The sequence below is a fragment of the Beta vulgaris genome, chromosome 5 (assembly GCF_026745355.1).
Source record: "Beta vulgaris subsp. vulgaris cultivar EL10 chromosome 5, EL10.2, whole genome shotgun sequence".
NCBI classification, from domain to species: Eukaryota; Viridiplantae; Streptophyta; class Magnoliopsida; order Caryophyllales; family Amaranthaceae; genus Beta; species Beta vulgaris.
The window spans coordinates 33321736-33393824 of NC_079206.1; the positions used below are offsets into that span (position 1 = coordinate 33321736).

Here is a 72089-nt window from a genome sequence, read left to right on the forward strand (position 1 = left end):
ATAGTTCGGATAATTATAATTCTTCATGGAAGTAATTTATAGTTCATTGTAACAATACTCACGGTTCATTGTAGTACTATTAAAAGAAGTACAATGCTCGTTTGCAATACTTGAAGATGTTGGTGTGACTTGATTATCACTCTGAACAAATACAAACACAAATACCATGTTAACCCAAAAAGTACCCATGTAAAGTCAATTTAGAGTATTCATCTTCCGACACCATTATTTGATATAAGTAGATCTAACAATATACCTTTCTTGAGGGGCTTTTGTTTCATTATTGTCATACGTTTATATCGATTAAATTTTGCTAAATCACGTCCGTCTCCGTTGATATTGGTATCTAAAAAAAGTTAAAGAAGGAATTTCTTCATTTGATAATTTCTTCATTTGAAATGTAAGTTTGTTGTTGGCTAGGTTCAACAAATAAGAAGGATTTAATTAAAGAAGGAATTAATCTTGGGTTGTAACTTGTACGATCAATTATTCAATTATAAGATAAAAAGAAATAAAGTTGTGAATGTTTGAATATATATTATATGTATTGCTTGTGTGTCATAACATGTAATAATTGATAAATCATGTAAATTGAAACTTGGATAGTAATAAACTTTAAACTGATGCACATCTGAAGTTGGACAATCAGGAGTTGGGATCATCGTTCCTATCCAAGTATCTAAAAAAAGTTAATTACATGAATAAATTGCATTCTCAAATTATTATATTTAGTTGACTAAATTTGATGAAGAATAGTTCACTGATGATAGTTCAATGGAGTTAACTTGTTGCTTGAACCTAAAATCATTGATAATTATAAGTATATTGGTTACTATGAAGTTAGTAAATTCATTTTTCTATTTTAATTTTACTTTCTTAGTTTTTTGGATTTTAGTTATTAGTTTGTTCATTTTTAGTTTTTTTTTTTTCTTTACTTTTGTATTGTAGATATATTTTGGTATCTTCATTTGAAAAAATTGTCATGCGACAATATTTTAGTTATTGAAGTTGATTTAAAATTGCCAGAATTGAGAAAAAAAAATTACCCAACAACGCAACAATAGACTTGTTTCTTAATATTAAAAAAACCTATTGTTGTGGTTTTGGGTAGGAACCACAGCAATAGTGCTCTGTTGTTGCGGTTAAAAACCGCAACATTAGGTAATTACCTATTATCGCAGCGTGACTAAAACCGTAGCATTAAGCCACTTAATGACTGCCGCAATTCAATGTTTTTTTTACTAGTGATACATCACATGGAATTTTTTTCTCTCCACGGTAGAGCTTATGACATATAGTAGTTCAAGCAAAAAAATATAAAAAAGCAAGATGAACAATATCACTAGCTTAACAACTAATGATACAAAAATTCGAGAGAGAGATGATCCACTGAAAATTAACCTTAAACTAAAAACTGAAAAATCGATCTTTTTGCTTATTTTGCAGATTTTTGCTCATTTCATGTTTTTTGCTTATTTTAAGAAACTTTTGCTTAGTTTATAAACTTTTATTGATTTGTGTTTCTTCTGCTCATTTTATGTTTTCGCTCACTTTAATAAACTTTTGCTCATTTTACTAATTTATGCTCATTTTATCTTTTACTCATTTTAAGAAACTTTTTGATTATTTATGTTGCAGTTTCCAGTTTTCAGTTTTTGAACTTCTTTTTTTTTTGCCTCCCCTGGGGACCACATGTTAAGATGAAGGGCCATGTCAGACTGACTTTTCTCATATGTTAACGCGGTCTAAGTTTGCGGGCAGACACTTTGAGGTTGGGGGATGGTAAGGGGAAACGACCCTCTTCGAAAAAGCCCTTAATAGGAGATTGAACCCCCAACCTTAAGGTTGGAAAGTTCTTTTCTTATCATTAGGCCAAACTTAACTTGATTAGACCATTTTCACATGCCTTCCTTAAAAATTGAGCCAAACACAATACATTGAAATTTGTATGAAACGAAGAAAGTATATTACAATATGTTAAGCACGAGCTTATATCTAAATGGAACAACTTAGTTTTGGAGACAATCTTATAATTAAACATTTGACCACCAGTTTCTGAAAAATGTTACAACAGAAGAGGGTAACTACTGAAAATAGAGCTTTTAAAGATTATTGAATCATTTCACATTTTACGGACAATATTTTAAAGATTATTCAATCATTATATTGCCTTTCATATATATATATATAGAAATGAGTTCATATGAGAATCCATACTTACATGAAAAATGAGAATGAATTTCATGTGATATAACTCTTATGAATAAGTGATGTAACTCTAATGAAAAAGTGATGTAACTCCAAAAAAAACAAAATATTAGAAAAAAAAAATTAGAATTTTTTTTTTATATGTATATCTCTATTATATAAGGGAAGGGAGGAGCAATGGTGTCCTCTTTTAAAATGCCTATTTTGCCACCCTTCCCTTACTAAATTACAAAAGAAATGTCAAAATCAAAATAGGCACTCAAAGAAAACTAACGAAAATTAATTTACAACACTCACTCACAAATCACTTAAAAGAAGAGACTTTACAAATCACTCATACAATTGAGAAAATTACGTTATAAAAATCGCGCAAATTACTCAAATAATCAGGAAACTTTATTAAAACTTATAATTAACATATAAACTAAAACTAATAACCTAAAACGTCAATACATACAAAAAAAATTACAAAAATTTGCTTACAAATTACTATTCTCAAGAATCATTCACAATTACATACTCACAAAAGTTACCTATAAACACAAATCTGAGAAAAACATAAGATTTTGACGGCGATTTCACACATTCATTCATCGGCAATTTGCGAACTTCCAAAAAGGTACATAATTCTTTTAACCTTCAAAATTATTTCAGATTTGTGAAATAAACAATAGCAACTTAGTCGACCGTTATGTAGTTAAAAAAATGGAGATGGTAGCAATGAGTTCAAAAGGGCTTTATACAATCAGACTTAAATTTAATTCATTTTCATATAAAATAAATTTATTTTTTTCTTAAAAAATGCCTATATTAAAATTTTTGCCCAAAACTTTTGCAAAAAATCCATGTTCAAAAATAAATTTTGAAAAAAAAAACAATATCAAACTTTTTGAGAACAACTTTTGCAAAAATCCATTTTCAGAAAAAAAAAAAAACTACATTAATTTGCAAAAAGTAACGATTTTTGTTTTTCTAAAAAAAATTACAATATCAAATTGTGTATGAAAAATTTAAAATTTCATTTCAAATATAATTGAAGCTCAAAGTGTTAAAATTTAGAAAAGGGCAAGATTTAAAATGATGAAAATTTCAAATATCAATGTGTCAAAACAGACTTTAGAAGTTAGACAAGGAAAAAAAAACTGAAATTAGTTTATACTTTTCGTTACAATTTTGGAATCATCGATGAAATTTTACCCTTGCTAATTCCCAAAAAGGTAGAATTTGTTTTTTAAAAAACTGAGGCACGCATCGGGTGCGTAAATTGCTAGTATATATAGGGGCAAGATCACATGAGAATACTCCTTACATGAGAAATGAGAATGAATCTCAACCACACGATTGGATTAGAGTTACAACACTTGCTCATTAGAGTTATACCAGCATAAAAAAATTTGAACCCAAAAAAAAAAAAAAAATTTTGAACTTTTTTTTTTCTTATATTCATTTTTTGGAGTTACATCACTTTTTCGTTAGAGTTACATCACTTATTCATAAGAGTTATATCGAATAAACTTCATTCTCATTTCTCATGTAAGTATGCATTCTCATAGAAACTCATATATATATATATATATATATAATATATATATATATAATAATTATATATATATATATATATATATATATTTATATTTATATTTATATTTATATTTATATTTATATTTATATTTATATTTATATTTATATTTATATTTATATTTATCTCTATTATATAAGGGAAGAGGGGAGCATTGGAGCAATGGTGTCCTCTTTTGAAATGCCTATTTTGCCCCCTTCCCTTTCTAAATTATAAAAGGAATGTCAAAATCATAATCGGCACTCAAAAAGAAACTACCGAAAATTAATTTACAACACCCACTCACAAATCACTTAAAAGAGAAACTTTACAAATCACTATACAGTTGAGAAAATCACGTTATAAAAATCACGCAAATCACTCAAATATTTATTAAAACTTAAAATTAGCATGCAAACTAAATCTAATAACCTAGAATGTCGATACATACAAAAATATTTACAAAAAATTTACTTACAAATCACTATTCTCAAGAACCATTCGCAATTAATGGTGGGTCATGATAAAAAAAAAAATAGAGGTGTATTTGTAGTGAAATCGAAATTCAGAAGTTAAACAAGGAAAAAATTATTTACTCTTATATAGTATTCCCTATATTTAATGAAACTTTTACATATATTTGGACCTATCTAATTCTATTATATAATAGCGATTAATTATCACGGTAAAAAGGTTTATGTAAAATATCGTTCAAGAATTAAAGTACAACATATCTCTATTATATAAAGGAAGGGGGGAGCTATGGTGTACTCGAATGAAGAGACTATGTTACCCCCTTCCCATTCTAAATTACAAATTCACTTACAAATCATAGGGGGCTTTAAACAAGAATACAAAAAATATAATTATAACAATCACTCACAAGTAACCTAAAAAAATTGCATAATTTATGTTATGTAAATCATTAAAATGAGAAAACTTTACAAAAACTTAAAAATTCACTTACAAACTACAACCTATGAAAAAATTGACTTGAAATCAAAGTGTCCACTTTCTTTACAATTTATGAAGTACTGTACTTAATTCAAAAATCAACTAAAAAATTATAATATTAGAAATCATAAATAAATTAAATAAAATTCCTATTTTGTTCATAGAATTTAACTTTGAAAAGTAAAAAACAAAAAAACAAAAAAATTGGTGAGAGATTTAAGTGACAGAAACTAAACCAATCAAATTTTGCAACTAGAAACAATTATACTTCGTATGTCTAATATTCAAATTTTGACTCTTATGCCAAAGAAAATCAAGTTTTTGTTTCGGAAAAAATTCAAGCACGCATCGCGTGCAAAAAAATTCTAGTATATAAGGGTGTAAGTGGATTGGATTGGACTTTGCCAAATCCAAATACGGTCCAAAGTTTTTTGGGCTCTAGTTAGATTCCAAGTCCGATTCAAATTTTTTTGAGTCTAATCCATTCAAGTTCGATAATTTATTCTGGAGTCCGAATCTAGTGCAGTCCAGTTCGATTATCATATTATTTTCTTCTCCCAATTTGGATTCAGTGATTCACAACGTTTTCTCATAATTGAATTTGAAAAATTAAGCTCATTATATCCATTACATAAAAATAAGTCACATATGTCAAGAATAAGTCAATCTTTGCGTTGACCGCTTTTAACAAGTCAACCTTCATTTATTCTAGTAGCAAGTAAAGCTTGTACATGAATTAGCTTTTAACAAGTTTTTTAACTTATGACCTGAACAACCTGTAAACTTTCATTTTAAACTTACTGACTTATTGACTCTGGCAAAAAAAATTCCCTCCACATTTCGTTTCCCCTAACTATTCTTATAACACACACTCTCTCTCCTGTTCTTCTTTCACGACATGACTGGATAAAAGCTAATTGTCATGCAACCTTTTTTTCACATTGTAATTTCTTAAGATTGTTGAGGGTGGTTTGTCCACAGTATCGCCTTGGAAGATGGTTTATCTTCGAAGTAAGTTTTACCATTCCCCAACAAAAAAGAGTATAGCAGCTAAGCAACTAGCAAGCCTCTTAAAAAGTTAAATATTCTGATTTCCCATCTCTAGTATAATAACCGTTCTTTTACAAAATGAGAACACAAGGAAAAGTTTTTCAGAAGATGATCAAATTCCTTTTCTCCCACAATTTCACAAGCTACGAAGTGCAAACACCGTGATCCATTTTGGCCAGGTCAAAAGTGAGCATATTCAGGCTGTGTTGTCAACATTTAAAAGAAATTCTGAACTTCCATATCTAGTTTCCTAATTGTTCTTTTTGAAAATGAAAACACTAATTATTCTTTTTGGAAATGAAAACACCATAACGCAAGGGAAGGCTTTTGAGAACAGGGTCGAATTCTTTCTCTCCATCATTAATCCTTCCGTCACCCCCATTCTATCATCCACCCAGACCTCCAACAACCCACTGCTCATCAGCCACAATCACTTATTTGACCATGAAATATTTTTTGTCCCATTCGCAGAAGAAATTCAGAAAATATAATTTAATTGTTGTCTAAATCCTTTGAATTTTAAAATCTATTTTTTCTCACAGGTGTGTATTCTAGAACTCATTAAATTGTTCTCTAGAAGATATTTGCACTGCTTGAATTTGATAAAAGTTCCCTAAGAAACTCAAAATTGAGCAAAATTGTAGGGGCGATACAAAACCCTAGCTGAATTCGAAGAATTCCCAGATCCACACGAGCTTTGTCTTCGTGATGACATGTTTAAGAGGGAGGAAAAAACGAAAAGGAGGAAGAAGGGAAGACGAAGCAGAGTATCAAAGAAGGAGGAAGAAGCAGTTGGGTGGGTTTTATAACAAGTGGGAAAAAATTTAAAGATTAATTGCAATAAACCTAACGGATTTTTAATTACCTGTTGGAACCTACTATTGCAGGTTACCATTTAAAAAAACTTGTTAAAAGCTAATTCATGTACAAGCTTTACTTGCTACTGGAATAAATGAAGGTTGACTTGTTAAAAGCGGTCAACGCAAAGGTTGATTTATTCTTGACAATTTTTCCTACATATTATATAAAAATACTTTTGGATTGGCTTGACTTATTGGATTCCAAAGGGGTGAGTTCAAATCCAGTACGAAAATATTTGTAATCGAAAATTTGAGTTTGAATCTAGTTTAAATTTTTTTTTCTAGCCCGACAAGTTTGGAATGGAGGACTCTGAACTTTTCACAACCCGCACACACACACACACACATATATATATATAAGTGAGTTTATATAAGAATGCATGATTACATGAGAAATAAGGATGTATTTTACGCGATATAACTCTTATGAATAAGTGATGTATCTCTTATGAATAAATGATGTAACTCCAAAAAAAAGATTATTAGAAAAAAAAATTCAAACAATATATATATATATATATATATATATATATATATATATATATATATATATATATATATTTTAGGGGTTTAACTCTAATGAACAAGTGTGGTAACTCTAATCCAATCATGTAGTTGAAATTTATTCTCATTTCTCAGGTAAGGAGCATTCTCATTTGATCTAAACCCCCCCCCCTTCTCTCTCTATATATATACTAGCTTTTTATGCATGCGATGCGTGCGATGACATTTTTAGGCCTAATTATTACTAAGTAATAAACAAAAAGAAAATTCAAGTTAGTATTTTAAGTTCAACTCCATTTTGTGAATAAGATTCTTAGAAATACAATCAAATAGTACTCTTTTTACATTCTGTTCTTTCTTTTGCAATCATTAACTCTTTGCATTTAAGTAGCATTACAGTATTACTCCCTTAGTTAAACTTATCTCTATTGAACAAAAAAAACGAGTCGAGATTATCTGTTACGTTGAATTTCCAATGCAACAATATTATAATTTGGCTAATTTATACTTTGATCTACACTTGTATTTGAAACCCACATTATAATTTGGCTAATTTATACTTTGATCCACACGTCTATTTGAAACCCAAAATTTTGAGTGATGTGTTGTAGCCTGTAGGCACATCCTTCTAGAATTTTAGCAAAAAACATTTCACTACCTTTTCCACTACTTGGCAACATCAGTATAATTCCACTACTTTTGCTATTCATTTTCTCTCTCCTCTCACTACAAATCTACAAACCATATTTTCAAGGAACCTAGTTCATCAAACTATACACTATACAATAAGAAAATCAGTCTTTTCAAGTATTAAGCAAAGCAGTAGATCTAATTCATCAAAAATCCATTAGCCGTATCAACCACTTTTGAAGGAAGCAAACCAACTTCAGTTTTTTCTTGGGTCGATTTTCTAACAAAGAAAGGTAATTTCTTAAATCAACTAACTTCAGTTTTTTCTTGGGTCGATATCTATCATCCCAAAATTTAATCTGAAAAGTATGAATCAATTTCATTTTTTTTCCCTTGCCTAACATCTAAATTATGATTTCACAAACTTATATTTAAAATTTTCATCAGTCTCATATTTAAAATTATATTTGAGATAAAATTGTAAATTTTCATACACAATTTGATATTGGAATTTTTTTGAAAAAACAAAAATCGTTTCTTTTATCTTGTTTTCTAATTTAACATGAAAATAAATTAAATTTAAATTGTATAAAATCCCTTTTTTTCCATTTCAAAATTTTACAGATGTCTTGGTGCTTAATTTCACTATTTGTTTTCGCAAAATAATGTAATTTTTTTTTTGAAAATGGTTTTAGCAAATTAATTTAATTTTTTTTTTCTGAAAATTGATTTTTGCGAAAACTTTGATTTTGTTTTTTTTTTCAAAATTTATTTGTGAAAATGGATTTTTTGCAAAAGTTATGAGCATAATTTTTAATATTGGAATTTTTTGTTAAAAAAAAAAAAACTAAATTTGTTACTTTTATCTTGTTCTCTCATTTCATGTGAAAATAAAGGGTTAAAGTTAAGTCCTTTTTAACTGATTGCTATCATCTCCCTTTTTTCAGTTAGTCGCTACATAACAATTGCTATTGTTTTTTCAACTAATTTGAAATAACTAGAAAGATTAAAAGAATTATGTACCTTTTTGGAAGTTTGCAATTCGCCGATGGACAAATGTGTGATATCTCCGTCGAAATTTTATGTTTTTTATAGATTTTTATGCATAACGTGTATAGGTAAAGAATAATTTGTAAGTGAAATTAGTGAGTTCTTGAGAACAATCATTTGTAAGTGAATTTTGTGAATGTTTTTTTTTAATACCTACTATATTAGTTATGGTTTGTAAGTTAATTTTTAGTTTTTTGTAAAGTTTAATGATTTGCGGGATTTCTTAAACGTGATTTAGAAAGGAATTTGTAAAGTTTCCTAACATAAGTGATTTGGGAGTGATGTTGAAATTTAATTTTCGGTAGCTTTGTTTGAATCCCCATTTTGGTATTGATATTATATTTGTAATTTAGTAAGGGAAAGGGAGGCAAAATAGTCAGTTCAAAAGAGGACACCATAGGTCCCCCTTCCCTTATGTAATAGAGATATGATATATATATATATATATATATATATATATATATATATATGACTTCCTTAAGAATTGTGCTGAACCCAATACTACCTCTATATTTTTTAGTTGCACCATTTGTTTTTTTACATTTATCAAGACAATTCTTTGAACGTTAATATCTCTTACTGTGTGTAAGTAAAAATTATAAAATTTTGATATTTGAAATCCTCGCATTGAGACGAATCTAATAAGACCCCACTTGATCATGTTTTTTCTTATATAATAATACGAGATAGATTAACAAAGTTGGTTGATGAATAATGCCACAAAATCAAATAGTGCAACTAAAAAAGTACGAAGATAGTATTTTGCAACGATTTGTATGGAACGAACAAAGTATATTACAATATGTTAAGCACGAGCTTATATCTAAATGGAACAAAGTTTTGAAGCCAATTTCACGAAACCGGGAAGTAAAACAGAATCATCATCTAATAGGTGCTCAATCTCATAATTAAACATTTAACATCCAATTTCTGAAAAATATTACAACAAAGAGGGCAACTACTGGAAATAGAGCTTTTAAAGATTATTGGATCATTACATTATTTGACATTATACAGACAAGAATAGATATAATGGTAGCCTAAATAATGTACAATAAAAAAAACTTGTGTTAGAAATGCTAATTGTACAAAATTGCAATATAGAGCTATCAGCTAGTGCTGCCAGACTGTTCTCCAGAAAAGGCACTTCCATAAGATGTTGATCCCGTTTGTGAGACCGTTCCTCCACGAGCTTTCTGCAATTGGCGTATTCTGAAGGCATCTTTAGGAAGGGGAACGCTCTGCACTGATGCAGTTTCATCATCTTCTTGTCCTGCCAAGGAAAACATAAAACTTACATGATGCTGAGCAGGGAGCTAATCACACACCCTAAATACAATGCAGTTTGCCAGATGAACGTAGCATTGTAACTAAGCTTCATAGTGATCAACTTGTTGAGTTCTCAACTGGAACAGAAATAGGAATCCATACCATTCATAGTTAAAGCCACCATATACATTAAACAACCAGCAAAGTCTAGTACCAAGTCACGGAAGAAAGAAAGCACTTCTATACGATATTAAGACGCTGTGATTCTCAAGGTATATAAAAAAATATTCTTCATGGATCAAATTTGCTTATATTGACTTAAATCTTCATAATAATTCTTGACTCCTGGAATACAATAGGATTTGAATGCAAACAATTAATATGAACAAGAAAGCAAAAAAGTATCGTAGTTTTATGCTATCTCATATGAACACATGCATGATTTTGGAATAGCACTAATAGGTATGTACCATAGGAAAAACATTGAACAAGAGAAACGCTCCGTTTGGTTGGACGTAACATATTCTCAGTGTAAATGATTTTTATGAAAAACAATTTACAATGGAAAATACAATTCCAAAATTAGTTTTCGTTGTTTGGTTCCAAAATGATGACATTTCTGAAAAATATCATATTCTAGCGGAGACAAAGCAATAGATTGTGGGTTTCAGATGCAACTCCCAAACACTTTACCGCTTAAGCTAGCTACCATCAATAGAAGGTCTGATCTCATATATTGACATTAAGACTCCGTTTGGTTGGGTATAAAACATTTTCAGTATAAATGTTTTTCATGGAAAACAATTTACAATGGAAAAGATAATTCCAAAATTAGTTTTCCGTTGTTTGGTTCCATGTAAGAAAAATGATGAAAAGAAAGGAAAATGAAAAAGAAAGTAAGGAGGTAAGGAGAGGAGTGTAAAGGAGAGATCAGAAAAATGAAGGAAAACAATTTTCCCTTGATTTTGAAAACAGTTTACTGCTAGGGAAAATGATTTTACACTCCTTTGCAAACCAAACAATGTAAAAATAAAAATAGAGGAAAATAGTTTTCCAGAAAAACGTTTTAAGCTGTACCAGACGGAGCCTAAGATGTGTTTTCTGAAAGACCCATTATACTCCTTATTAGCTGCCCTGTGATTCGCAACATGTCTAAATGATAGAAGAGAACGAGCCACACCATGCATATTTAACTCATGTCCATTCTTCACACAGCACTAGAACAGAGTGACATATAGCATGATAATACTGAAGCACTACAGTTGATGAACATACTCGCTGCATCTTTCCTCTTTCCAGATTGTCTATCTCTTGACATTCTCACAGATGAGCCACTAGGAGCAGGGCGGGCTTTGTGTGAACCAGAAGGCTCGCTCATACCAGACACTGCTCCTGCAGGTACTTGCGCTGCTGAGAGCACATGCTTCGACGCATGCCCTGTCACAGGGTTGCTTTGCAGACATATGGACAGCACAAAATCTACATCTGGTGCTGGACCTGACGTTGGAAAAGCAACAGTTGAATGAGGGGTCAACAAAATCACAAGAAACGATGAACAAACAGGAGTGGTGAACGACAGTGCAAGTTGGCAGAATTCTGAGAACTGATTAACAATAAAACAGCATGTGCAGGCACAAAAAAACAAAATTTGGATTAAGAATTTCTCATTCCTTGAGTTCTCTTTATCTACACCAACAATGTCAACAGTCCAGGTAAGAAAAGAAAAGCTAGACTAATTAATGGATTATCTTCATCCAGAGTAACTTCTATTCCTCGAGTTTTGCAGAGGCTTTAGATAATAATAACGAAAGCAGTGATGATACATGCATGTAGACAAGGCATAAGGCTGGAGACTGTATATAAGTGGATAATCACAGATATTATCACTTTGCTTGAGTAAACTTTTTTCTGTTTCGTGCATTATTCCTTCCCCTTGTGCTTTCCTCCACACTTATTAGAAACCTCGCCCTTATATAGTATAAGGTCAACTACCTTAGGTGAATGAAAAAGCCCTCTTGACAGCCTACATTATACTTTATCTACTTTTCTTTCATATGGCTTCTCCACCTCAGAGATTACAAGGAAAAAAGGAAAAAGAGGTAAACGATTTTGAACAGTAAATGCTGGCCGATTAAAAAAAAGTTCCTATATTAGGAACCTTAGAATGTTAGACAAAAATCACCAAAGCTATTGCTTCGTACTGAACCACAGAATAGCCAGAAAAAAAAGGTTTCCCCTTGTTCCTCTATAGGCTTCTAAAGCCATTCTAGAAACTTATAAAAATGAGTATTATTTATGCTGTGAATTTTGGCAACTAAGAGCAAGTTAAGTTCACTAATGACTAGTAAGTCTTAAGTAGGACATGCTCCTGCATCAGGATTCAGGAGATACATACAAAATTAGGCCATCATTAAATATTTCTGTATGAGAACAAAATGAAACTTATCAGTAGTTTATCAGATTAGGAAAGGAGGTTCATTTTGTTTGATAAGATCAAAGTATCATCAAAACAGGAGTTAAATCTCCAGAATAAAGACAATATACACACTGGAGTACATACAGAGTATGAAAGACTACAGTGTAGAGCTGTTCATGTATCATTAACTAAATAATGTAACAAACTGGAGCACTCGGAATAAGTTCAATTATCACCTTCTACGGCAGGAAGATTTGCTAAAAAAGCTACAAGTGCAGGAGGAGCTGCTTTCAAAATCCCATCAAATGTTGACATGGTAGTAGCGGCAGCAGGAAAACCACCTGCCATTCCGCTAGGAGGAACTGTAGACCCTGCAGCCCATGATCAGAACTTCAACTACTAGAAAAGGATGCAAGTAACAAAACAGCGTTTCGAGTGTAAGATGGGTGGCATGTTCAGATTGGCAAGATGTCACAATAGGTTAATTTTGCAAATTTTGGAAGAGTATGTAGTGAATCATTGATGATGCAGTGTAATTTCACAATTTGCTTATCATAATATGAGAACCTTAATGCCTCAATCAGTAAGTCTATGAAGTGCTCGGCTTGTGAATACTTGCATATTACTCAAAGTAAAAAAGTTCAAGAGATCAATGAAAAGCACACTTCCAAAAAAGAATCAGCCTCTGACGTCCCCTGAGTTTCAGAATACAAGTGCACTTAATGTGCTAAACATTTGTGAACTGATCGGAAATGAAACTTCATTAGGGTCAGGTTTAGTTGGAAAATGTAAGATCATGAGTTTCTAATTGAAAATTTTCAGAGCATGCAAGCCTTCTAATGAGTTTGCTATGCCCAGAATTTGCTGTAGAAATCTTCTGAATTAACGAATAACAAATATAATCTAACAACGAGTCCACAAAAAGTTTTGCCTGTCATGTTATAAAAAATCACACACATAGAAATCAAGTTCAGGACCAAAAGTCATAAGCAATATAGATTAAGCAATGCACCCAAGTGAGGCTGCACTTCCTAGGCCATGAGTGGTGCAAGACTACAACTCTCACCTCCGCATGTGCAGAAAATTCGATAAATTCATGCAATTAATGAAAATTATGGAGAGGACAGAGAAATTAAAGGCATAGCTGTAGCTTTAAACTTCTACCATACACATCCATACACAGGATATTATCTTCAAGCATTAAAATCTCTTTGAAGGTGACATACAGCAACAAAATGGCACACTAAATTGTTTGCAGTCTTTGCACCATGTTATAAAGCATGCAAGAAGTTGCATCATCAGAAATATACTTACACAGAGATCCAATATCATGAGAATTTGTGCAATAAGAACTACATATTTACATGTAATTCTAAAAGTGGGTTGCATACCTAATTTCTGCCCCGGTTCATATGTCACCATCTGAGTAAGATCTGGATTAACCACTTTTGAGGATTGTTCCAACATTGTGGTAACTCCTGAAGTACTCTTCTCTTCAACTTGAAGAAAAAGCAACCCCATAAAAAGTTGATTAGACAAGGAAAAACTATCAAAAACAATCAAGTATTCAGAAAGCTTGTACCTATGGAACCTGCTCCATTTGGTACGCTAGTCTTTTCCACTTTTGTGTTCATGTTATTAGCAAGCCACTGGAAGTTCAAACAAGATTCAGTGTTTAGCACTCATGGATCATCATATTCTCAAAACATACTAAATATCTTCCATAGTTTTGCTCTAACCCGTTAGAGGTCTCGCCCATATTTAGTCACCAGGAAGGTCTCTAATGCCATACTAAATCACTGTGCGGGGAGAAAGAAAGAAACATAAAGCGCTAAAATTTTTAAGGTGTCTGTGATCAAGGAATAATGCGCTGCTATCATTAACAAGTGTGTCCATTCTACGTCACGTGCTAGGCCACCTATCAGGTTCACCTACACTAGGACATCCAAGGAAAAGGCTAACTAATTTTGGTATGAGCTGGCAGTATGAAAGTTACTGATATTTTAGTAACTAGGGGGAATGTAGCTGACATTCTAGAATCTAAATCTACAAATAAGGGTAAGGATAGAGAGGAGGTTTTATCGAGAAAACTATCGAGAGAAGTAGTCTTGAGAGAGCTCACATTCCTTTGGAATGAGTGTGATCATATTTCAGTTTTTTTCTGTGGTAAATCAATACAATATTGTTTAGGCCCATTTCTTGGATCAGCCCACCTATGGCAAAGTTACTAAAATTCCCCTACATCTAGGGAAGCCAACCCTCCACCAGCTAGAGGTGACTAAAATGCCCTCATTTATTGGGGCTCCTATCCTCTATAAATAAGGGTTATCTCATCAGACAAAGGTAAGCAATTCTAAGCTACAAAATCGAGAGCATCTCTCTCTACATTGATCATTTTCTCTCTCTAACTCAATTATCTACTGACTTGAGCGTCGGAAGGGTGATCCCAAGACCACCCTCGGGGTAGGCTAACCTTGTTTTGCAGGATTCCAACGTACGGATATCGGAGATCAGGCATACCTTCTTGAGGCCTACATCAAATCTCTCATCATACATTAGCATCCTCAATTTCTAAGCAGAAACAGTTTAGCGCCGTCTGTTACTTCGCCACCACTCAACAAGATTCACCTTGTTGCTACTCGACAAAACTCACCTCATTGTTGCTCAGCAATGGCCCCAACCAAGAAGACATGCTCCCAAGCCAACCGCTCCAGCATCCCATATGCACCTACAGTGTTATCCCTCTATCCCAATAATGAGGATTCCACCCCAATGGGGAATCCACTGCGAAGTTGGTCATCCCGTAGCATTAGTTCAGATATAAGTAGCTGACCCTCCACCCATAACTGCAACAGACGTCACCTTGATTGCATCTCATCTTCAACAAACTCTCCAGCAAAGTCGGATGGGTATGGTTTCCACTCGTTGCGAGGAGATCATTCATCCTTGCTGAGATGCTCAGCCTAACCGGCTGGGACCTAAACAGAGGGAAGTTTCGCGTCAACCCTCAAAAGGGCAAAACATGTTATCACTCGGAACAAGTTGTATCAAACAGCACAACCCATGAAGACTGATCTGAACAAGGGGTGTGGTGACTCACAACCACAACCCCTCCAGAATAGACAGTGGCATCCTAAGTTTATCATGTAGTTCAACCACAGGTGCCTATTCATCAAAAGAACCGACTCATCAACGATATCTATTCATCAAAAGGTACCCACTCATCCTTGGGTGCCCACTCGACCAAAAGGATATACTCAGCTAGATGTGCCTACTCATCATCGAAGACACCAAGTCATCAACAGTACCTACTCCTTCAATGTACCCACTCATCCTTGGGTGCTCACTCAACCAGGGCATCTACTCGGCTTTAGATGCCTACTCAACCAATGAGAAATTTATCTCAGCTTCAAAGGCACACTATCAAAAGCCTTACGTCGCCCAGATCGATCAAGAAAAACTAAGTAAAATACCTCGAAGACTATCAAGTCAACAAAGGCGAGCAGAAGGAGACTCAAAAGGCGAGAATTTCGCCGTGGCACCTCCTCAGTTATGAGGGGGAAATCTCACTAACATAGCCGAAAATGGCTAAGTACAACATATTGAAACATTCATGATGTCAAAGTGGCGAGACCCAAAGCCACCCATCTCCGCCAGATCCAGACCCACTCGGCCAGTAGGAGACCCCCCTCTACTTCGCCGAGCCATTCTCATACTTAGCAAAATTCAAGCTAAGTACTTAATTGGCAGCCACTCGGACGACATGGGGCTCATTAGCCTCTCATCCGAGTGGCGTCCGACCCGCTCGGCCAGTAGGAGACCCTATCCCCTTTGTCGAGCCGCTCTTATACTTAGCCAAATTTAGGCTAAGTAATTCATGATACCTGCTCGAACAGGGACTCGGTCGGCCACTCAGTCCTACACATACCTTGAAGCGTGGCACGATCCCGAGTCCTCCCTTCCCCTCTCGGGACTAGCGGGGTACCCTAGAACATGGATCTCTCTCGATTTTCGCTGCTACCCTATCCGTTCCTCCAGCGTGGGGCTAATCACTTGAAACCCCATTGTTGGATATATAAAAACTCTCAAAGGAGGAACAATGGGGCCAACAAGCTTCATCAATCAAGAGTTTCTCCATTAGCACCTCCTGAGCCAACAAGAGGAGCTTCCTACTAACTTAGCCGAAAAACGACTAAGTACCAGCAATTGGACCTACTCGAGATCCGATTAGCGTCATTCTACATCCTCGGGAAGCATGGGGTTCACTAGCCCTCCTGAGTCGAGAAGTTCGTTCATGGCATCTCCTCAGCATTTAGAGGAGCGTTACTCAAATACTTAGCCGAAATGAGGCTAAGGACCTCCCTCGGCATCTCGAGGAGCCCTCAGGATTTAGAGGCGCGTCACTCATATACTTAGCCGAAATCAGGCTAAAAACCTCCCTCGGCATCTCATGACCTCCCTCAACACTTCAAGGAGCGTCACTCAAATACTTAGCCGAAATTTGGCTAAGGACCTCCCTCAGCATCTCGAGGAGCGTCCATGACCTCCCTCGACACTTCGAGGAGCGTTACTCAAATACTTAGCCGAAATTTGGCTATGGACCTCCCTCAGCATCTCGAGGAGCGTCTATGACCTCCCTCCGCATTTCGAGGAGCGTCACTCAAATACATAGCCGAAAACAGGCTAATGACCTCCCTCGGCATCTTGAGGAGGGTCCATAAGCACTTCGAGGAGTGTCACTCAAATACTTAGCCGAAAATTGGCTAAGGACCTCCCTCAGCATCTCGAGGAGCGTCCATAACCTCCCTCGCACTTCGAGGAGCGTCGCTCTCATACTTAGCTGAAACTGAAGATAAGTACTTCATTGGAACCCACTCATACTGCATGGGGCTAATGAGCCCCTCATCCGAGTGGCGTCCAACATGCTCGGCGTAGGAGATCCCCTCTCTTTTGACGAGTCGCTCTTATACTTAGCCGAATTCAAGCTAAGTACTTCATTGGCACCCACTCGGACAGCATTGGGCTCATTAGCCTCTCATCCGCGTCCGACCCGCTCGGCCAGTTGGAGACCCCCTCTCCTTTGCCGATCCATTTTCATACTTAGCCAAATTCAAGCTAAGTACTTCATTGGCACCCACCCGGACAGCATGGGGCTCATTAGCCCCTCATCTGAGTAGCGTCCGACTCGCTCGACCAGTAGGAGACCCATCTCCTTTGCCGAGTCACTCTCATACTTAGCCAATTTCAAGCTAAGTACTTCGTTGGCACCCACTCGGACAACATGAGGCTCATTAGCCCCTCATCCGAGTGGCATCCGACCCGCTCAGCCAGTAGGAGACCCCGTCTTGTGACGAGTCGCTCTCATACTTAGCTAAAATTCAAGCTAAGTATTTCGTTGGCACCTACTCGGACAGTATAGGGCTCATTATCCCCTCATCCGAGTGGCGTCCAACCCGCTCGGCCCCTGGACCAAGAGCACCAAGTCGGCCACTCGGACAAGAGCACCGGGTCGGCCCCTCGACCAAGAGCACCACCTGGTCGACCAAGGGAGTCGCTAGGCCAGACACTCGGTCGGCTAGGGCAAGTCACTCGGCCACGCACTCGGTTGGCTAGGGCACCCGGTCGACCACAGTCTCTCGGACATGCACCCGGTCGGTCATGGGAAGTCACTCGGCCATGCACCTGGTTAGCCATGTGAGTCTCTCGGCCAGGCACTTGGTCGGCTAGGGCACCCGCTCGGCCAGGTGAGTCACTAGGCCAGGGCGCCTGCTCGGTCAGGGGAGTAGCTCGGCCTCGACCACGTCAACCAGCCTATATTTCTCTCGGCCAAGGGAGCTGCTCGGCCAAGCGAGACTCCCGTGCTTGGTTAATCCTAGCGCCAGAAGATTTCCTCCGCTACGATCGGCATGAAAATTTTGGGTCCCGCTCAATATCGGCAAAAATGCAATCACCTTATTCTGCCAATCAACCGAACTAAAATGGCGATTTCCACTCCGACTACTTGGTGTGGGGCTAATTGTTTGGGCACATTTCTTCGATCAGCCCACCTATGGCAAAGTTACTAAAATACCCCTACATCTAGGGAAGCCAACCCTCCACCAGCTGGAAGTGACTAAAATTTTCCTCATTTATTGGGGCTCCTATCCTCTATAAATAAGGGTTGTCTCCTCAAACAAAGGTAAGCAATTCTAAGCTATAAAATCCACAGCATCTCTCTCTACATTGATCACTTTCTCTCTACCTCAATCATCTACTGACTTGAGCGTCGAAGGGGCGATCCCGGGACCACTCCCGAGGTAGCCTAACCTTGTTTTGCAGGATTCCGACGTACGGATACCGGAGCTCAAGCATACCTTCTTAGGGCCTACATCAAGTCTCTCAGCATACATTAGCATCCTCAATTTCTAAGCAGAAACAATTATCTAACTGGTTTTGTCCTATATCATACCTATATTGCTCCAAGGACCTCATTTAGATACAGCTACAAACTAAATCTAACACATACCAGCATAGTTCCAACAGATATCTTTAGCGACATACCTGATCGACATTAACCAATATGCAAGTAAAAGGCAGTAATGAAGAACAATATGCTATGGCATTAAGTAACACTACCTTTCACAAAGTGACTCTGTTTACATTGATGGTTATAACAACCACTAAACCAAAATCTTTCAGATATGAGACGCACCTAAGACTCAAAGTTCTATTATGGAGTAAAACATCTAGGGTTGACTAGTAAACCAACAGCAGTAGGATTATGTTATCTGTGATAATCGAGATGCATGCTTTCTAAGATCTTATCTAGGCAAAGCCCATAATCATTTGTTGGTTGTTCGTTCTTTCTTTGCTTTTATTTTCTTTTTATTTGAATAACTTCTGACTGTGATAACCAAATTCACGTATAATTTAAGGGTTATTAAGTTAAATCATTAACCCTTTCTTAATAGGCTTTTCAAATAACCCAAAAAATATAGAAAAAGAAAAGAAAAAAAGAAAGGGTTAAGTAGAGCACCATTTGTGCCAGCAAGTAATCAAAAGCTTCAGCTCTCTTTTGCATAAATTGCTTAGAGAGCCTGCTATGTTAATTGCCTAAAATTGTTCTTTGAAGATCATACCATCTTAGGGGACACAATAATACAACAATCAACAGTGTATGCAAAAAAGTGGAATCTCTAGCAACACTTGATCAATAAGAAACAATAAGCACCGTTAGGCAGTAACTAGAAAAACATGTCTACCCAAAACCATAAAACCTCTTTTACCCAAAACCTAAAATGGCATCAATATTTATTTTTTAAAGGATTTTTTCACCAATTACCCCTGTGGTTTTTCAAAATTCATGGGGCGCCCCTAATTTTTTTTAATGCACCAGGCACCCTTACTTTGGGGTAAAATGTACGAAATGCTCTTAATGACTAACGGTGTCAAGTTTCCGTTAGTAATTAGGGTTCATTAACCCCTGTAACCCTAATTAACTAACTAAACCCTAGCCTCTAACCCTACGCTAACCCCATAACTGCAAACCCTAACCCCACAACCACCTCCCCTCTCCCTCCCTCACCCCCCTTGCAACAACCCTCCTCCCCTGTTGATTTCCCCAACCCACCCCCACCCGTCCCCTGGCAGCAACCCCCTCTCCCCTGGCAGCAGCCTCACCCCCACTCATCCACCACCTCACCTCCTCTCACACTCCCGCCACACCAAACCACCACCGCTGCGGCGTCGAACCCCTATCATTTTCCAAAATAATTTTCGAAATCATTTTCAAAATCAGTTTTCGAAATGAAAGATATCAATGATGAAGGAGGAGAGAGAGACTAAGAACAGCATCGACGGGTGTGGGGAGGGGGAATTCGACGGGGTGGTGGGGGACGGGTGGGGGGCTGCATGGGTGGGGGAGGGGTGGAGGAAGGTGGTGGTTGGGTGGTTAATGTTGGGGTTAGGGTTAGGGTATAAGGATTAGGGCTTAAGGGTTAGGGTTAGAGAGTTAATTAGGATTATAAGGTTAATTAGGATTAATGACTAACGGAAACTTAACAAGTGTTAGTCATTAAGGGTATTTCGTGAATTTTATTGAAATAGTAAGGGTACCTGGTGCATTAAAAAAAAAATTAGGGGTACCCCGTGAATTTTGAAAAACTAGAGGGGTCCCTGGTGAAAAAACCATTTATTAAATGCTTAAGTATTACATTAGCCACCTCTATAGGATTCCACAGTTTCCAACTCATCAGAATATTTAGAAGTACTACAATTGCTTATTAAACATATAATTTGACTTTATATGTTCTATCATCACTGTTTTGTTCCTTCTTCTGTTTTTTTTGGGGTGGGGAAGGGGGGGGAGGGGGTTAAATCAAGGATACTTGAAGTGAAACGCACCGCTTGCCGTGCTAGATGATCCAGATCCTTGGATGAACATGGCCAAAGATCCATGAAACTGTATCGTGAAATTACTTCCTGTAGTGAACCCTCTTGTGCTACACCTCCATCATCACTTGTCCTGGAAAGTGCCTCTTTCCTTCTTTGCTCAACCTGGCAGTAAGTACCAGATACCATGAAACTATGTTAAAAGCATTAATATTGTGTATTACACACATATCATAACACACTGGGAGCACCTAAATACTTGTTTCAACTTTCAATGTGGCATAACTTTAACATCCACTTATCATACAAGCTGCCAAATCTATTCATTTTATTGTATTAGTAAAGTATATTTCATTCATGTTTTGCATACAGTAACAGATTAGTCTCACAAGACATCCCATCTTCATCTCTCCCCCCCCCCCCTTCTCCTCTCCCTCCTCTCTCCGTCTCCCCCTCCCCCTTCCCTCTCCTTCCACCTTCCCCTTCCCTTTCCTCTCCCTCTCCTTCCCCTTCCCTCTCCTCTCCCCCCCCCTCTCTCAGGAGCCTATCTAGGTGCGAGGTGAAGTGGTGCATCTCATGCAAGCGAGCACAACTTTTTCTTGGAAGTAGATTTATTAACCAATCTATACTAAATCTAGTATTCTAATGATAATACGTATATGTTACTTATATTCCAAAAAGAGTATTATAAGATATTTATTGGGAAAATTTGCCAAAAAAAAGCTTTTACGAGTTCATTTTTGCGAAAAAAAAAACCTTATAAAGCATTTTTTGCGAAAACAAACCAAAATCAAATTTTTTTTGCGTAAACAAACCAAAATCAAAATTATTTTTACAAGATGAAACCTAGCCACCACTACCAGCAACCCCCAACCCTCCCTCCTCCATTCTTCCCTCCTCCACCCCTCCCTCCTCTCCTCTCCCTTAGTCCATCCCCCCCCCCCCAACCGCTGCGTCACCCAGAAACAATTGTTTACGTTCTTCGATTTTTGATAGTTTTAGTTTCATTTGTGGTAGTAGTGGGTAGTGGGTTTCGTGGTGGTGGTGGTGGGGGGTTGGAGGAGAGGGGGGAAGGAGGGAAGAAGGGAGAGGGTAGGGGCGAAGAGGGGTAGGGGGCTGCCGCCTTAGGAGGTGGGGGGGTTGCCGCCTAAAGGGGTGGAGGGAGGGGTTGGGGCTGCTGGTGGGGGTGGGGTGGGGTGGGCTGCAGGTGGTGGGGTTGGGCTAGGGGTGAAGTGGGGGCTGCAGGGGTGGGTGGGGGGCTGGGCTCCCATGTTGGTAGTGGTGGCTAGAGGTGGTCAACGCCGGAAATTCTATAGTCAACACCAGAAAATGATACTAGGTTTGTTTTCGCAAAAAATGCTTTATAAGGATTTTTCCCACAAAAATGAACTCGTAAAAGGTTTTTTTGGCAAATTTTCCTATTTATTACTTGTATAAAACATATTAAAATAAACTATACAATAAGTGAATGTAACAGCATGCCGAAGGCCAAAATTCGTTTTAGAAGAAAGCAAAATTTATTTTAACAGTTACTGGACTTACTAAACATGGTATAAATCATGCTAAGCAGAAGATTTACTACCTAAGCAACTATAATAATAAACAATGAGCATACCAGCTGGCAATTGAAAATGAAGAGCAGTCTGCAATTCAGTTTTGAAGATAACAATTAGTAAGGATTTACTACCTTCAGCATGCTAGCAAGGTCTCCATATGTTTGCTCAAATTGCGCAAACTGCTTCCAAACCTGTGGAATATGATCACTAGAATTAAACACTAGTTTTAAGAAAAAGCCACATCAAATAACATAATGGACCATGAGAGGATGAAAAGCAAAACTAGACTTTAGATAATACTCCCTTGCATCAGAAATACCTTACTAAATCACCAAGCCTTAGCCTTTAATATAAGTCAAAACAACAAACAACAACAACAACAAATCCTTAATCACAAAATGGTTTGGGGTCGGCTAACATGAATCGTCATGAAAAATAGTTTATGTGATAGAAGACATGATAAGAGTACATGAATAAGAGTTTAAAGAAAAAAAAAATGAGGGAGTAAAAGTGAGAGGATCAAGACGAGAGGAAACATAAGGAACCAAAAAAACATTGATTGAATATTGAGAGAAAACCAAAATATGGGAATATAAAAATAAAATTTGAGAAAATTATAATACTATATACAAGAGGTAAAGGGAAAATCAAATTTGAAAAAAGAAACTGAATGATTTGAGAAAACCCTAAATGGAAAATCAATAAAGTGTTTTGAGGGGAAAATTTTCTGAAATACAAGAAAAAATGTAAAAGAATTCGAAATGGTGAAAAAATAAAATCAAGCCGTGTAACCGGCATAAATTCTCTCCCTCAACAATGCCATATTTCCTCAATCCCAAGTAAACTCATATCACTCCCAATCACCCTTTCGATATATGTCATATGTTCTAAAGTCAAACAAGATATTCTACAGCACCATTCACTAAATTAATACTATGGTGATTCAACTTTAACCTGAAAACAATTTCATCCAAAAAGAGGAGAATACAAATAAAGCCAAAAAAAACTGGAAAACAAAGAGTTGTAAAACCAAAAGGCTAAAAATTGAGTTGACTCCAAGTTCTACCAATTTAAGGACTAATTCAGTAAAATTTAAGGCTGGGCAGTGAATTTCCGCAGCAGCAGATCTTACCAAGAAATTTCAGAGAGGAACATTTAAATGCAACCACAAGTTTAGATTAGTATCAATGAACATTGACAAAAAAAAAAAAAAAGCAAACGAAACCACCCCTGAATCCACTTCTTCATGGAACCAAATCTTTAGCACTTCAAACTCCATCAAGCAAATAAAACCAACCCCCCGAATCCACTTACTCATCGAACCTAACCTTTAGCACTTCAAACTCCATCACTTCCACAAAGAGCTCCAACTTGCCCAATCAAAAGCCTTCCTGTTAGAAATTACCAACCACCTCATCGAGCATTACGACCAGTGAGCCACATACTCCCTCCATCTTATTTAGAATGTCAAATTTTCCTTTCTAGGAAGTCCCAAAATAGTTGTCAAGTTTCCATTATTAAACAGCAAAAACATTTAATGTACCACTGAACTCAATTCTTATTGGCCAAAAGTAATATAGGAAGTGGAAAATATAAGTTACATAACTATAAATGATGTTCCCTTTTTTTTTTATATATTCCTAAAGTATGACAACTAAAATGGGACGAAGGGAGTATAATATTTGCCTTCCCCATTCCCCACAATGACAATTAGCACTCAGATCCACTGAAATAAAGATACACAAATCTACCTATCAATCAGAAAGGACCTGAAAGGACCCTATTAACACTCGTAAAAAGATTTATCGTTTTAATTATTCCCCTCATAAGGCACTCTTCATGAAGGAGGGGGCGAAAAGGGTGATTTTCAGGACATGAGATATGCTCAAGATGGTCAAACTTCACCAGCTCCCATCACTTTCCAATTAAGGGAGAAGAAAAATCGCTTGGGACAACCCCCTCCCCATGAAAAATTAAAATAAGGAACCTCAATCTCAATACAACCCTTCCCCGTGGGTCTAACTTCCATTTGTTCCCTAGAACAGACCTCATAAAAAGTTATATACAGATAAAAAAGGAGAAAGAAGAACAACATAATAAATCTCCTTGTCAATGGCTCCCTGACCATAGCACTCATCTTCCATCTCCAATTTCTTGATATAAGAGACAACACCACTACACCAGTACCTCCTATTCACCACCTTATCGGAGTCTCTCATCCTAGCCACTTGACTTTCACCATCTATCTCATACTCTAGAGAAAGTTCTTCTAGATAATTCATAAGAGATCTTTGTTTCCTATCTAGCTTTTCAATTAGACCACCCTCTTTCTCTCTATCCATGAAAGCAATAGACTGTCTCTACACTCTTTATTTTTCAATTCGCAAAAACATCCTAGTTCTAAGACTTAACTCTCTCCTTCACATATTCAAATCTGGGAGAGAAATCAATATAAAATGGGATAGAACTTCAGAAAACTGAGAAAAAAAAATCCTAAATTAAAGGGAAAGTCATAAGTTAGGGGTATGTTACCCAAAACCTTAGGAAATCAGGGAACTCCTCTAACCACTAATTAACAAGAAAGGGATCTTAATATATAAGTTACATGTGACACTCCATCCCCTCCGCTGACTAAGTCAACAAGGCAACCTAAAGAAATATGATAGCTACAACCACAAGTCCAAGCCAAAGTCCCTCATAGTTTTAGTAATCGGAGGCCAACCCTTGTTCACACCAAAGCAGATATCCACTCCTACCCCAATCTTTCCCGAACTCATTGAGAAAGCCCTTCCACGACCAGGTCTACGTGGACCATATTTAACAACGAACTCTTAAGTCCATATGACAACAATATTCCCTAAACCCCATTAAAAAAGAATACCAGCTAAGTAAAAATCTTGTAGAGCCTAATAAAAAGGCTAATCACCCAAGAACCAAGGTAATGTGATTTTCTTACTATTGCTCACAACTCCACTAACAGAGGGAAGGGGGGAAAGGCCATGAAAGATGTTGATAGACACACCCTTTCAGTTTAACATTTCTTACAAAACTAAACCCCGCTACTTAGGTTGGACGAAATTGGACATAGTTACAACTTCCTAAATGTTAGCACACATGGACGTATGTGTTTCCTAAATGTGCCAATAACACTCTTTTCTCAGATTGTCGGCATTATCCAATATTGCCAAAAATCATCTCCTACATTTGTTTATCGAACAAGTTGTTCTTTTCATATAATATTATAAAGTATAAACCTGACGAAATCCTTTTCTTATATCTTCTGCTACCTTGTTAGGATAACAAGCCCAATATAGTGGTCCATTATGGTGTTCGAACATGTATGGAGTAGAGGAACCAATGCAGGAACCTAGTATGCCGTTGTACAGAGTTCATACGCTTTTCAGTTACCGCTACATCGAGTGGTCCACGAAGTAGTCTCCATAGCATAAGAAGTTTTGTTTGTACAACGACAAGTTATCTCCGTAAGATTTTGGCTTGGCAAATTCCTGTTGCTTGTTTGTCTCTTTTTTAATTAGTTTCCAAATTTAATGAGGATTGTAATTAGGTAACTAGATAGATTTTTGGTATGTGATATTTTCTAGAATTGTTATCTTGGGGATAAGTATTATAATTCTAGTAGAAGAGGGATTTCCTTATTTAGCCTATAAAGGGGGTTTAGGCCTAACCAGAAAACATAAGATTGTCATCATAAGTGGAAGGAACCATCAAGTGAGATAATAATTTTTGAGCGGAAATCATGAAGTGGGGGGACTGTATTATTTTGGAACTTAATAATACAATTTATCATGAGTGAGGAAATTACAATTTCCTCATAAACACGTGTCTCTTATTTATTGTTATTTTGCTATTACTACATTGTATTTGCATTGTGGTTCTTGTGGTCTTGGGCGGGTCAGCACCAACAAACTAAACATCAACATTTAGCAGTTACATTTAGCTAGCAAGAACTACATTGCAAACATAGCACTAATCTTCTGTCAACACCAATTGGCAAAGGGGAGTTTCACCAAATATATACAAAATCAGAAGCTGCCGGAAATATTGATCATGAACTGACATTACAATGACAGTCAAAACAACAGAAAACCAAAAATTAGAAATCTTGTAGGATCCCACCAAGCAATATGTATGCTTGTGTAGTGTGTACAATTCAAAAGTAAAACCAAGTGACTGATTTCGGAGAATGAACTTTTACCTCAACAGATTCTTCGGGTGGAAGCGAGTTGAGTGCACGTTCGAACAAAGCTCTGATGTTTCGATCATCATTTAAACGTGACAAAAAATCTGCATATCTGCAACACACTATTAGGACGAAGACTAGAAAGCTGGTCCAGTAATATTTATGTGGGCACACACACACACACAAAAAAAAAAAGAATTGTGTTCTTAAATAATTGTCCAATGACTTTTTAGCAATCATTTCTGAACCATAGCTTGAAAATTTTGCTACCAGCGATCATATATAAAGATTAAAGATATCACAATCTCATAAGATCATATTTCCACGGAAGAACGAAATGACAATGAACATCATAGAATATAATTCCTCTGTCCCATATATATCCCAGTGGACATTTGATCAAATTTCCAAAAACTAAGCCAATTTATGCCTGGCGTGGAAGAAGTTATATATAAGGTGGTTGTCTACAAAAACTTTTACATCAGTTGGTTCTTTTGTAAAATGCCTAATATATAAAGACAGTTACCCATATAGTTTCTTGTTATCTAAGATCCATAAATAATGGTCAAAGTTTTTTCTTATAGGCCATAAAAAGGTCCCTTCATAAAGTTGTAAATCAAGTATAGAGCTCACTCAAGGATGTATCCAGGCTCATGCATGAAACGTTTTAATCCTGCTTCAAAAATATTATGAGCAACCTGTATGAAGATACAACAGAGTATCAATCAGTAGAATTAAGAGCAGCGACGATAGATGAACAAGAACTAGAAAGCAATGGTCCAAAAAACAGAGAGTATGTAGTTCATAAAACAAATACTTCTAGTATCATACACGTATCTTGGTTAAAACCTTGGAGGAGAGCGTGTTGAACTACCTTAGGATCCTTGTCAAGACAAAAAGCCATCATAGCATATGCAACATAAACATGATAAGTGCAATGTGGTGATTTGCGAACATCCAGAAAGTATTTGCGGGCAGCTTCCACTCCTTCAGTTCTTCTAAGGAACCTAATAAACTGAAGCATCAAATAGAAGGCATATGTTAAGAGGTTGAAAAGACAAGTCAAGTGTCCCAAACGATAGAGGTTTATCAACATGCAACAGAAGCAGTCTCTTCTAAGCGATGACATTATATTAGAAAAACCAAGCATTGCCAAATACTGGTCACATTCTTCAGGTAAAGACTAGGATTCGATAATTTTATTCTCTTTCTTCAATTTCTTACAAACTTGTATATTTTAAGCAATTATAATGTGGAAAGCCCATTACACCTGAATTCTTGACAGGTCCCTGATGACTATTTAGTCCATCCACTGTTTTTTCTCATAATTAAGAAACAGGACTATGTATCATTACTTTCAGATATCAATTATGTCACACTTTCCTGAGGAATCAAGATGATGCAGACGAAAAATATTTCCAAAGCAGAACTCTTGCTGCAGATACATGTTGTTGACTCTTTGAAATAGAGCCAGCTGAGTCTAGTAGATACTGTTACATCACCAGCATTCTCAAGAATTGCTATGCAGAAGCAGGAAGAACTATCTCATGGTTCTGTACATCATATTTCGAAAAATATCATATTTTACTCATGAAAATCTTGAAGAGAAGTTTTCTTTAGGGTCAAGATCATAAAGTTGGAGAAGAAACAGGAAGTAAGATCTCCAAATTATCCCTATTCTAATTCTTTTTGCTTAATTACAGTATGTCTATTCATTGTTCAGCCATGTATTAGTGCATCTATATAGCATAATCAGCTGTTATGATATATGATCATATTGTGATAGTATGCTCAAAACAAATTGGGACCAACAAAATTGGTACATGAAGTCAACTCCGTGAGCTCTATCTGATCGTAAAACCTGAATGATAATAGCTTGTATAAATGCTGGACCTTTTTAAAAGGGGGAAGACTTCTAAGATATGGTCTTCACATTAAGTTTAGATAACTATTTGAGTGATCTTTATCCCATCCCAAGCTGCTCTAATATAATACTCTAAAAACGGGTAGTTAATATGTGATGTCTACCATTTCTGATTAGTACTTTTTCATTCAAGTAAAAATGCCCTTCGAAATTCCTTCAAAACCTTACTTGTATATGTGAAAGTGCTGTTGCATTCACGCCATCACCCAACAGGCTCTCATAAATCTTCTTTGCAAGCTGCATTGAGGCAGAAAATCTCCTAATCACGGATGAGCATATGCAACCAACATAGATATTTAATGATATAGAATTATAGATGTTCAAGGTGATATATCGAGAGAAGTTCAAACCTGGACTGCTCCACGGGATTCCTCCAGTTCAGCATAAGCATACTTCAGCATCTCAGAATCTGCTTTCAGAGAAACAAGTAAAAAATAGGAAACAAAATAGAGACTACATACGAAAGCCTACGAGGAAAAAAGCAGAACAACTTCTATGTCATGAAGAAAACACAGAGTGTCCTGTTAATTAAAAGAACATTACCAAATGCTATGAGAAGTCAAAAGCAGAAAAGTCACCTGGAAGAGCCTTCAAAGCTCTCTGATAAACTTTGACAGCAGAATCTACAGAACCACTTTTTGCATGCCATGTAGCATAGTCATACCATACATCAGGATAATGATATAAATACATCAGACACTGGTATCAGCCAAAAAGAGGCAAGTTAAAAAGTGACAATAAGACTGCGCGTGAAGACCAAAGAAACAACATGAGAAGCAAAGCTACAATCAGCAAAAGAAAAGGATGGCGTGCTTGGCAGACCGCATATGTTTTTAGATCAATACAAAGTTGCAGGGATTTTTGAACATTAGCTACCTCAAAAAGAAACCTAGTTAAGAAATCAAACTGATCTCCGTGTCCAGAAGCACATATAGTACTGTAAAGAGTACAGATACATATTTAAGCTCTATGGTACAAAAAAATGCTATCTGCACCCTTCAAATTTAATTAGGCTATAATCTTTGTTAGCTTAAACTTCCTCGGGAATCAATAAGCCCTCAAGTTGTAAAACTATACTTCTTTTTTTTAGCCTCAAGTTTATTTTCCCTTTCTGAGTGAGTGAAGTGATTTTCTCTAAGGAAATAGGCTAGTAACAGTGAGAGAACAAGATTATATCATAAGTACGCTAAATCTAGTCGTAAAACTTAAAGGGCAAAATGGTAACTCTAAATTTTGGATTTTTCACTTTGGTACCAACTTAATATTAATTATCAATGGTAGTCCTGTGCTTTTTGTTGTACTTGAGAATGTGGCATTAATAACTATCTTTTCCTTATAAAAAATTGGTAAAAGGGTTGTTCATAAACTACTTAAGGTTTTTTAAACTAGAATGGCATAAATTCCCTTAAAAAACTGTTTTTCCTTTCTCTCATTAAAAACCTATTTCATTCACGTTTTTAGTAAGAGATGAATGAAAATAAATTGAGATTCATGTCTATCTAGACACTAAAAACCTTACTTAGTTTGTAAACAACCCTTTTAACAATTGTATATAACAAAAAATGGTTAATAACACTGGTTTCTCAAGTATAACCATAACGCGTGGTTTCCAATGAGGAATTAAATTAAATTTGGCCATGAAAGAGAAAAAGGCCAAAACTTAGTGTACCAGCGAGAATTTCCCAAGTAATTTTGCATCTTAATACTAGTCCAGTGTTCACATGCCTGTACGTCCATTTGACATTTGGTGAAATGGAGAGGAGGGATTCAGATAAAAAGGGGAAAATTAAATTCAGAAAGAAATGAAAGAACAAATAGATCAGACCAAACACAATATCAAATGGACTTTACTGCACAAAAGGGTACTAATTATTTTACCTGTTCATAGGCAAAGACAATTCTCTTATTAGAAGATGCGCTGTCAATCCTTTGCGGATTTCCTCTGCAAAGCATATATTTGCAATAAGCATATAATTACAGGAAGATCACAAGATGAAAAAAGCAGAGGAAAATACTGTGTTGGTTTCAAGCATAAAACTCCCTGTTTGACGCTAATAACATAAAGCAGCTGCAAGAATAAAACCTTACATATAACCAGTGCCAATACACTGATCCATGAAATAACTTAATACGATAAGGTTCAACAGAACGGCTGTGAGGTTATGCTGTTGACATGTTGATAGGCATAGAAGTGACCTAAGCTGATAACAGAAAGCAGCTACAAGCACAAAACCTTACATACATCCAGTGCCAATAAACTGATCCATGAAATAAAAGACAAATTTAATATCGTAAGGTTGTACAGTGCAGCTGTGAGGTTACGCTCTTGTATCCATACAAGAAGTGACCCAAGCCTTTCATTACCTGAGTTGTTGGGGACTTAATTTGTTTTTCATTCTTCCAAATCCAACATATCTTATCAGAGAATACTCTAACTTGGTACATAAGGCGCAACCATTCTAATGCGCATGGCACAAAAAATCAGTTAGTTGACAACTGCATTCAGAATCAGTCATCCAGAAGGGGGTTGCAGAACAAGAAAGTTTGGAAGGATTTAATGAAGTGATGATGGTGGAAGCTAAGGGATATGTCATCTGCAAATGCTTGTGCCGTCAAGACTTCTAGATATAGGCATCGAAGGAAGAAGTCACAAACTTGTACATACATTTCTACCAAACTATGTGTATACCTATTTTTATGTTCCGTAGGTCTTTAAACCCAGGCTTACTGGCATGGTTTTAAATATTCAATGAGGATGCGATGACAATAACGGTCGCTGAACCACTACCGTGGCCAATGTGCATGACTTGCATTTGCCATGGCCCTATATCACGATCACGTTATGCTCAAAAACCTTAACAATGTGCTCACGAATTCGTGATGGGGCTGAGATTTAAAACCTTGTTGTGCGAACTTTGTGCATGTAAACCCTTAGTATAGTAAGTTGTACCATTATAATCTTGCCATGCACTGATAACATTTGATCATGTCAGTCTCACTATATCAAACCAAGCTAAGCTTGGCCTAGTGGAAAGGATTGCCCCTTCAACTAGGTAGTTCAATCCCCACTAGGGGTACTTTGGGAGAGGGGATCACCGTTACTCTTCCTCCTCACTCCTGGAGTGTCTCACCAACTAGCTCAGATTTGTTTAACTTGCGAGAGAATCCAACCCGATAATGCCCTTCATCTTATCTATCTAATTGGAAAAAAAAATCTCATTATATCATTCAGCCTCTTCGTGGGGGCATTGACTATGACAAGACCTTGATGTACACAACATGACAATTATGTGAAACCTTTGTTCGACGCATAATTCAAATCCTCTCACTTAGGCTCGCTAGCACGTCTAACGGCCTAAGGTGCTACACATTCCGACCATCTCAAAGTCAAATATCGCCCAACATGGTTAAGAAACGAGCATCTATAAAAAAGCATTGAAATGGCACCATACGCATAAGGACGAGTAGAGGATTCAAAACAATGACTAATGAGCATTGAAGGAAAAGTAGCCGAAGTTGAGGCCATGTGGACTGCTTGGTTTTAAGAGGCACACCCACGAGGCCCTAAATGTCCTCGGAGACTAGGTGCAAGGTGAAGGCGCACCTATTGTGCAATATATGCACGTATCCCCTAGGTGAGGTGCACCTTTACTCTTTTGCTTTTTTATTTTGTGACAAAATTATCATTTACAAACTTCTATTTGTTTGAATAATATGTGACTAGACTAGAAAATTAGACAAAATATAAGACAGCCTATTTAAAAAATGTGAAAAATAGATTATGAAGAAAAAACATGTTAGGGAGCACTCAAACAAGATCCCACATGGATATGTTTATTTTTCTATAAAGTAGTGCATAAATATGGTCAAATCTTCAAGAATTCTAGATCGTATTAGAATGTTAAAGCCTGGTAAGATCCAAATCGAATATCTTCAAGTCAAAAAATTTGGTTGTTTTAAGAGACACCCTCTTTCTCTATCATGTTTCCACTAAAATGCATCCAAGGTGTTGCACCCAGCACCTCGCTGGAGGCAGCTTACTGTTAATTATTGCGCTCAACTTCCCATACTTGTTTTTACAAGTGCCTCAACTCCCTCTTGCTTGCTTTGTAAAAAATTAAGGCCAACTCAAGAAGATTGTGATTTGTCATGCAATGTAGCTTGGCATAAACAACATGACTTAGTTCATGGACAAGTCGACGATGCACTTGATAAGGCTCAACACCTCAAAGGCATTGGTGTGATATAAAGCGACATCAGATATTCTCCTTGATAGTTATTCTAACATAAATAAAAACCTTAGGATATAGGGTTCACAGTCAAGAGAAAGCTAACACTGCATAGAGGTTCCATCATGATCACGTGAAGTGCATGTATTGACATCGATAACATGTTAGACAAGGATTGGTTATTCAATTGAAACCATGGATTGAGAAACTGATCCCAATAAGACCCGCATCTGAAGGCTCATACCTTCTTATGGACTGCAATGGGAAAATGAGTCTTTTTACTTGTATGTAAGGCTAAATTCCCAAAAAGTGGCTCCCAAGCTATTCTAAACTTCTAATTTCTAGGTTCCCTATGCCCCTATCCCAGATGAATGGTACATGAATGTAGGCAAAAGGGGGAGAGCGATCACCTGCAACAAAAGAAATTGCAAACAATGTCTGCATAATCAAGGGCACAGATAAATAGGAAGAGAAACTCAGCAGATATGATCTATGCGGGAAAGGGAAGCTGTGGATTTGATGTAAGTTGATGTCACATTTGATCGAGGAAGATTAATATCATGGTAGACAATGGCGTTGCCTACAAGTCAGCTCCATTACAGTATCTAAGACAATAAGATTTAGTTCAGCCTCACTTGCAGGAGCATGACCGCAGAACATGAACACAAATATGGTAAATTTGATCGGTTATGTCAATTTCATAGTGGCTCCAATGAACAATTGTAGGCTGGTTCTCGGTAAAGACTTCCCGTCTAGGATCATTGCTCGTGGTGAGACAGGAACCATATCTCCTTTTTCTTTTTCTTTTTCCGGGGATGAGTAATGAAGACATATTTACGAAGACACCAAAGCCATGTCACCATTATAGAGAATGAGGGCGGAGGTTCAAACTTCAAAATCTCCGTCAAGCTATCATGTAACAATTTGTTTTCAATATGAAGCAACATCAAATGCCATAGAGAATCTAACATTTGATTAGCTATCCAATGGCCTACAGAAGGAAACTGGATTTCTTGTTGAGCATATTCTCTTAGAGATCTACTGCTTTTCTTGCTTTCATACGAAATTGCAACTGGAACCATCCTCTGCACTTCAAGCTTCAGCAATCCAACCTTTCTTCAGCCTTCTTTCCAACCCAACGAGGGCATCTTCGGCAGATCAAGGTTGATCCCAAGTATATAAACTAAACTAATGATAAGTTCCAAAGAGAAACAACCCAAGGACGGAAGCTATGCAATATCCCCTCGTGTTCCTTATGAAAAAATCCATTGAACACATGTTTATTAGTACAAAAAGGAAAATTCCAACAGTGATGAGGATGATCATCATCCCCATTACAATGTCCACATAGAAACCTGTGACTCACAATATCGTGAGGCTTAATTCTAAGAATATATCAATTGAGAAAGAGCAGTAGTATACAATAATATGATTTAGAAACTACAAGTATATAAATGAATTGCGACAAGCTTGCAGCAACAATACTTACTTTTCAAACGCCAAAAGTTTTTTCCATGTCATCCATTGCTGTTCTTCCTGTAAGCAATCAGATAAATCAAATTCTGCATGGAGGAACCACGAGAGATATGAAGGTGTCAAGTGGGAAGGGAACAAATTCTAACTGCAGACGATTAATGATTCTCTAACAAGTGATGTAATAGGTAAAACACCTAAATTTACAACACAGAGTAGACACACTCTTGTATGTGATGGCAAATCCATCACTGAAGGAGCTGCAATATTCTTAGCCACATAAAAAGGAACCCTTATCTCATGTGCAAAGAAAATCAAGGCAAGTCTACACTTCTACCCAAAGCAACTTCCCAAGCAAGTTTTTAGGATTGAACCGGTGACTGGTCACATAAAGGCTTCTCACTCTGTGTCCTGTGGATATTAGGCGACCAGAAGCACACAAAGTAACCTTTTTCGAACCTTAGTGAGGCTAAAGGATATAGAGCTTGTTTGGTTAATCTTCGAATACATGGGAAATTAGAATTCCAAGGAAGTAGGTATATGTGTTGTTGTTTGGTTGGCAAAAACATGGGAAGTAGAACTTCCTAGGAAGTTCGATCTCCTACAAAATGGAGGAAATAACTTACCTAGGCCCCCCTAGGTAAGTGGAAATTCCCATGGGAAATAGAATTTCCCATGTTCAACCAAACAAAAAAATGTACTTCCTAGGAAATGAAATTTCATGGGCAATGCAAATTCAAGGGAAGCTATACTTCCCAACTTCAACCAAACGACCTCATAGACATTTTGCTCTATTCCTTCTGAAAAAGTCACATATGATATAGATAAAATATTGGAACTTTAATCGTTATCTATATGTGTACAAACAGACAACACATAAGGACTTGAAAATGAAAAGGAGAAGGACGATTACTTATACTGTGAGCTTCATCTACATTGTTTGCAATCGCATGCTTAGTATCAGATATTTTTGAAGTCCAAGTTCATTAATCATTTAATTTTGGTGGTACATCAATTTTCAGCAAGTACATAAAACTAAAAACCACCTGATGAAAATTTTTTAACCACAAGATTAAAAGTGAACTGCTTAAGCAAAAAATTTACAAAAAACAAAGAACGTTTACTTCAAAAATATGTACCTGAAGCTTGCAGTACAAGAATGTATAATGTACCTATCCTTCTCACCCTACTTATTAAAAGAGGCTTCTCATTTTATCATATGTGAGTGTGTGTGTGTGTGTATACATGTATACATCAATTTCATTCCAACCAAAATTAATACATATACATTGCCTTGCAGGAACCAGTTGGCGGGACGGCTAACATGTTCCAATCAATTTCATCAGCGTATTTCTTCCGCTCTCTATAGACAGCTCTCGCACTGTTAAACTTTGGTTGATACTCCGATATAAGCCCTTTAGCCTGCAAAACAATCATCACATATCGAATCGTCATATTGCACATCTTCCATGTCTTTAACATCAAGTGGTTCCCCAATCCACTCTCCAAGAATTTAAAAAGAAAAAAAAATGGGAGGTGGGGGGAGGAATATAACAGAAGGATTGGTCCATATCTGCATACCATGTTATGCTTCCAAGGACCTTTTTCTCTCTTAAAATCATGGATAGAGCAATATAAATCAAATAGCAAGGTGGACATAAAGAGATTCCAAGGATCAGCTAACTTCAAACATGTTGTGGCAAAAATATCAAGTATGCGGGTTCATCTAAAACTGTTTTCTTCTAAGCAAGCCACAAGAAAGGACTTCAATCCTACATGCAACATGGGACGAGTGCCCAAGAGATGAGAATCTAGATACACAGGCAGATATGACAAAAACACGTCCAGCACGCTTTATACTATATTAAGGCATAAGACTAGCTAAATCCTAAGCAACACCCCATTAGACAAATTTAAAGTTGGGGAAGACATGGCTCAGCCAACATTGGAGATGCAAGCAATGCTGTGACAAATGCCTATGCAGAAAAGCAAAACCATCATTATGTGTAGACATTTGTCATATCATGACAGAAATCAGTTCATGGTTATAAGCATCATAAGCCAGCTCATGTGGCATGCCTATTTGGCCAGTATGCTCAGAATAAACTAGCTACACTGCAATATACATCTGGTCCGAACCAGAGGACTCGAAGAAAGTAAACTTCAAGATTGGTGTCTACTAGAAATACAGCGGAATCTAAGGAGGAATGGTTTGATTAGACACAAGTACCATTTCTAAGTTAAATTGCCAGGGTTAAACTAAAAAAAGATAACCCATCCTTGGTCTAAGCATTGGAATTACCTCATTCACAATATGCTTGAAAAAAAACCTTATAATCATCACATAAGAAGCATACTCAATCAACTATAGTTTTCTTCCTGTAAAGATATATTTTATTACAGGGACACATCAGTATAGAGATCAAAACTAACTTTCACTGCTACGTATTAGAAAAAGATCTTGAAGACACCTCAAAAAATTAAGAATTATCTATCAAATCACTATGTCAATACTAAAACTCCATTCTTGGTCTAGATAACTCACTGACTTGGTGCTTTTCTTTAACAAGTAAGAACATAATAGATCCAAAAAAAATCAGGGAAAGTCAATTAAAGCTCGGAGACTAAAACTTAACTTCACGCGTACAGGAGTCTCCGAAAAGGAACTACAAACCTTCAAGAGACCCTCCATTATCCGTTGGTTTCTTTCAAAATTGGCAAGCCAACCTTTTCTCGTCATTCTTTACCAGGCAATATGGACATGTCACAAAACAAGGTTGGACCCAACTCAAGCCAAACAAGGTTAAAGATAAGTGCCAAACAGAAGAGCCTAAAGAGAAAAGAGGAGCAGATGATTAACATATTACTCCACCCTAAGGGACAAAACATTTAACAGAAAACGACTATTAGTGATAACATTCCTTCTCATAACAGCATCTCGATTGGAATCTTCTCTATGACACCACCCAAGTAAGGAAAAAAAGAAAAGCTTTAGGAGGAGCTTTTATCTTCCAAATATCAAAACCAAGAAAATCCTTGGGAAACCTTTTTTTTGTTCTTCAAGAAACAAGAGTGCTTAAGAAAATAGGAATCACTCTTTGTGACACCAAAACAACTCATCATTCCCCTCCCAAAAGACCTCTACAACACAACTATATATCCAAAGACTTTGAGATTGAATCTTCTTCTTAATCACTAGGAAGTCTCAAAAGGGTAACAGTCCGATGATAATGGTTATCAATCCATGATAACGCCTCAAAAATGATAGCCTCTTGAAATGAAGGCAACTCTGAGAAAGTCTACAAAATCAGCTTTTAGAGGTTGATCACCTTACCAAATGTCATGCCAAAACAAAACTCTTCAACCAATATTAACTTTGAAGCCAAGCACTCTCTGATTTAGAGTGTTAAGGAGATTATTCCCCAAAATCTGAATATGTGGCCTTCTATGGCGTATTTCTTACTAGACTTTTCCTCTCTCCATCAGCAACACCAAGGGAAATTCCACATTGGACAAACTCATAAGTCATATCAGACTAAAACTAGCAAGTGGAAATGCAAAGCTAATGTTACACAAATGGGATCCTCATGTGATTTAGATATAATACCTTCACCTACGAGGAAAATTTTAAGGGTTCTAAAACAAAATCTATGGCTTTAACTGCCAAAGGTTCAACTAAGGAAAAGGGGGTTAGTTATTTTAGAACGGATTCACAGACCTAACTAAATTAATCGGCTTGTGTTAGGCTTTACTCACCTAGAACAAGGGTCTCTAAGCTATCACTAATTGAATGCGGTTATCTAATCTGAATTTCTCTTCAAATTTCAAGAGTTACAAGGAGAAATTTGATGACTCAATTATACACTAAACATGTAAGCAAAGTTACAGCCTGAGGCCTTTATATAGGCAATAGGCATCGTCAAACCTGGACCTAGACTAGATAGGAAAGTAACTAAATCCAGAACTTACTCATGAACGCGTCAAGATCCTAATTCTTGTAGGGTATCATGTGTCATGCACAAGACTGAGCACCTACTTTTGATGACCTTGGCAGATACAGCTCACAGGAGTTACGGGAACACTCAATTCACTCAAAAACAATTCTGAAGCTCAATGCACTACATATCAAACAGGGGGATTTAGTGATCTTGATATACCGTAAATGATCATGACTTAGGATGACAATTTAGATGCATTAAGTGCTTAGACATGGAGCTATATTCCATCCTTGCTAAAAGCTTCTGGCACGAAAAGGTGCAAACTCAAGCAAGCAAATATTTACCTTAAGAAGCCACGCACTTGGGCTCCATATTCATTGACTGAGTAAGGTACACATGGGTTAAGCCAGTCACCTTGAGGCACATAAATTGGTTCCTTCTTCCTTGTTGGTAGGGTAGGCTTAGGGGGGTCTGATACTACTAAGCGAGAGCATAAAATTCAATCAGGAAAGTTGGGTATGTAACTATATACTTACTCCAGAGCTAGCATGAAATTTGTTTCCTAGTTGGGAAACTATTTAAGCTGCACTCAATGTTTTAAAAGTCATCATCTGATGCAGTACATTAATAGGGACCTGGGCAGGCATAGGCTAAAAGAGGGTCACAGTAAAGCAATGTGAGGTACAGATTTCCGCAGCTATGACAAGATTATTATCTAGGATCATGTGTGGTGAAACGAGCTAGAGAACCGACTTTCACATGATAGCCATAATTCCGGTCATATAAAAAGAATTTAAGATTTAAAACCTCGTTTTCAATAGAAGAGTTAAGAGCTAAGGTAGTAGGCCATCAAGATCCTCAAGTGACTACAAGTTCCTCAACTACACCTTACCAGAATTGTCTTTTAACAGCATCAAGGTACCTTGTGTGCCTCACGTCTTGGACAAGATGGTGCCCAATGGCTCAACAATCAAAAAGATATTAATGTATATTTGAAGGCTCTTTCTTAAGTTCTTGCTACAAAGATTGAATCTTGGATGATTCTTGATCCAAGAACGTGAATCTTGATAGCTATTGAAGGCGTAAAACCAGTTTCTTTATGGATTATTCATACGTTTTGTGGCTGAGAGTAATAGTAATTAAATAACAAGGATATGGAGCTATCAATTTCTCACCAAGGATTGATAACAACTAGGGTTGCATTCACCGCCAAAGCGTTGGATTCTCTCCTAAAGCGTTAATTCCACAAGGAATAGGCTGAACTCAAAAACATTCACTATCTTTTATTAATCATGAAAACCGAATATAAATACATTAGAAGAGTCCTAATTCAAACGCAACTAAACAAGCTTAAAGATAAGAACAAATAACAAACCACACGCCTTACTATATTTAAAACACACCTCTAAGCTACTGAACACTCCTACTAGTGTTCTAACTCTTAAAACAAGGAAATGAAACTAAAACAAAAGAGAGTTCTAAAGCAAATAAAATACATAGTTTCCTAACAGAACTAGAAAACTACATAGAATGTCCTAACAGAACTAGGACTAGTGACAATGATGCTCTTCACGTACATCAGATATTTATGGAGAAGGTGTAGTTACAGTCCTGCCAAAGTGGGTACCAGGAATTGAAGAAACAGCCCATAGCCCCATACATTGATTATATGATCGTCCACGAGCAAAACCTTGAAGTGAGGATGCAGTGAAATTGTTATATCTTGGGGATCACAAAACTTTACATGGCTTGGCACTAATCAAGGGACTTCCAAAGTTTTAGACTACATGATAAACAGAGTCCTGACGTAATGACTAAAAATAAGATACATTCACACCAAATGATAGTAAAAAAAGAGTTAACAACTACATAACCTTCCAAATCTGCATGCTGTAATTGACTGTAAGTATTGAGGTAACTGTACATGTGCATGCCTAAGTTACATGTAAAAGAAAACTCTGTAAAAGCACCAGAAGCCTCATTCTACCAGCTTGAGCTTAGAAACTACTTAAATTTCAGGTATGCAATCATAAGTGAGATCACTCAGCCAACTAAAAACCTCAAGGCTCAATCTTAAAACTTTACTTTACACTGGAAACTAAGATACTAAGAAAGGATGTCAGGTTGGGACACCAAGGGTAAATAACAGTGAGAACTTGTCAAGACTCTGGACAAAACCACTCAGCACATGGGTAAAATGGTACTAGATCTTAATCCCCCGTTCCTCCTACCTTTTTCGGTCTACGAAGCCTACTACATTCAGTCTACCAGTCAGCGTTAGGTTGCAAACTGTGGACCCGCAATAAAAATATTCTTATAGTCTATTGTGACCATGGCCTTTCGTTTGTGTGTGTGAAAAGGATCTTAAACAAAGATATTAGGCAGAGGCCAAAAGGATGGGATAAGAATTACCAGCTTCTGTCGATTTGCTATCCTATTGCTTTTTCCCCCTCTTTTCACTAACTTGTAGGCAGGATGTTAACTTTCAGCCCATATTGCCTGTAGGTATCAATTTACCAACTAATCAACTATATACTTCCCTAATCCTTATATGTATCAGGCTCATCACTCATGTCACAAGTACTATGCTTCAGCACTCACAATTCACAATCATACCCAAATTAAAGTCCTACTTGTATCTGGGTACTACTTGATTCAATGGAGGATCAAATGAGGACTGAGGACATCCTTTAAGAGATCAAGCTTGTACTACGAATTTGTTTGGACTTGGAGAAGGTTTCGTTGTTAATGTCAAAAATGCTTGAATTTCTCTAGAGGTTTCTTTCATGATGATGGTGGTAGATCTTGGATTGCTTTATGCTAAGATTAATTATAGATATGCAGGTTTGGTTCTAAATCCCTTGTATTTTTAGTATATCATTGCAGCCATAACGCCCCCCAAGATTCTATAATTTATTACTAAGATTTTCCATTTAAATTACCCCCTGAATACTTGCCTTACAAAATTCATACACTGCATATAGATTATGATTATTACTATATTATGGGGCCTTGGGGTTTATGCAAGGCATGTTCAAAATTCAATGTCCAAACTTGATTAGGAGTTTTAGAAGTAACGTCTTACATGTCTAAATAAAGGATATCAAAAATCTGAAGAAGGTATACATGACACAATGACGTATGGAAACAGAACACATTTTTCTGCTCTGTTGTAATACATATACTGAGATTAATAAAGGGTTGAAAGTTACCAGCACGCGGCTAACAGAATTTTCAAAATTTTCATAATCCTTCCATAGTTGTTCAACATGGTGATTTGGAGTAACAATAGCTTTTTGATATGCCTTGCGAACAGCAGTCATTCGCTGAGTCTCGTCCTGTGCTGAACGTGCCTGCCAAATCACCATGTTAGAATTCAAAAATCATTGAGAGGGCATTGTTAAGATAAGTATGACAAACCGGTATGGACTTCAAGAAGCTGATGTACTCCATCCATACAGGACCAGATGCAATATCAGCTCCTGTTAAAAGACATGCAAGAAGAATATATTATTAATAAATTGCTTAAAGTAAGACACTAAAAGAAGAGAATATCAGGATGGTTGCAGTTGCACCTGCCTCGAAGTGACCCTATTCATTACAGAACTTTTTAGTAAGTATGATTCTCTCCTAGTACAAGAACCACATATTTAGATTAGAGATTTTGTGCAGCCCATGCGTTATTTGGGGGTCAGCAACAGCTTAGATTCAAGTATATAACAAGCGTTCTATTTATTAAAATCATCGACATGAATTAGCAATCTTCAGGCCCCAAACACTGCATAGTGCATACACAAGCTAAGGCTACATGAACAGTAAGTTATGAGATGAACTCCCTACACTCTTGATCAAGAACACAGCAAAGCAATAACAACAAACAAGCACACAAAAAAATAAGCCCAGAAGGAATTGGTATTTGATTGAAAGCAACAAAAAAAATAAGCTCAGTATTCGAGAAACCCAGTACTCTCCCACTACTAGTTACTCTTACAAAATTCATGCATACCCTCTCTCTACTTTCCCTTCCCATTTCATATTCCCACTCACTAACTAACTCTGACATCATCCTTTCTCTCCGTAACAAATTCTGACATCCTCCCCCAAAAACCGTTGTGCCCTAATCATTCTCTTCTAGAAGACCCTTTCCCCTCTTGTGGCGCCTCGAACGTGGCTTGGTTCATCAATACCCACCCCCAAATTCTCACCTTGTCCTCAAGGTGGAAGGATTCCAGGCATGGGTGAGCTCTACATCTTCTCTAGGTGCCTCAAAGGTGGCAAATTCTGCCATTTAATGAGTGGTTCAGCACGAGACATGTTCCCTTCTTGCACCCAATGTAAATCCAAAAGCTCTTATGTTTCTACAATAATCTCCATCTCTGAGTTCAACTGAACGGGTATGTGATCTCCCACTGGCACATCCCCAACAGCATGTTTCAAGAGTGACACATGAAAAACAGGGTGCACCTTGCTATCCGCAGGGAAATTAAGCTTGTAAGCCACCTCTCCTACTTTGTGCAGCACCTCAAAAGGCCTATAGTATCTTGCGGCCAGCTTCTCATAAGGCCGTTTTGGTAGAGAACATTGTCGGTAGGGCTGTAGTTTGAGAAAAACCTTGTCTCGTACCTCAAGTGCGCTTCCCTCCGCTTTGAATCAGCAGCCAATTTCGTTTTATGCTGGGCACGCATTAAGTGAAAATGTAAGTCATCCAATATTGCATCGCTATCCTTCAATAACTCTTCTAATGGGTCCACTGGAGTGTGGCCACGGCCCATCCATAATACATGTGGAGGATCCCTCCTAGACAGCACCTTGAATGGAGTCATTTTGGTAGAAACGTGAGGGGAAGTATTATGAAAGAATTCTGGCGAAGGAAGCCATTTGGCAAAAACCTTAGGTGTCCAGCCACAAAACAACTTAAGTCTCAAGGCCTTTGTTTACATTCTTGGTTTGCCCATTGGTTTGTGGATAGTAAGTCGTAGTCCGCTTGAGAGTAGTGCTCTGTAGGCGATATAATACTCTCCAAAACAGACTCAAGAAAATGTGGTCTTTGTCAGATATAATAGATGCGGGAATCCCCTGCAAAACGGACCACTTCTTTCACAGACACATCGGCCACTGAAAGAACAGTAAAACGTGACGGAAACCAAAAAAATGAGCATATTTTTGACAGCCTGAAAGCAGTTGATTTCGTAGTTTTAGAATTCTGCTGATCCCAAGTACTCCATCTCTATCATTGCATATTAGAATATAGAAAGTCAAGAAGAAAAGGCATAACCAGAAGAATTGTGTGAAATAAGTAAATTGATCCAGTTGAGGCATAAGAACGTTTTGATTTTGAATTCTTCCCTCCAGACAGCTGAACTCCGTCAAGCCTCTAGAAATGGTGGTTACCACCACGACTAGAATAATATCCACCCCTTTGGAGAGTGGTAATACCTCTATGAAATCCATCGTCACATCCTCCCAAACTAAGGTAGGTAACGGTAATGGCTGAAGTAGTCCAGCTGGGGAATGTTGTGACGCTTTTTGCTATTGACATACCGTACATTGCTGGACATATTTTGCCACGTCTCTCCTCATACCCACCCAATACCAATCAGCCGCCATGCATAGATAAGTTTTCAAGTGCTCGGGGTGCCCGCCCACCGGAAAGTCATGGTACTCTAGCAAAAGATGTGGAGCAAAAGAGGAAGTTCTTGGTATTACATGTCTGCCCTTATACAGCAATTTATTATCGATGACGGTAAATCCCACATGTTCTTTTTCTTGTGCCGAAATATCTGCCCTGATGCGAACTAGCAGCTCATCCTTCTTAATCTCCTCCTCTAATTCATGCCAATTGACCCCCCCTAGAAGTGACCAGAGCCCCTAATTCCACTCCTCCTTTCTTGCATAAGAGATCGTAGGCCTCCCTATTTGAAGCTCCCAATTTGAATTGAATTTCAAAATCAAATCCAATTAACTTACTTACCCACCCCCCATTCCTCTTTGTAGTGAAATGAACCGTAGACTTTGTTGATCGGTCCGAACCTTCCCAACAAATAGTGTTTCCAATTTTGCACCACTAGACATATAGCCATCAATTTTTTCTGGTAAATTGACTTGAGTTGAGATCGTTGACCAAGAATCTTATTGAAAAAAGCTATGAGTCGTCCCTCTTGCATGAACACCGCCCCCACGCCATACCCCAATGCATCCGTCTATAGTATGAACATTTTATGGAAGTTTGGCATTGCGAACACCCGGGGCTTCGTCATGGCTGCCTTCAACAATTTAAAGGCTGTTGTAGCCTTTGGAGACCACCCAAAACTATATTTGCACAATTGCTGAGTTAGTGGCTGTGAAATGTGAGCATAATTAGCGATGAATTTGCGATAGTAACCTATGAGCCCTAGGAAGCCTCGCAATTCTCTTAAATTTTTCGGCTCTACCCATTCCGACATCGCCTTGACCTTGTCCATATCCACCGCTACCCCGTGGCTAGACATAATATGCCCTAGGTAGGCTACTTCCCTTCTCTAAAACTCATAGCGAACAAGGTGTGTTGTGCCAAAGTATCCAGCAGACGAGCACCACCCTCTCATGTTCTTCTTGCATCCTACTCTGCACCAATATGTCATCGAAGAAGACTAACACGAAATTTCTCAAATAAGGGGGAAAAACAACGTCCATAAGTGATTGGAACGTTGTTGGAACATTGGTGAGCCCAAATGGTATCACCAAAAATTCGTAGTGCCCATCATGAGTGCAAAACGCGGTCTTGTGAGTATCTTCCGGTTTCACCAAAATTTGGTGATAACCCGCCTTGAGATCATGTTTTCCGAAACATGTCGAACCATGCAACTCTATTAGAAGCTCATCAATAACCGGTATCGGATACTTATCCGGAACTGTTTCCTTGTTTAATGCCCTATCATTGACGCAAATGAATCTCCGGCGGTACTCCACCACGCTGGTCGTCTGCTCGGTGGCTAGCCATTACTCAAAGATCCACTCCGGTCCAAACTGTCGTAGGACAATTGTTTTCAGATCTTCCCACAACCGGATTGAGCGGCGCTTATTCTCCCAGTGCCACCACCGTAAAGCATCTCCATTCATTGACACCACCGCTTCATACATCATCTCTGCTTCCCTTAAGCCATAAAACCCAAAGTAAGGTTCCGCCCTAACTATCCACCCATTCGGGTCGGATCCATCAAATAAGGGCATCAACTTCCTGTACCGCCAATTACCTCCTCCCTAACCACTCCCTCATGGAGGGCCACCACCTGAGTTCCCCAAATATCCGCCCATACCTCCACGAGATCCGACACCTCCTTCGAATCTCCCATCATCACCTACGATTATTGCCCCTCATTTCCGATCCTTTCTCCTCTGTTCGCGCTATTCACCTAACATTCGTTCGAAGAGTCGTGCACCACCTCCCGACTCGCCATCGCCACCCTAACTTCCTCCTGAAATTTGGCTTGATCCAGCCTCAATTGATGGGCCTCCACCTCCTGGGTTTCCCGAGACCGGTCCACCCTTCTCTCCAAACGAATGACCAACGCTTCCATATCTTCCCCAATCTTCTTCGTGACATCAAGTTGCCCTTCCAACAATTGATCCCTCAAAGATTGCCGGAGAGATGAGATAGGAGCAATAATAGCCCTATCCACTACTTGGTCTACTTTGAAAGCAATGAAGGAATCAATATCCGAGAATTGATCCTCCAACTGTTCAATCCTGTGCGTGCTTGTCTCAGGTGCCATGATCTTGCTCTCATACCACGTGAGATGAACTATATGCACTCTAGATCAAGAACACAGTAAAGCAAAAGCAGACAAGAAAATAAGCCTAAAAGGAATTGGTATTTCATTGAAAGCAACAAAGATAAGTTGAGTATTCGAGACACCTTGTACTCTCCCCACTACTAGTTTCTCCTTACAAAATTCATGCATACCCCCTCTCTACTTTCCCTTCCCATTTTATATTCCCACTCACTAACAAAATTTGACATCATTCTTTCTCTCCGTAACTAATTCTGGCATCCTCCCCCAAAACTATTGTCCCCTAATTATTCCCTTCTAGAAGATCTTTTCCCCTCTTGTGGCGGCTGGAGTACACGTGTTGAACACATGGTTTGGCTTCGTTCATCACAGTTAAAAGGATGTACCCAACTTGCAGATACAATACAAAAGCAAGCAAGTTTTATTGCTCCATGCCTATACTATCCAACTTCAAGATACAAGAATTGCCGACATGTGACTTTTAGACGATGAGGAACATAGATATTAATTATAAAAATAAAAATAAAAAGCTCACCAACTGAAGGCTATACAATCCTTTAGTCAGACAAGACGCTATTCCTAAAGCGAAAACACTAAACAAACAGGTGGGGCAAAGATGGTGATCACACACATAGTGGGACAAAATTCAGAAAGTATACATCTTACTGAAACTTCTTAAAGTATATTTGCAAGGAGAGTTTACTCACCCACATAATTTAGCATAAAATCAAAGGCTTTCCTTGTCTCTTCTTGACCATCAAAGCCCTTCTTCTCGTTGACCTTCTTAATAAAACGGATGTAGCACCTCCTATAGACACAATATTGGGCAAACAATGAGATATGTTGATAATACTAGGCAACATACAAGGAAAAGTATGTATCAAAAGCCACCAAGGAACTAGGGTATCACATGCAGCAACTCCCCTCAAAAAGCATGTAAGGCCAATTCACAGAGCAAGCTAGCATGTCCGATTGTACATTGTAAAGTCAACATGAAAAAAAGGCACTCACCAAAGAGGAACTTGAAGGCAGTTCAACAAACAACGACTAAAGATTTGTTTTGTAGCATCATCATTATTAACAGCCATTTGTACCTCCACATACTGCTTCCAAAATTTTGCCTGCAAATGAATTTATTAAGTTTGGATTTATATACATCAGGTTAGGATTCCAAATGCACAATGGACAACAGAATTATATTATCCAGGAAACCTGTTAGAGACAGTATCAGAGAGGAGGAAATCAGACCAGATCTTCTCAATACAATTTAACATGTTTTTCATTTCAGTGAAACTTAGTTCTCAGAAAAAGCAAACAAATGGATTTTCATCATCATGGTCACTTGTTAAAGAGATATGTCAGAAGAGGCAGGATTTGGGTTCATCAGAACCATTTGATATTGCAGCATGAAAAAACACCATAGGAATCTAAATTATCTACATGTTCAAACTACCACTTGCCAGAGACCACAGGAAGCATGAACAGTTAAACTAGAGTCCACTTATGAAATCTCATACCCTTTTATATGATTTATTCATCACCAATTTCCCCTCTGGGTCAAGTGAGTAGCTCCAAAGGCAGACTGATTTGCAGTTTAATCAAAAGGGTCACAGATCAAGTTACATGAGTCATAGTCATGAGATACTCCCTTCATCCCCCAGAGAACTTCCCATTTCTCCCTTTCACGTTTGCCGATGCACATTTTCTATCACTAAGGCTCCATTTGGTACGACGTAAAACGTTTTCCTGGAAAGCTGTTTTCCTCTATTTTCAGTTTTACATTGTTTGGTTGAAAAATGAGTGTAAATCATTTTTCCTTGGGTAAAATTACAAACCATTTTCCCTGGAAAACTGTTTTCCTTATCTCTCTTGTACACTCCTTTCACTACCTCCTTACTTTCCCTTACATTTTCCTTTCATTTCATCATTTTCCTTACATGGAACCAAACAACGAAAAACTAATTCTGGAATTGTGTTTTCCATTGTAAATTATTCTCCATGAAAATCATTTTACACTGAAAATGTTTTACGCCCTACCAAACGGAGCCTAATATCTTCAATTACATATTAGTAAAACTTATAAAAGTTTGATTTTCGCAATGTACTCAATCAGACGAATCAAACAAGACCTACATGACTGTTTTTCTTATACATTGGAAAATTTTAGATGATTTTCTTTACTTATGAATAGTGCCAAAATTAAAAATGGAAAGTCCTTTTTGGGGGATGGCGGGAGTATACGGCAAGCTTATCATCTTTATCTACATATTCTGAAGGATCGTATTGTGCATCTGACCAATATCAATTTAAGGATCAGCTAACTGCACAAAGGTGCGAGAGGTGTATAAAGACAGATTTTCACATCACGAATTAAGCTGCCAAACTTCACAAAGTCACCAAAATGAGCACCCCAAAACTAGAATTCCAATGAAACTACAACCATAACTACCACTTAGCACAGACACCATTAAAGCACAGTCAAGGGTGAGAATTACATTTGCGCAACCTAACTGGCTTATTGCAACAAATGCAGAGAAGCCATTTCTGACCAAACAGAAAGAACAAAGCAATTGATAGCATGCGGATAAAGATAGGAGAAAAAGCACAGCTACCAGCAAAAAGTTACCAAAGATCCTTATAGCCTGTTTCATTCAAGATCCTATATTGCAAATGAAAGCATGCAACGATAGTGACAAGGTATGATATCGTTTCCAACTTCTAAAGCGTTCCCTTGCTTAATCAAATTGTTTGGTTGATGACTTCTTCGACTAGCATAACTTCTCAGGCTCTCACTCTCCTCCCTCCCTAAATAAACACTTTCAAAACTCAATGCACAATTCTTTAACTCTTTCTCCTCTGTGTATTTCTCTCCATATGATTTCTCACTTCAGAAGGCCCCAAGATTCCAGTGGCAGATACACTAAATTGAGACTTTCATGGTCAATTGTCCATGTAAGTGTCAGGTTCAATACCTAAATTTGGTGATGGGTAGAAGGGGTTCGTATCACGGAATTAAAACTCTCCCGTTCCGTTACAGAACGGCCGTTCTGTAACGGATTTTGGATTTGCCGTTCCGCGAAATCCCGTTACGGAACGCCATAATAAAATTCACATACTTCTCGCCGCGTTGTCCGTTCCGTAACGCGAACTCGCCGCGTTAGAACGCTTTTATCCCCGTTACATCCGTTTTTTTCAAACATTGGCCAAATTCTTTCTATGATTTAATTATATAGTTGATGAAACATGATATTCTATTAGATTTGATTATATTATGTTGTAATAATGCTACATAAACTAAAAAATGCAAATAAAGTTGAAACATATTATGTGAATTTTTTAAAAAAATTCACGCTGCGTCGGCCGCGAAACGTTCTATTTGCCCGTTACAAGCTGTTCCCGCGAAAACGTGACCGTTCCCGCGAACGCGACCGCGACCGCGTTTTTTTTCCCTGGTTCGTATACTTGAGATATCCAATCATAGTCTGAACCCACAAAATATGTATAAGAATCTACCAATCCTAGGGATCCGTAGGATTAATCGTGATCCAAGGTAATAATAAAAAGTTTGAGTTTCATGGTGCGCAAAGTCAAAGGAGAAATAGGGAGGAGGGTGTGGTGGTCTAATTTTGAGAGAATGACAGTGATATGGCTAATATGAGAGAGAGAAAATGGGAGTGATACGGCTAACAGGAGAGAGCGTGAAGAAGTCAATAATGGCAAGGACAATTCAATTTCAGTCGCTTAGTGCAGGAAGCTTCCCTGTTAGGTATCCCAAATTGCTATCTTCACTAAATTATGATTATTCCCTTTTGTTTCCCCTTCGAATTAGATTATGATACTCCGACTAGTGTTTCATGTTGCAGATTCGCTATTACACAAAGTCACATAAAAGAACAAACACTTCAAACCAAATACAATATAAGTATGGTGTCATCTTAATTCCAACTGCAGCGCCATCAAATGCCACAGCAGCAACAATAACCAAACTATCAACAATGACAATATTAATATAGTATTATAGTAACAAAAAAAAACCTTTTATCTAAAAATTTAAAAAAATTTGATGATAATGAAACTGCACCAATATTACTTTCACCACAACAGAAGCGTATATTGCAATAGTTATAGCAGAATAAATAACACATTGGTCGTGACATGGGCCATTACCAAGCATAATACTATCTACCTATAAACCATAAATTTCCAAAATATTATATTTACAGTACTTCACTATCACAAACTTGGCAAAATTACAATATATTAACAATGATATGTTTAAAATGAAAGAAAGAGCTTACAGCAGTAGGGTATATGGCCAGAAGTTGTTCATATATAGGAGCTGCTTCAGTGATTGGCAGATGCTAATAATAATAGTAAACATATTCAATAAACAATATTAATATCAAATTATATAAGGAAAACACTAAAGAGCATGAAAATACAAAAAATTGATATATGAAAATTACCGATGCCTCATTAGCCAAAATCTCAGCAGCTTCGACATTGTAATTATTATCGATAATCTCAGCCATGTCAATTTACAGCGGAAATATTAATCCTGGAACGCAAAACCAAATTCCAATTAGCAAAATCAAAGTCCTATGAAGAGGAGTATAAGAGAGAGAGAGTAAAGATTAGAAAGGGGCAAACTAACTGTAAAAATGGAGAGAATGAAGCTGCAACTTGTGTCCAATTTTTAAACGAAAAATTGGCAAGAGAATTTGAGGGGTTGATGAGTTTGAGCCTTTAATTGAGCAAGACAGTTGATGGTTCCGTACTCCGGCGAGGTGAGTGCTGTACTGCTGTGTCTGTTTATGCATTCGGGTTTGTGTTAATCTCACTTTCCTATCCCTGACCCTGGATGTTCGAACTCACGTGCCTTTGATAATCGGATTCTCTTATATGCTTTCGAGTAGGGTGTTGGTTAGTGGTGTCAATACTGTCAAAACAGTTTCTTAAACCGGTTATGGGTATACCCAAGGCAAATCAGGTCAGATCTGGACAAGTTAGGATTTTGTCAGTCAATGTGTCAAGTTGTGATTGGTCAGGTTCTTGTTCAACATGAGATTGTCGGGTGTCGAACAGGTCTGAACGTTCCATTTACAAGTCGATCCATTATCGGGTATGATCGCTTGTGGACAATTTTTAACCAAGTTTGCGCAAGTCGTATTTGGGTTTCATGTATGCTTGGGTAGAGTCAGGTGTATTCGGGTTGAATCACTAATGACCTTAGTTCTATCATTGTGAAACATGGGGTCCATTTGCTATTGAACGTTCATTCAATTTCGGTTGACTCCTTGTCGGGTCATTTTGATTTGTAATGGATTTTGTAAACGAATTATATTATTAAAAACATTAAGATCAATATATATATACATATGTAAGTGTGCGATAAATATATGGATGATAACAAAAAAAACTAATAAAACACTATATTGTTTATCGTGATGTTTAGAGTATTCTCTTAGTCAACTCTTATTTCGTCTAACCAATTGCGTATAACCACTCTAATGAGTAAAGGAATAGAACGACTCTTCATGTGTTCTAATATTATATATTATAACCAACGACAATAATAACGAGTAGACGATCAATTCTAAGGTTTATATAAATAGTTTATTATTATAAGCATTATGATTGATATATAAGTTTGTGAATATCTATGATGATAATGATAATAATAATAATAAAAAAAAAACCGATGATGATGATGATGATGATGATGATAATAATAATAATAATAATAATAATAATAATAATAATAATAATAATAATAATAATACAAATAATAACGGTAATAGTAACAATGCTAACAATAGCAATAATAATACAAATAAGAACAAGAATACTAACAATAATAACAATATAAATAGTAATAGTAGCAACAATGCTAATAATAGCAAGAACAATAACAAATATAACACGATATATATGTATTATGTTGTGACTATATATGATAAAGTATAAACAAACTATTTTATCAATATGTTTAATCATTTTAGTAGTACAATGGTATTAATATAATTATAAAACCATTCTAATACTATATTGATTAATATTTTAGTACACGACTCCTGATATGTTATGATATTATAACAAATGATAATCATATATTTACATCAACGGTTCATATGAGGTCTAACTACCTAAGTGATTATAACGAGAGTTAATATGTTGTACAATAATAACAATAAACATAACAATAGTTTATATAAGTGATGGTACACATACCAACCATAAGTCAATAAGTTAACAAGTACTTACTAGTTAGTCACGTATTAGCAACCATATGTTAACTTAGCATTCAGTCAGTTACTCACTTGGAATTATACCAACTCAATAACTCACTAATTACTAGATAAGATTAATGAATGTATCAATATAAATTATAAGCTAATTCAAAAATAATACAATATTTTATTTAATAGTCTTCATGTGAACTGCATTTCGAAACTAAAAACATGTAATTGGATTGAAACAAGTTGTTATTGAACGAGATCAATAAATGTATTATTGTAAGTCAATAATCTATGTCAATGTAACACTACATACATGTTTACTTAAGTAAATATAATTATACTATTACTTAATTGAGTAATAGACTGATAGTTGTATAAGTAACGCTACAAAGAGTCTAATTAAAATTTAGAAACTCAATTCATAACTCTATTTAAATAATACTTAAACGCTAATCATAATAATTTCAATAGAAATAACCAAAATTTCAATTTAATAAAATAATTGACTAATTATTAAAGTTAGAAGTTACTAAACCAAGACAAGAATGATGAGTAAGATTAAAAAAAATATAAGATTGTCAATCATGTGATAAGTCATCAATCCATGTACTATATCATTCTCTTTTCCTATTGGCCAAAGATTAATATCATGGATCATGAATTAGAACCCTAAATTTGAAAAGGATTAAAATCTAACCATCAATCTCTTATAGACTCAAACCCATCTCCCATTTCTGATTTCCCTTTTCTCTTTCATCTCTCCTTTCTAAACCCTAATCCACATCTCTCTCTCATCCAACCACCTCCTATTCCTTCTGTCATTCTCTCTCCTCAACCTACCACCCCCTCAACCACCCATTCCTCTCTCGCCACACTCTCAACCACCCCACGGCACTACCCCCTCCCACTCCATCCCTCGTGCAACCTTATGGTGAACAATCTTGCTAGACACATCTGGCCTCCATGGCACAAAAAACATAGGAAGATGGTTTGAAAGAAAAATTTTGGCTGGTTGTTTATGCATATAACAAGGCAGATTTTGATTTAGCCTTGCAGGAGATGGTTGTATTATCCACCGCAACTGTAGAAGATTTCAAGGCTTTGAAACCTAACACTTTTTGTAAGTTTGGTTTTAGGATTCACACTAAAGTGCAACCTTATGGTGAACAATCTTGCTGAAACATTTAATGGGTGGATTTTGGAATCCAGGTCAAAGCCAATTTGGGGAATGCTAGAAGATATTAGGAGGGCAGTTACGGATCGGAGAGATTGTTCTTGAAAAGAACATCAATGGAGAGAGCAAAGGATGATATTTGTCCTAGAATAAGAAAGAAGCTAGAAACAAACAAGGAATATGCTAAGACCTATCATGTTTTTGCATCTGATAAAATGGAGTTTGAAGTGCTATGTGGTATGGAGGTTCTAATAGTAAATCTAGAAAGCAAGAGTTGTACATGCAGGATGTAATACCCCGAATTTTCAAAGATTATTTTATTATTATTTAACATTATTTCCACTTAAAATTATTTTATGATAATGAGATTTTATTTATTAACTATGTTTATTAAAATAATGATTCTATTTAGTTTTGATTTATTTTAGCAAGTTTCAAATAAATCATTTATTTGTTTTATTATTCATTTTATTATTTCTAAATAAATTAAACCCTTTATTTGATTATGAATACTCTTATACAGATTACCACCCATGTTGTCCATCCACATTAATCCAAAGCCCAATAATCCATAGTCCATGTGTCCTTTAGCCAAAAAGAAAAAGGTAATTTTAAAAACAAAAAAAAAAAGAGAAAGTGAAAATCAGTTTTTTCACCACCTTCCTCTCCTTCCAATTCAATAGTAAAAGAGTCAAATAGTCAAATGAGTCATCAACTTGCAATACTTGTCAGTAAAAATAAATCAATCTCCCAACCAATATCAGATTTTTAGGGGGTAAACATTGAAGAAGCTACTCTATAGCTTCACCTTCCTCCATTAATGGAGTTTGACCAAGCTTCCAAAAACCAGAAAATTTCCTCTATAAATAACAACCCAAACACATTCCATTGCTCAAGCAAACAATTTAAACTTCAAAGGTTTGCTTCATTTCTCTCTCTCCCTCTCTAATTTCTGAAATTCTGTTTTTAAAAGATAAAAAAAAAAAAAATTTCAAAAACCCACCATTATCACAACCTTCGAACCACCATTCCTCCACCATCTCAAACCGCCGGAAAACCTTCACCACCACTCGAAAACCATCCGACCATCTGAAACGCACCAACCACCGCGACAGACACCCCACCCAGCCTTCACTTCGCACACCCCCTGCAACCCGTCGCAGCCCCTCTACTGCGTCGTGACCCACGCCCAACCAGCGACCTTCCTCGCCTGAATTCCGTCGGAAATCACCGGCCAAACCCCCCCCCCCCAACTCCTCTTCGTGCTCCTCTGTCGCCCCTGCTGTCTCCCTCCGTTTCTTTTTAATCTTTTATAAACTTGATAATGTTTTCTAATTTTTTCTAAATTAAAACAAGGAGTAATATAAAGTTAGTTTTCTATGTTTAAAATAGTTGCTTAAGTTAATAAAATTAAGTTGAAGTAATTTCATGAATATTAAAAATGATGTCATATATAGTGTGAAAACTATAAAACTTTGATTTATAAACTCTCTTAAGTTCATTAATAATTTCTCTAAAGTTATTGGATTATTTAAATTGCTTATTTTATAAAAAGGGGTTATTTAGGAACTAACTTAGATCTCGTAATATTCATTGTAGACTCCGATTTCGTAGACAAGGACTATCAAGAGCGCTAATAAGTTCGTGAGGTTAACTTTGGGTACGCGTCACGAGGTAATCTTCGATGTCCATCTAAACATAGATCCCATTAGCGTAAAACGAATTGATTACGTGATTATTATGTGCTTATAAAATTTATAAGTATGGACTATAATTATGAGTTATCGAATTAATGTGGACTATGAATACGAATGACAAAATGAACAACGATTATGGATTTCGATTATGAATAATGACAATGGACGATTTACGATATGACAACGATGTTTATTATAACGTTATTAAAATCGGTTAATGTCATTTAATAATGTTATTATTATTATTATTATTATTATTATTATTATTATTATTATTATTATGATTATTACGATTATTATTATTATTACTATATCATTATGATTATCATGAGATTATTATCGTTATTAATATTGAGACTTTATGAAAGTTAAATTGATAAGAACTTGTGTTAATGAATGATTATAAATCGAAGTGATAATGAACTCAAGTACAGTCGTGTTATGAAATGAATTATTGAAATCTCTATGAATGAATTGAGATTATGATGATGAATATGTTCACACTGGTTTGAACAAGATGACGTAAATTGAATAAGATGACGTAAATGTATATGTGAATTATGTGATGACGTGAATTAAAAGATTTAATCACGTAAAGTGAAATATCGGAGGGAAATGATGAACAGGTTGCCCTGTATGAGTGGTTCAGCGGCCCCTACAGGTTCTCTGGTTACTATGCTGATTATTCTGTTAATGTCTTCCTTCTATCTTGTTGTGATCCAAGTAGAAGGGTGTGCACACTAGGGACTCTGTTATTATGGCCATTATGATTTTTCGTAGGTGGTTACAGGGAGTTTCCCCGGCCTACAAGTAGGTGGTTACAGGGGTTTCCCCGGCCTACTATGTTGAAGCAAGTGGTTACAGGGGAATGACCCCGGCTTACTGGCGTTCTCTTTCCTCTCCTTGAATAACTGGGTTAATTGAATTAATAATGATATGTTTATTCAGTGCTTATATATATGTGTATATGTGTATATGTGTTATGACTTCCAAAACTATTAATATACTATTTTACAAAGTATTTTCAACTTAAGTAGTTTTACGGGATGGAGTTTGAATTACTCAGTTTTTCTGATTTTTGGGAGTTTGTCTCTCTTGTCTCTTTTCAATGTATTTGTGCAGGTGGGTGATCGATCGGGGGAACAAAAGGGAGATCACTTAGAGTTGTCATCCACTTAGCATATGATTAGCTTCCGCTGGAACTCTGAAACTTTTTAATTAATTAGTAAATGTTTAATGAACAATTTACTTAGTTGTTTTGATTAATGAATTTGAGTTGGTGTGTTGTAACTTAGCCTTGCATTTATTTCCAAAGAGATAATTGCGGCGGTAGCACCACATCGTCGAGTCGAACCCTCAGGGATTTGTATTTTCCCCCAAAACCCGAGTTTTATCGAATGAAAAAGGGTTCGGGTTGGCGAGGGTGTTACACAGGAGATGGGACTTAACTGGAATACCTTGCTCTCATGTTATTCCTTGTAGCAATTGGCTTAGAATGCCATATGGAGAGTTGGTGGATCCCATATTGAAAAAGGGGGGCATACTTAGATGCCTATAGTGGGTCAATCAAGCCAATAAGAGGAGAGAGACATTGGGATAATGTTGAATTCCCACTACTACCTCCTACATCAAGGTTGGAGCAGGTAGACCTAGGAAAATGAGGAAGAAAGCCCCACATGAGAGGGAGGACAAGGCTGGAAAAATAAGCAAACATGGGATACAAATGACATGTAGCTTGTGTAAAGGAAAAAAACCACAACAAAAGAGGGTGCCCTGCACACAAAAACAAGGACCCTGCCACTGCTTCAACCTCTAGGGAAAAGTGAGCAACATTTCCAACAAGAGGCCTAAAAAGGCAAGAGCTCCTTCAAAGGCAACTGTACCACCCCAACTAGTTGCACCAAAGAGAGGTATAGGAAGGCCCAGAAAAGGCACCAATACCATCCTCAATGATTCTGGGGTAAGTATTACTTCTTCACTTATCTTACCTTCAATCCCATTCTTTGAAAATTTCTAACATCTACATTTTCTGCTATTTTCAAGCTGCCACAAGTGACATTTGTGGAACTCAATAATCTTCAGCAGCTGCTCCAATGAGCAACTACTAAGCTAGGGTTTCACTTTGTATTTTGGTGGAGGAAAAATTTGATTAAGAAGAGAGGTTATAGATGGGTTTCTTTGAACTATACTAGGGAGATTTTTGTAATTGAAATGTGAGACAAACTTCACCACTTTTTGCACATGTTGTACATTGTTTCCAATAGACCTTTGGAATCTAATGCAAAACATTTTCTTGGTATTACAAGTGCACAACTATTTAGACTAATATACTAATGCAAGTGAAAACAATCAATATACTTAAAAGCCAATCAATATACTCAAAAACAATATTGCATTGAATAACCACCAGTCAAGGATACAAATTCAATATTGTCAAAAGCAATACTGTATGATACGTAAACTACCTACTTAAATACAAGTACACAAACATCCATGAAATGAAGATTACAACAATGAAAGTGATTTGCTGTTGTTTTAGTAATTTGTTCTCAGCTTTCAATCCTCTGGCCTTCATTTTCAACCCTTGAATTTTCCTTTTGACATCCACTTTTGCTTCAATTCCATTCCTCAATCTCTTCCTTTCATATTCTAGGGCATCATTAGTGGATACAAGAGTTAGAATAACCTCAGTAGCACGTTGCCCATATGCTTCCTTATTAATCCACTCAAAGAATTCACAATCATCATCCTATTACAAATCAAATTCAAATCAATCAAATTACATAAAAAAAAATAATATGGATTGATTTCAAAAAAATTCAACCTAACCTTCCACTTTGGACACCCATGGAATCATCTGCCATGGTTCCCATTTCTCTTGCTCACAGTTTGCGCCATGGCTGGCAACCCATGGTGGCATGCCTGTAGAAAAGGGTGTGCAAAGTGCCCCTTTGCATAGGTCCCCCAACCTAAAAAAAATAAAGTTTAATTTGGAGGGCCCAATCCTATTTTGTGCTTTGTAGTTTGAGATCAGTAAAAGAAAGTATAGCCCATTCCTCTTGCTTAAAATCTTCAGTCTATCTTTCTTTCCTCATACATCACGCCCCTAATTACGCTTTCCTCAAACTCTTCCCTCTATCTTGATCACGCTCTATTATTCATTGATTCACCTTCCTCAATCTTCAAGTCTTTCAAATTTCTTTGATTCTTCATCAATTCTTTCTCTAATTTTTTCATCAATTTTCTCTATTATCTATGAAAAGTTGGGGTTTTTATTTCTCTCTAATGGGAAAAAAAATTCTTTACCCAATTTGAGATTGTCATTCATTATCAGTGGCAAGCAACAATTAATGTTAATTTCCCCTAATGTCTTCTTATCAAACAACTAATTTTTGAGCAGCCTATATAATGGAGTAATCTTCAAAATTCTTAATCATCTACTTCCCAATTATCAATCGATAAATGAAAAGGAAGTGGAATATACAAGACTCAATCATCTCAATTCTCAAGTTCAAAGTCTCCAATTGACAATCTTGAATTGAAGTAAGTAGTATTTTATTTTTCCTACAATTATGTGTCTCACGCTTGATTCTATTTTAATTTTGAATTCAGTTATTTATTCTGATTTCTGCAATTAATTTTGAGTTTGAGTAAGTAGAATACGTTTGATTTAATTTTTATTTTTATTTTGATCATTGTTCTTATGCTTAAATCTTAGATCACCAATTAGTCATTAGTCAATCAATAAAACTTAAATTATTTAGTGCCGCCGTCTCCAAGTGAATGTGCTGCTAGTGCTGGATTTTTAATCTCCTTTATCTGCTGCCATATGCAATTAATTCTTTTTTTTTATTATTTTTGGATACATATTTTACGCTTTTTAGTGCTATACTTGGATTCATCTTCTGGCTTTGGTTTATGTTATAGCATTTATACAATAATCTGGCCTCTTCTTTTCTTCCCATCCGTAATAGGATATATCTATATGTTGAAAATAGATGGATGATAACCAACTGGTTTTATGTAGAAACCTGTTCAAACAAAGTATATAGTTAGACTCTCATTGACGAAGGCCTAATGTATATATTGAAGATTTGATTATTATTATGTAATTTAGTAATTGTTTCGTGATTCCTCTTTATGTAATTGTGAATTATTGTGCGTCTATGTACTGGTGCAGTAATAGTGGTACTGCTACATCTCTTTTTTTGTTTTTTTTTTAAATTCATTTCTCTGATTTATTTCATATCTATGCGTTTATTTATTTTAATTTTATTTTTATTTTTCTAGCAATTATGTGGGTCTTATGGTTGGATTTAAGTAGTTTAATTTTAAAGTTGTATAAGAATTTATCATTTAGCACCTCAATTGACATAAATTTCCTGCGAATCTGCATTTTTTTAATGCGACTTAATTTGCAATTAAGTACGTAGTTCGAGAATTTTAATGCGACTATAAGATGTAATTATATTATACATCTTTGTGGGACTAAATTTCTGCAAATCTAAAATGATCTTTTATTTTTCTGTGTTGAAGGTTAACTTTGTTTGAACGGACTCGACGTGATCTGACTTTGATATTGGAGAAATTTAATCAGAGGACGTTATTGATATAAACTTCACTCTCTAGGTTATATCAATCCATTTGGAACTCAAATATAATTGTTAAATTGCTGGAATCTTTTATGAGTTTGTAGGTAATGGCCCCTAATACTAGAAAATATGATTGTGGATATGAAAAGCGTAAGAAAAGAAAAAAAAATGGAATTGTTGATTGAGTCTAAAAAAGGAGCTCTTGATAAATTCATCATCAAAGAACCACAAGTTACTAATGATAATGTTGAAAATGAAAATGTTGATGTTGAATCTCCAATAAATCTTGAAAATGAGATTAATGTTGAACATGTCAATGATGTGCCTATTGTGAATAATGATGTCAATGATGTGCCTATTGTGAATAATGATGTGCCTATTGTGAATAATGATGTCAATGATGTGCTTAGTGATAATCTTAGTGTTGATAATGTGCCTAATGATAATCCTACTTTTGACAATGCGCCTAATGATACTCCTAATGTTGGTGATGTGCCAATTGAGAATGATAACGTCAATCGTGAAAATGTTGATGATATGCATAATGACAATGTTATCCATGTGAGACTAGTTATATGTCTGATATATATGATCCAAGAGTTTGGGATGGTCTAGATTCTAAAATGATTGATCTATTTGTACAAAAGGGACCTAAAAGAGATCATTCTATTGTGAAAGGTCCTAAAGATAAATTCTCTAGGCGATTTACTACTAATTTATATACTAGAGTTTTATCAAATGGTGAGAAATGAGATAGAGATTGGCTTGTTTATTCAAAAGAGCTTGATAGAGTTTTTTTGTTTTTGCTGCAAATTATTTAAAAAAGGAATCGGTAGGGGTCAATTAACAAATGAAGGCTTTTCTAATTGGGGTCATATTGGCATAAGACTAAAAGAACATGAGACAAGCATGTATCATGTTAAAAATATGACCACTTGGTATGAGTTGCCTCTAAGATTTCAAAAAAATAAAACTATTGATAGGACAACTCAAAGATTAATTGAGAAAGATAAGGATTATTAGAAAAAGGAAAAATTGACAATAGAGGTCTGAACTTTGGGTAATAATTTTTAGAAGGTCCGAACTATTGATTAACCTGTGTAGGTCCCAACTTTAGGGGGTCTTAACTTTTAGCGGGCCTTAGTGACTTAAAACTGGCTTAATAGGTCATCACTTGTAAAACTTGGTTCACATCAGAAGGGTTAATTGAGGGAGGGATGTAAGAGCTAAGTGAGATTTAAAAAAAAATCTTCAGTTTTAAGTCGTCGAGGCCCACTAAAAGTTAAGACCCCCTAAAGTTGGGACCTACACAGGTTAATCGATAGTTCAGGCCTTTTAAAAATTATCACCCAAAGTTCAAACCTTTATTGTCAATTTTTTCTTAGAAAAAAGTGTTGAAGAGAATTATTTTAGTTGTCAAATTTCTTGCTAAACATAATCTAGCATTCCGTGCTTCTAACGAAAAACTCTACCAAAAAAAGTAATGGTAATTTTTTGGGCTTAATTGAGATGTTGTCAGAGTTTGACCCAATTATTCAAGAACATGTCAAGCGTATTACTAATAATGAGACTATCAATTTCATTATCTTGGTCATACCATCCAAAATGAGTTGATACATTTACTCGGTTCTGCTATTAAAATTGAAATTATTAAGCAAATCAAACAAGCAAAGTACTTTTTAGTGATACTTGATTGTACTCCTGATGTTAGCCATCAAGAGCAAATGACTTTGATATTGAGATATGTGAATGTTTCTACAAATCCTGTTTGCATTGAGGAATCGTTCTTAGGATTTTTGAATGTAAATGATATAACTGGACAAGGGCTGTTTGATGTTTTAATAAATGAGTTGAAAAATCTTGATCTTGATGTAATCGATGTGAGAGGTCAAGGTTATGATAATGGATCAAAAACGAAAGGCAAACACAAAGGAGTTCAAAAGAAATTGTTGGATTTGAATTCTAGAGCTTTTTATACATCTTGTGGTTGTCGTAGCCTAAACTTGACATTATGTGACATGGCAACTCATGTAGTAAAGTTAGAGATTTTTTTTGGAGTCATTCAACATATATATACAATTTTTGCAGCTTCCACTAAGAGATGGAAGATTTTGAAAGACAATGTGAAAAAAAAGAACTCGTAGATCTTTATCCTCTAATCGTTGGGAGAGTCGGTTAGAAAGTGTTGAGGCTATTAGATTCCAAATGTCAGACTTATGAGAAGCTTTACTTGAAGTAGGTGATTGTGATAATGATTCTAAAATAAAAAGTGAAGCTAAATCGTTAGCAAATAATGAGCTTGGTGATTTTGAGTTTTTAATTGCAGTGGAAATGGATATTGATCCTATTTTTCCTCAAAGGCGTGAAATTCGAAGAAAAAAACATTTTGATAAAAATCCAGTACATCATCAAATGCATCTTTATTTGGACAAGAATCCTTTAGAATTAATTACTTTCTTTACATTGTTGATCAAGCAATCAACTCTCTTAATAAGAAGTTTGAGCAATGTGAGGAATATGAAAGTATATTTGGTTTCTTATTCACTTCTCATAATTTGAAGTTATTGGATGATTTGAGTTTAAAGTCTTCATGTACTAAACTTGAAAATGCACCAAAATCTAATGATCACACTACTACATAATAGAGCAGAGGCGACGCCTCAATCCGTTGCCTTAGGTCCTTTTTGCCGTTGCATTAGACCTAAGGCAATGGCTTGATACCATCGCATTTGCTGGCGTTGCCTCAGGTCTAATGCAACGGCAAAAAGGACCTAATGCAACGACTGCATGTTATCTACCAAAGCCGTTGCATTAGACATATAGCAAATCCGACGGCTATATATAATGATGTCAAATATGAACCTAAGGCAACGGCTAATATATGTGTACACACACAGACAGACATATATATATATATATGTATATATATATATATGTATATATATATATATATATATATATTATACATATATATATATATTGTATATATATATATTTATGTATATATATATATTAATATATTATATATTGTAGTATATATATATTATTATATATATATGTATATATATATTATATATATGTATATATATATATATATATTATATATATATTGTATATTATATAATATTATGTATATATATATATATTATTATATATATATATGTATATTATATATATATATATATATATGTATAATATATATATATATGTATAATATATATATATATGTATATATATGTATATATATATATATATATATATATATGTATATATATAATATATGTATATTATATGTATATATATATATATATTATATGTATATATATATATGTATATATATATGTATATATATGTATATTATATGTAATATATATATATATATATGTATGTAATATATATGTATATATATATATATTATATATATATATATATGTATATGTTATATTATATATATATATATGTATATATGTATATGTATAATTATATATGTATATGTATTATATATATATATGTATATATGTATATGTATATATATATATATGTATATGTATATATATATATATGTATATGTATATATATATATATATGTATATGTATATATATATATATGTATATGTATATATATATATATATATGGGTAGGATCCGTTGAAAACAGCTCTTAGTCTGAAAACTGAAAACGGGGTAACTATTACCACTTTTAGGGTAACTTTATATACTTTAGGGGTAACTTTTACCCGTTTTAGGGTAACTTCATTATATTAAGGATAAATTTATATATTTCAAGGGCAACTTTATATATGATAAGGGTAACTTTTAGCGCGTTTAGGATAACTTTATTCTGTCATAATTAATTTTCATCTTTCTAGAGTAACTTTGAGTATTATATGGGTAACTTTGAGTTTTATAAGGGTAACTTTTAAGTTTTCAACAAATCTACAACAAAATCCACCAAAAATTCACAAGTCAAAGATCAACTCTTAACAGAAATACAAGCAGTAACACTAAATTTATGCAGATTGACAGCAGTTCCAGTATAGGAATACCCATTAACTCCTCAGGTAACATGGATTTTCGCCATTAATCGCATTCACTAGTAGAAAAACCACGATTTGCGTCCCCTGATTTGCGTCGCACTGAAACGGAAATGATGCAAAAGGGTAATTTGCGTCGCACGCAAAGAAGAGTGCGACGCACATCATGGGTAAATGAACACCAGTACAAACTTTATGCGTCGCACCAACCATAGGTGCGTTGCAAAAGCCTAATGTGCGTCGCATGACAATTTGCGTCATACCTCCTTCATGTTCGACGCACATACTAAAGCCAGGAGGCCCACCTCCTTTTTATTTCATAAACCTAGCGCCCAGATTTCATCTCCTCTCTCTCTCCCCCTCACTAATAAACCCTAAATTTTTCCATCAGCCGTTTCATCATACTTCTCTCTCTCCCTCTCCCCCTCTCTCTCTCTCTCCCTCTCCTAAATTTTTCCTCGCCGTTTATCACACCAAGACACTGGGAAAAAACGTTTTACAAGATTGAGAGTGGTGTTGTTGCATCCAAAGTTCGTATAATACACATTCAACAAAATTAAGTTGGTGTTAACAAGCCAAATCATGTCTGAGAATGCAATTGCTCAGATCGAGTTAATAACACTTGTCCTTCCGGCGAGCGAATCTTGAGCACACCACCAACAACGACGCCGAAGACCCGACACCACCAACAACGACGCCGAAGACCCGACACCACCAACAACGACGCCGAAGACCCGACACCACCAACAAAAGAACGAGGTTCGCTCTGATTTTGGCGATTTAGGTTTTTTTAATATATTTAGTGCAATTTCATTCTTGCATGTTAGATCTGATTTTGTCTTTTTTAGGTTCATTTTTTTTAATTTCGTTTTTATATGTTAGATCTGAAAATTTAAGCTTGCTCTGATTTTGTTTTTTAAGTTCATCACTCTCTGATTTCGTTTTTTAAGTTTGCTCTGAATATAGTTGACTGCTTTTGTTGATTTTGTTGGTGCACATCTTTTTCGATTTTGTTGGTGCACATCTGATTTCGTTTTTTAAGTTCATCACTTCTAATTTTACGTTTTCAGAACCATTTGTAGGAGAAGTGGAGTTCTGTTAAGGTGAAGGGCAATATCATTCATGAAAAGAGCCGGTTGCGACTACGACAAGATCTGTGATGAAATCTGAGTAGAATATTTCTGTAATTCTGTAATTTGATGAAAAAAATATACGCTTTTATTTAATTTTCTTTTTTTAAAAAAAAATTCTGTAATTCTGTAATATATTTACTATATTGATAGTTACTCCCTCTTCCCAAGATCTGAGTAGAATATTTCTCTTCTGTAATTTCTCTTTTATGATTTTTCTATAATTTTTCATGTAAAAACGTCCTTCGCTTCTATTCAATGTATAATTTGCGTTGAAATTCCAGTTGGTTGTCGTCCCTTCGCTTCTATTCCAGTTGGTTCGTGTATTTTTTTTAATTAAAAATGTCAATTTGCGTCGGATGTGGAGACTTGTCCGACGCAAATGACTTTTTAAGGGGTTTCTAGGTCTAAAAATAATATTTTTTTTATTAAAATACTAATGTGCGTCGCACATAGCCCGATGTGCGACGCAAATCAATAATGTGCGTCGCACCCTAGGCAATGTGCGACGCACATTACCCTCTGTATGGGCTGGGATAGCCATCTGCGTCGCACCGTATACGAGTGCGACGCAAATAGCTGAACCATCTGCGTCGTTTCCGCATACGACGCAGATCGTTTCCGAGTCATTTGCGTCGAGGGCTTTGGCGTCGCACCAGAGTCCGACGCAAATAGGCGCCTCACATCCGACGCAAATTGCCTATTCTGTACTAGTGATTGCAATTGGGGATGTAACAATGAATTATAGTGAGCAACTGGGTACTACCCAAAATTAGAAATTGTATTTAGAGCAAAAAAGGCAATGACTTTGTGATCAAAAGTTGAAGTCGGTGAAAGAAATAAACTAAGCAAAATTGAAATACAATGGATTTAAGGGCATTTCCGCCATCTGGGTATTGAACTCAGAAATGGAGTAAGAAAAAGTGCAGAAGAACACGGGCCACAATTTCGAACACAATTTCGATCACAAAAATGTGAAGATCTGATAATGATGACCAAAATGAGCTCAAAATTATCAGAAAATTAACAATTACTCATCAAATCAAATAACTCAAAAAAAAATTATAAATGAAAATAAACTAAATCTAAAACCAAAAAACAGAGGAAATCTTACTCGAATTTTGATCTGAAATTCGCTGGATCTGGAATAAACGAAGGAGAAGAGGAGAGAGAAAGTTTGATCTAGAATAAACGAAGGAGAAAGGAGAGATGAGAGAGGAGAGAGAAAATTTCTGAGTTTCAGAAGATAAACGAAGGAGAGAGAGAGGAGAAGAGGAGAGAGAAAGTTTGATCTGGAATTTTGCTTTGAGAGAAAGAAAGCGCTCGATATTTTGCTCAAAATCATCTGTGAATTTTGTCCGTTAGATTATACTATAGATAATCTAACGGTTGAGATTGCTTGTTTTCAGTTTTCAGATTAGCTAGTGGTTTTCACAAGATCCCTTGCCTATATATATATATATATATATATATATATATATATATATATATATATATATATATATTATATATATATATATAATAATTATATATATATATATATATATATATAGGGTTGGGTTCTAGTGAGAACCCTCTTATGGTGAGAACTGTGAGAATCACTTAAAATAAGCAAAAACTTCCTAAAATGAGCAAAAAAAAAAGTAACAAATGAGCAGAAACATAAAATAAGTAGAAAAAATTAAGTTATCAAAAACATAAAATGAACAAAAATGTAAAAGAAGAAAAACGTAATATGAGCATAAAAAAGTTAATTGAGAAAGAAAGTAAAATCAGCAAAACATAAAATGAGCAAAAACGTTGATAAATGAGCATAAAATTGTTAAATGAGCAAAACCATAAAATAAGTGAAACAAAAAATTAGCAAAAATGTTACGAAATGATCAAAATCTTCGTAAAATGAGAAAAAATGAGTGGTTCTCACGGTTCTCACCATAAGGGTGGTTCTCATATGAACTTAAACCTATATATATATATATATATATACATATGTATATATATATATATACATATGTATATATATATATATATACATATGTATATATATATATATACATATATATATATATATACATGATGCAAATAAAAGATAATAGACATCTAATATATGATAATAGAATATCTCATTGAGATTTGAGGCTATAAAACTTGAAAGTCTATTCCATAGCCTTGGGATTGTTTACAAAAAGAAGTATAAAACTAATAAACTAAATCAGATCATGTTAACCATACGTACGTACAACGTAACAATAGATATATATAATAGCTAGCTTCCACCATATCCCTTTGTTAAAAATATTGAGTACTACATACAAAAACTAATCGTTTATAGAAATTTCTTAGGATAATTAATCCTCTACCATATCCCTTTTGTTAAAACTAATCTTCCACCATACGTCATTGAATGTAGGATATCTACGATCGGTCTTCTAAATTTGCGTCATTATTCACCTATATGCATATATTCAAAAAATATAATTATATGTTAGTACAAAAATTTTATTCAATACAATAAAACCTCGTTGTTGAACCACATTCAATACAATAAAATCATTGTCTAAACACAAGTTGTGATAACTAATTGTCTAAACACGAGAACATACACAAGAAATAGGTGCATAAATTGGACACAGAATAGCTATACAGAAAACAATCTCACTAACAAGACTAAACATCCAATAGGTTAATCTGTTATGTTCTCGAACAGGAAATATGCTAACTGCCTGTGTTCTTTGCTCCTCATAATTATAGCAGGACTGAAGCTCATCTAGCTTTCAGCAGCTTCCATCATTGCATCCAAGCTTCTTAGAAGATCTTGTGAAACGTAGAAATAGTAGTTACATCAAATTCTATTATCTGTCTACTAACCGAACTCCAGATGAATTTTTCGCGTGCATATGCGTAGAATTTACTTATTATGATCATCAAGTTTTCTGTTTGATTCTCTCAATTTATTTGAGGTTGGTGCTCTCTTTTAACTCCCACTCTTTTCTCCCTCACCCCCCCCTTTCTCCACTATCTACTGAATATAGGGAATATGTGAAGCCTCTTACATGCCTGGCAGGAGAGTCTCAGGTTCAGGATAACTAGATTCATCCCTTGGTGCTAGCTTTTATTGCGAGGGCCTTAATTTCTGTCCCTATTTGCAAGCATCTTAATTTATATGCTAGGTTTGTTACAAAAACCATTGTTTCCTATTGAAATTACCTCACAACTCATGACAGAAGATAACGTCCAGCAAGAGTTCCAGTATTGATAAAAGTAACTAGAGGGCAACATTTTCTTCATCTATGACAATTGACAAGGCTGAGTCTGCATATAAACCTCCCTGACCCCGCAATGTGGTGCAACCTCTTTAGAAGTATCAACTTAGAGAGATAAAGTCGATAAAGGCAAATTATTATGGCACCGACTAACCACCATTAAACCTTTCACAAAAAATGTTGTTCTAGAATGTGGTATTACCTGATGTAAATAGTGTGTCCCAATAGATGATTGGCCATTTGGTTCATTAGTATTATTTGGAGCACTAGATTCATCCCTTGGTGCTGGCGTGATCTGAAAATTCGAAATGACGATATTTAATTCTGGATTAGCTTCTCGAATCTGAGATAGAATCATTGAAGCCACGCTTGGTGCAATCTCCTCCGCCAATTGTGTCCGCATACTTTGTATGAATTCCTGAGGAAATATGAATCCCGCGTTTGTGTTTCTTTTCTTTAAACTATTCTTCGTCACACCTTTCCCATAAAGGTGTAATCACTATTGCGCTTGGGATTCTTTATCACTTCAAAATAAGGATCCTTAGAGTTGCCTTCTTCATTTTGGATGGAATCTAGAGCATCCATCTTGGCCTATCAAAGTAAAGTTAATTCGTTTTATTATTACCAAGTTATGGAACATATGCATAAAGATATTAAACTTAGTAACTCACAATATTTTCAGTAGTTTCCTCATAGCTAGTGGAATATGTTTTTCCGGGAATTCTTCTCCTTGATTCTCTGTATACCTTACCTGAGAAGGTTCTTGCTTATTACTATCCTCTTGTTGCTATTAAGACACATTGAAATAGAGAATCTTGTTATCTTTCATAGTATAGATTATTGTTTATTCTGAAGAATAACAAATCATAACAAAAAGGAAGTTGAAATAAAAGAGAATTTACCAGCTTATGACGTAATGATGCATACGACTTAGGACCCATGGTGTGCATATCATTTAGCAATCCACAATTGTCTTTGTTGATGTTGCTTTCTTCCTATATAAACAAAACAACCAAGCTTTTCATCATATTAGTTTCTGGACAAAGGTTAAGCGCACCAAAAAATGCATATACTACCTCAACTACTGAACAATCCCAATAGTCCAACAGATCTCTAAATTGCGATTCTGAAATTGTTTTTGGCGATTTTCCCATCTTAAAGCATCAGTCTTATATGCATAGTAGTGATTCTTCTTTACTCTAAATTTATAACCACGCCAACTCGCATTGATGGTTTCCATTACCCATTTTCTTCCTTCATCAGGAACCAAGTACTTCTCCTAAACAATAAATTGAAATGAAAATCTAAAATTGGAGAACAGTAGGTTATCTAAAACTGTAAAAATATAAAGATAAATGTGGGAAGACAAACCAAGATATAATCCCACTTTTTGTCACGTGTGGGTAGACTAGGGAAGTGACGGTAATTTAGTGGCGCAAGCTCAGGATCCCTAGCCACTGTTCCTAAGAAGAGGCTAAACTCGTCGACAGTCTCTTGTGTAGGTCCTACTGGTTGGCCAGCTGAGTTTAATATAATAACTTTGCCTCTCAGTTGTACGCGCATGAACCTTTGGTAACTTTTGTGGCCTCTATGCTTCTTGTTTCTAGGAGCTATTCAACATGAGTTTGCCATTTGGTGTGTTAGTAGGTTTATGAATATTCAAGGGATTAAAAGAAGAAATAAGCAATTTAAACGAAAGGTGATTGAATTAGTATGTACCTTCAATTTCAGCATCTTCCTGTACTTCAAACTCATGTGCATTTTCATCTTCCGTTATCTCCAAGTCATTTGCATTTTAATCCTCATTGACTCTTGATAGTGTAGAAGGATTAGTCATGACCATAGCACTTTCATTGACCATAGAAGCTTCTAAATCATTGTTTTGCTCCTTTTTTCTAATTGTTCTTCCTAAATTCACGATATGCAGACATGGAGCCTGGTTTACAAAATGCCTTCTGCTTTTGCTTTTTCTGTGACATGGGGGCATGGTGCTCTTTTGCCAATATTGGAAGCTTTTGAGGTGCTGTAGTAGCATTCCGTTGCAAAATCTGCTCAGCTTTTTCACGGGCATTTCTCAAGGAGCTACTTGTCATACGATTTTCAAGATGTTGCACTATGTCTCAGTGTTGCTTTTTACCATTTTTCTGGACAAAATCAGCCATGGATACTACTTGGGATGACGGGGAATTCCCTACTTCACCTTTCGTGCAATCCAGCTTCTTTCAATCAAAAAATATAATAAGATCTTAGCATGCATGAAAAATGGTGAAGTCAGCAGGGGGTCTGTAGGGGTGGGCACATAGGGGTGTGTAGGGTGGGGCACATCAGGGGTCTGTATGGGGTGGGCACATCAGGTGTGGGTAGGGGTGGGCACATCAGGGGGTCTGTAGGGGGTGGGCACATCAGGGGGTCTGTAGGGGGTGGGGCACATCAGGGGGTCTGTAGGGGGTGGGGCACATCAGGGGGTCTGTAGGGGGTGGCGCAGGGGGTCTGTAGGGGGTGGGGCACATCAGGGGTCTGTAGGGGTGGGCACATCAGGGGTCTGTAGAAGGGGGGGGGAGTAGGGGGTGGGGCAGTAGGGGGTCTGTAGGGGGTGACTAAAGGGCCACTTAAAGGAGCTGGAGAAAGAAACAAGACAAAACCAAACACTACCAGGTAAGTCAACAACCCCAAACCAAACACACAAGCTTTTATATAAGCTTGTTTAGAGCCCCTGAAGAATGTATTATATTAACATAGCCAACAAATAGAAGCTGAAAGCATAAAGAAAATGCAAATAGCTAAAAGATTCAACTAAATCAACACATATGGAACACTAATTCATAGAATTTTTACATGTATCAACATATAAAAACATGTCACACTATAAAAGTGGTGCCTGATCAGAATCAGCATGGAGACACCCTATCTGAAAAGCTAGCAGGAAAACAAAAGCAAAATCAGATGGAAGTCCAAATAAAATTTGACGCAGTGATTGCCAGTAAGCAACAGGAAGCGAGGAAGTATAAACTCATAACTCATATCAGACTTACAGATAATCTAAAGCAATGCATATAGTATTACCTAACAATAACATTTAGGCTAATAAGCATCTAATTATATATGCACAAGATTTCAGTGAATCCAAATACACAAAACCTTACATAAACAGAGAAATCATAAAAGCTTTTTATAAGCGTAAGATTCACCATAAAACATAGATCATCTGTTAATTAACCGTAATCGATAGCCAAAGTGTTTATTGAACAGAAAATTCTGACATAGCCATGGAAGCTTGGAAGATCATTTGAAAGGAATTTTCGACACAAGTCATAAGCTTTTGGTGATCTATGAAGCCATTTTCAAGCGCTAAACCAATTCTTAGATCGTTCATATAACTCAGCATGGAGACAGTTACACTCTGCAATCATACAATATGTTATTAGTTTATTATATTTACGTAGATATGATTTGAAGTAATATATGAAAATGAAAACTGGAAGTGTTGCGATTATTCTAGGATGACAGAACCAAAGTAAAATTATAACCTTAACATACTTTATAGGGCACGTATTAGACATTACGATATGAAATATAAAATTCTATGTTGAAATCTGATGATGAACATCTTACCAGATTAATTCCAGTTGGTACGAAGTATAAACTCAATGTTCTTCCCTTTACTTGCATCATGTTAGATGTACCACAAATATTAGCAGACTTGCACAAAGTTACTTGGCCAACCCAGAGAAAAACTTCTAAAATACACTGACAAGACTTTGACAAATGCCATCAACAACCCCTCAACATTAAGTATATAGTATGAGGGATTGTTGCATGAAAATGCCACCCAAAACCCATCAGTAAATATTTCACAGCCACAACGAAAATCAATCTAATCTTTAAGCACTAATATAATCTTCAGATACAAGTAAATTACAATTACAATTCTGTCAAAGAATCAAGAGCTCGTTCGTTTTGACCATACAGTTTATATAACAACTCCTATTTTACTGTCATCAC

The 72089-nt window shown here is 36.1% G+C and overlaps 1 protein-coding gene and 1 long non-coding RNA gene across 2 annotated transcripts; both read right to left on the reverse strand.

Moving 5' to 3' along the window:
* Nucleotides 1–9682: 9682 nt before the first annotated feature.
* Nucleotides 9683–50839, reverse strand: LOC104893770 (cleavage stimulation factor subunit 77). The gene is made up of 23 exons (XM_010679906.4): nt 50614–50839; nt 50426–50517; nt 50258–50320; nt 46971–47080; nt 46667–46767; nt 41611–41672; nt 41403–41543; nt 35546–35674; nt 34269–34315; nt 30429–30492; nt 29129–29249; nt 28901–28959; nt 28719–28787; nt 27501–27641; nt 27260–27324; nt 26642–26738; nt 22557–22616; nt 20882–21034; nt 14082–14148; nt 13891–13998; nt 12736–12870; nt 11359–11580; nt 9683–10087 (listed from the first exon to the last, which is right to left on the reverse strand). The coding sequence occupies exons 2-23, from the start codon at nt 50489–50491 to the stop codon at nt 9924–9926; spliced, it is 2244 nt and encodes a 747-aa protein (XP_010678208.1). The 5' UTR covers nt 50492–50517; nt 50614–50839; the 3' UTR covers nt 9683–9923.
* A 14738-nt stretch (nt 50840–65577) lies between these two features.
* On the reverse strand, nt 65578–66240 carry LOC125497301 (uncharacterized). Its single transcript, XR_007273933.2, has 2 exons — nt 65939–66240; nt 65578–65806 (listed from the first exon to the last, which is right to left on the reverse strand). It is a non-coding gene; the product is annotated as an uncharacterized LOC125497301 (long non-coding RNA).
* Between the last annotated feature and the right edge of the window lie 5849 nt (nt 66241–72089).

Coding starts and splice junctions, on each gene's coding strand:
- LOC104893770 (XM_010679906.4), bottom strand. CDS start 50,491: ATGGCTGAGATTATCGATAATAATTACAATGTCGAAGCTGCTGAGATT. Junction 41,673..46,666: donor TTTTATGCTAAATTATGTGG/GTGAGTAAACTC, acceptor GTCTTTTAACAG/GAGCTGATATTGCATCTGGT. Junction 13,999..14,081: donor AAATGGAGCAGGTTCCATAG/GTACAAGCTTTC, acceptor TTTTTCTTCAAG/TTGAAGAGAAGAGTACTTCA.